General features: G+C 34.7%; 3 protein-coding genes and 6 pseudogenes across 3 annotated transcripts; 3 read left to right on the forward strand and 6 right to left on the reverse strand.

Annotated features, from left to right (window-relative positions):
* Positions 1–2,637: 2,637 nt before the first annotated feature.
* Positions 2,638–5,006, forward strand: LOC120161077 (annotated as a pseudogene).
* Positions 5,007–6,675: 1,669 nt separating this feature from the next.
* Positions 6,676–10,015, reverse strand: LOC120160995 (rhodanese-like domain-containing protein 4, chloroplastic). The gene is made up of 9 exons (XM_039171302.1): positions 9,198–10,015; positions 8,647–8,749; positions 8,479–8,562; positions 8,279–8,353; positions 8,093–8,167; positions 7,727–7,807; positions 7,388–7,579; positions 7,100–7,300; positions 6,676–6,972 (listed from the first exon to the last, which is right to left on the reverse strand). Exons 1-9 carry the CDS (start codon positions 9,845–9,847, stop codon positions 6,925–6,927), a joined length of 1,509 nt encoding a protein of 502 aa, XP_039027233.1. The 5' UTR covers positions 9,848–10,015; the 3' UTR covers positions 6,676–6,924.
* Positions 10,016–18,338: 8,323 nt separating this feature from the next.
* LOC120161331 lies at positions 18,339–22,059 on the reverse strand (annotated as a pseudogene).
* Positions 22,060–24,405: 2,346 nt separating this feature from the next.
* Positions 24,406–26,457, forward strand: LOC120161371 (replication stress response regulator SDE2-like). The gene is made up of 3 exons (XM_039171649.1): positions 24,406–25,157; positions 25,245–25,794; positions 26,149–26,457. Exons 1-3 carry the CDS (start codon positions 24,508–24,510, stop codon positions 26,305–26,307), a joined length of 1,359 nt encoding a protein of 452 aa, XP_039027580.1. The 5' UTR covers positions 24,406–24,507; the 3' UTR covers positions 26,308–26,457.
* A 3,077-nt stretch (positions 26,458–29,534) lies between these two features.
* LOC120161078 lies at positions 29,535–36,049 on the forward strand (annotated as a pseudogene).
* Positions 36,050–55,419: 19,370 nt separating this feature from the next.
* Positions 55,420–56,082, reverse strand: LOC120161079 (pathogenesis-related protein 1A-like). The gene has a single exon (XM_039171367.1). The coding sequence runs from the start codon at positions 56,080–56,082 to the stop codon at positions 55,420–55,422; it is 663 nt and encodes a 220-aa protein (XP_039027298.1).
* A 386-nt stretch (positions 56,083–56,468) lies between these two features.
* On the reverse strand, positions 56,469–59,793 carry LOC120160993 (annotated as a pseudogene).
* A 1,844-nt stretch (positions 59,794–61,637) lies between these two features.
* Positions 61,638–63,950, reverse strand: LOC120160994 (annotated as a pseudogene).
* A 2,104-nt stretch (positions 63,951–66,054) lies between these two features.
* LOC120161080 lies at positions 66,055–69,458 on the reverse strand (annotated as a pseudogene).
* Between the last annotated feature and the right edge of the window lie 2,631 nt (positions 69,459–72,089).

A 72,089-nucleotide genomic window follows, 5' to 3' on the forward strand; every position in this document is an offset into this window, starting at 1 on the left:
TATTAAATATTTATTGATATATTATTAATTAATTTTAATATTATTTGTCTACGGTAACGATCAGGCTAAATATAAAAGAAATTAAAGAAAAAGTGTCTGCAACTATAATTTAAATCTCAAATTAAAAGGATGTCGAGCATGACCATTATAATAAAGGGTGTTGGGCTGAAAACAGTAAGAAACCATGAAAAACAATGGATTGGAATTTGGAGATTTAATGTAGTGACGCGAAGGGCTGTAAATGAGATGATAAAAGATTACGGGTTATTTAAGTTTGATTTAGTTTAAATTCGGTTAATATTTGAATAAAATGTATTTGATTCGAGTTTGAATTGGACTTGATTTCTTAATGAATTGAAGTGAACTACTTAATACATAACTCGAAAAAAATATTATTTTTTAATTTAAATTGTTAATAATATTAACATTTATATATTATTTTTTAAAATTTAATATTAGATTTTTCATGTACTTAAGGTTTATGTTCAAACTCGAGTTTGAGTTTCAATCAAGTCAGGTTTGATAATCGTTTAAGTTCAAGTTGTTTTTGATTTCGAGTCCCGAGTTTTCAAATCAAATCGAATTTCATAATTTTAAGTTAATAAACTTTCAAGTCAAATTAAACTTTATTTTTAACTTTTTGAATGGAGTTGAATTCAACTATCACAGCCCAGCAATTGGCATAAACCATGGGCAGAATTCAAAACAAGTTCAAGAATTGGAACTAATAGATTTGGCTAAGAAATTTGAGTTTTATCATGGGTCCATTTAATTTCTCAGATAAAAGCTTGGAAAATAGAAAGCTCTCGGTTATGGGTAGTAAAGTAAAAGGCAAACGTGTTTCACGTGAGAAAACACACACGTTTTAAAATGGTTGTCCCTTGTTCCCATATGTAATGGGGTAAGGGGAGGTAAGATAGTAGCTGCTCCCAACACTAGGTTGGAGTAGCTTCCGTAGGAGACCTCCAAATTATGAAATGCCCTCCATGGGACTCGATCTCACGACCTCAAGGTTCGTAAAAATAATACAAATTAACATGATTATAAATATATCATAAATATTTTTTTATAAATTTAAAAGGAAAACTTATATATATAATTTTGTATTTTATGTTATATATAATATAGTTTTAAAAAAAAAATATAATTAATTTTAACATTTGTTTAACCTATAAATAATTTATTATACGCCATATAACATATTAGTTAGTTTGGTGTGGTGATTAAATGTTAGTCATATTTATTTGAGATTTTAGGTTTGATTCTTAACCTTGATGTTTAATATTTTTTTATTTTATAATTAATAAGTGGTGATATGTATTAACACCTTATTGAAGGTCATTCTTTATTCAAGAAAACTACTATAAAATATATACATAATTTTTTAATATAATTATAATAAAAAAATTAACCTAAAACATTTTATTTCGTCACTGTATTTGTGTATTAAAATATAGTGTGTTAAAGATATTAAAAATAATATTTAAAATATAATTCATCAAGTAGTCTTAGTAGTTAAAAAATATTATTTTTTTAGAGATATTGAGTTTAAGTAATTGTATCTGTATGTGTTTGTATTGTTGATGACTAAGAAAATTCTGAATAGATATTACTTTTAATCACCCTAAACTATTCTAAAAAGGTAAAATACACAAATGATCCATCGACTATAAGGTGCTATTTTATTTAGTCTTTTAACTATTAAAAGTTACAAAATGATTACCTAACTATTCATATGTTATAAACATTTTTTTTGTAAAAAAATTGAAGATCGTCTGAGCTAGACTTTAATATACTAATTAAGATATAACAAAATCATATTTTAATGATGTCTAGTAGTATCGCCGTTGCTTTCAAGCATTGACTCGATGGACATAATATTTCAAGTATTGACTCGACGATATAATATAAACGAATATTCAATTAAAAAAATATAGCTCAAACTGTTCTAAGATCAGATTTTATTATATTCTAACTAACATGTTACAAGTTAGACGACTATCAATTTTTTAACGGAAAAAAATGAATTTATAACATGTGAATAGTCGAGTGATTACTTTATAACGTTTAATAATTGAAGGACCTATAGTTAAAAGATATTTTATAATTTTTAATAATAAAAAATTAACAAAATAATACTTTATAATAGAAATACTTAATAAAATAATATCCCTATAATCGATATAATATTTTTGTACTAAAAAAAAGTTTCCAAAATATTATGAGATGACGCATTATAAAACGATCAATGGGTGAGAAGAAAACAAAAGCATAACGTCTTTCACTAAATCTCCTCCATTTTTTCCGACTTGTAAACTATTTTGAAGCTTCCAGCTTTTATTTCTGTCAATGTTTTGGTCGACAAAACCCAGGTAATCGGCTTTCCCCGCGGTTTATCCAGATGCCCGCTTCTTTGGTCCCCATTCTGATTCCGTTTCATTGAAAAATCTTGTTTTTCGTAATATTTGTTAGTTTTCTCATTTGAATTTTCAAGGTTTGGTGCAGGATATGAAGTTGAATTTTATTTACTTACTAGTTTTACGTTTCATATTCCTTCAATTAGAAAATTCTGTGAAGGAAAATTTGAACTTTCCTGGAAACTTCTTTATGGTTTACAATCTTTGACTAGAAACGCGGATGCTTGTTTCTCAGGATCCCTTTTCTTATTCCTCCCTTTTGTCACCAAAGAAGGAAACGATGGAACTTCTGGACGTTGATGAACTTATTCAAGAGTTTGAAACTACGACTAAAGATGCAGAGAATGTCCAAAGAGACACTTTGAAGAAGATTCTAGCAGAAAATGGATGCGCCGAGTATTTGCAGAATCTGGGCCTCAATGGCAGAACTGACCCTGAAAGCTTCAAATATTGTGTTCCTCTCGTCACCCATAACGACTTGGAACCTTATATTCAACGAATCGTTGATGGTTCTTCTTCCCCGATTCTCACCGGCAAACCTATAACCACCATTTCTCTCAGGTACACTCTTTTTTTCCACCTTTATTTTGTTTGCTATCGTTTGATTGAGCTGATTTTTGTTGCAAACGGCAGCTCTGGCACCACTCAAGGAAAGCCCAAGTTTGTGCCTTTCAATGACGAATTAATGGAAACTACTTTGCAGATATACCGTACTTCTTATGCTTTCAGAAAAGGTATTGAATGATGTAGTTGATAAATCGATTTTTGTTGCTGAAATTTATGATATAGTTGGATGATGTTAATCTGTTTGTAGTATTGCTACACAGAGATTTTCCTATTGAGAATGGGAAGGCTTTGCAATTCATTTACAGTAGTAAGTAGAGCAAAACCCAAGGGGTTTGATTGCTGGGACTGCAACCACCAACGTCTTTCGCAATCCGCAGCTCAAACACGCGATGAAGGCGATGCAATCTCAGTGTTGCAGCCCTGATGAAGTTATATTGGTCCTGATTTCCACCAATCATTGTACTGTCATCTTTTATGTGGACTGATTTTCCGTGAGGAAATTCAGTTCGTTTCCTCCACCTTTTCCCATAGCATTGTTCATGCGTTTCGAACTTTCGAGCAAGTTTGGGAAGAGCTTTTTGCTGAAATAAGGGAAGGGGTGCTCGCGAGCCGGATCACTTTCCCTTCTGTACGATCGGTGATGGCCAAATTGCTGAAGCTGAATCCTCAACTGGCAGATTTGATTCATGAGAAATGCTTGGGATTGAGTAATTGGTATGGACTGGTACCGGAGCTTTTCCCTAATGCAAATACATCTACGGGATCATGACTGGTTCCTTGGAACCTTATCTGAAAAAGTTAAGGCATTATGCTGGGGATTTACCTCTTTTAAGTGCTGATTATGGTTCTTCTGAGGGGTGGATTGGAGCAAATGTCAATCCAAATGTAATTCCCGAGTTGGCTACTTATGTCGTACTTCCGAATATCGGAAAATTCGAATTCATTCCTCTGAAAGAGAATGTTGAGGAGCACGTACAAAGCGAAGTTAGTAATTCTTTCCTCTCTACAGATCCCGAACGAGTGGGTTTGACTGAAGTTAAGGTTGGTGAAGAGTACGAGATCATCATCACTAGTTTTGCAGGTGTTCTTTTAATGCATTTTGTATAGTTACTTTAGAAGATCGTGGAGCGTCCATTCCATTCCTTGATCTCCATTCAACTCCATGTCTCCACCATGTTCAAATGAATCATAAGGTTCTTCGGCATCGGACTTTGCGGTGTCTGCAACTTGTGGTCTGTTTCTTTGTTAATAAAACGACCCGACCATGACATAAATTCTCATCAAGTGGGCGTGGCCATGTTGGACCTAGACAGAACAATCAATTCGTGTTGTCTTCCGGCCGTTTTACGTCATAGGTTGTATTTGTGTATTGTGCTTGAAAAGTTCAGGATTATGTAAACCAGAACTGCCTACGTTATTGCATATTAATTATTGAGTATTCATTGTGTCCTTTGAACTGTAATTGACAGGTTTATACAGGTATAGGCTAGGGGATGTTGTCAAGGTTACTGGCTTCCATAACTCGCCCGGAACTGAAATTTGTCTGCAGAAGAAATCTCATGCTCACCATAAACATCGACAAGAACACCGAGAAAGATTTACAGCTCTTGGTGGAAGCGGCATCCAAGTTAAATGCCGAGGAAAAGCTGGAAGTGCTTGATTCTCTAGTCATGTTGACCTATCGACAGACCCCGGTCACTATATTATCTTCTGGGAAATTAATGGGGAAGTAGGCGATGAGGTACTGAAAGAATGCTGCACTTGCTTGGACCGTTCTTTCGTTGATGCAGGCTATGTTAGTTCTCGGAAGGTCAATGCCATCGGTCCTCTCGAGCTCCGAATTGTTCAGAAGGGAACTTTCCAGAACATTCTTGATCATTACGTAGGATTAGGAGCTGCCCTTAGTCAGTTTAAAACACCGCGATGTGTGTAGGGCCTAGGAACATTGAAGTGTTACAAATCTTGGGTGATAATGTTGTAAAGAGCTACTTCAGTACTGCTTTCTAGTTATAAAAGATCACGAGAAAGTCCACAATCTCTATAGCAGGTGGTTAAAAGCTCTCTGTTGACATCTTTCATCTCCTTTAAATTGCGGGTTCAATACTCATTAGGAGCAAAATTCCGTTTCCTCTCTCCTAAGTAGGAATTGTTCAAAAGGATCATGAAAAAAAAGTTTTTCATCATTTGTTGTATAATAATAAATCAAAGGTGTTTAATGGCTTAATAATCATCTAGTACTTGGAAATATTTGACTAGATGACCCTAGTTGGGACAATTTAGCTTCCATACCATAACATTGTCGACAAGATAATGATTAAAAATGCAGATATTCGAATATTTTATTTAATGGAGTTGAATGGTACTATTCCAATTGTTAATCGCGGAAACTCAATTTTGTAACGAGTGGATGTGTCATTTGGGATGATTCTCTGTTTTTCCACAAATTTGTTTTACATGTTAAGTATGTTTTTAAAAGTTGATAATTGTTCCAAATATTAACAAATAAAGATATTTAACTCATTAATCAGGGATTAAATTCCCCACATTGCAAAATTTTGAATGCCCCAGCAAACTTGGAAAGGCCAGATGAAATTTAAAATTCAAGATTCCCTGTATTTGGATATAAATTCATAGGTAAATCTGTTTGTAAATCTCAGGTTTCTTTTCTTTTGTTGTCAAACTAAAATGGGAAAATCATCTGAAACCAAAGAGAAAATGAAGAAGATGAAGAAGCAGCAAAATTTGGTATATGGGATTGTGGCAGCCCTTTATACGATTCATATGAATTGGTATCACTCAATCATCTGATCGAACGGCATCTAATGAAACTGCCATCTCTTGGAAGTTCAAAGAGGCTGACTTCTACCAGAACCAGGTGTTCTTATCCATCCGATCTCGCCATTGCGGACACTTCCACAAGCAATGCCAGAGCTAAACAATCTTCTCCTCTAATGAGTAGCTTGGCAGAATATCTGGGGAGCAAGTTCTGGAAGAGAATAAGATTTGGACAAAAGAGGAACAAGCTTAAAAAGTCGGCAACTTTCATATGAGGTACACCAATTGTTTGGGAAAATTTTGTTGCTTTTGTCCATTGCTCTCTTCATTTGAGTTCATAACAATCTTGTTTTTCAATAATTATAATCATATAAAACATCATGGATTTAGATTTAGAGTGATATAGTTCAGATTTGACAACATGCTGGAACAGTGTATTTCCAATGTGGATGGCACCCATGAAATATGTGAATGTGGGTGCCAAATTGCAAGCAATAAGAAAACTAATGCATGAGTCTGGTCAATGATGAAACCATGCAAGCAAGATTGTTATATGTAGTACTGGCAATGCCTTGCTTGGGCCCTGCAATGCACCAAAAATGGTCTGAAGTCTGAATCAAGTGTCTCTAGCTACTCCGGGTGTGTTCAATGTTTAACATGGTATTAGAGAAGTTTTACATGATTGAACTTGGAGCTTAACACTATCGAGTTATATACTCTTCATTCAACGAGTTTGAAATTGGAACTTTCACCTTCTATGATCTGGAGTTATGTCTGACGACAAGTCATCCACTTCAAACAATGTAATAAAACCAAATATCATTCGACAGCTGATCAACGCGCCGCAATGCACTTTAACGTTCACATACTTGCATGATAGTATTTGTTCAAACTATAACTCGAATGCTCAAAGGGGTAGTTCCAAAATCAAAAGGTAGTGATTGTAATATCTATAATATACCTAATGATTACAAAACGCCAAATGAATTAAAACAAGATGATTGCAGCAGACTTTTGGGAGGTTTATCCTTCCCCCCCTCTTTCTAGTTTATTGATACAAAACATTTTCTAAGCTTGAAAACCAGCTAAGACTTACTTGATGGCTTTAAAATTTCTTAATTTGCTTACCGTAGAAACCGGCATAGTTTGATGAAACCATGAATCTCTAGGGCTGTGATGGTGTAGGAGATGTTGGCGGCTTCAAATCAGGATACTGCAACCATAAAGAATGGAGATATTCAGAACTGTAAGCATTTTTTTCTCTGTTCATGAAACTGTAGGAATATATAAATCAGCATGAGGAGAAATGAGAATTCATGGATTAATAAGAGTGACATTACAGAAGCATATGGTGAAAGTGGTCTAGGGAATCCGGAGTTTCCATCAGCCGCGGATTCTGTTTTGGGAACTGAATTAATTAGAGGGGTTTCTACTGCTGCTTCAACTTTTGGATCCGGTTTTGCCTCTGAAGGTGAAAGAGTGGTTTTGTTAGTGGCAGGCTGTGATGGAGTAGGCGAAGTAGGAGGCTTCAAATCTGGATACTGCAACCATAAACAAAAGAAATATAAGCATTTCCCCGCTTCTATACAAGTATATAATAGCAAATGATGTGACAAAAGGTACATTACAGAAGCAAATGGTGAAAATGGTCTAGAAATTCCAGAGATTCCATCTGCCTCGGATTTCGTTTGGTGAACCGAATTAACTTGAGGGGATTCTGCTGCTGCTGCTGCTTTGACTTTGGGTTCAGGTTTTGCCTCCGTAGGTGCAGGAAGAACCTTGCTATTGGTACTTGTAGGTAGAAGGGCCACTCCAATTTGCTGAGATCACAGGTAAATACAAATATACAGAAATTTGTCATATATATGAAGCAATGTTTTATTATTGAGAAACTATGAGGGGCTTTGAAGGAACACAATGTGGAATAAATTTTCTTGGCAATACACTGATCAATGCTCTGAAGATACCTTTACATCGTCAACAAGTTCCTTAGGAGCCAACGTTGTGTTTATGAATTCGTCAACTTGTTGCAGAGTTTGCTTTCGGTCCTGTTACAAATAGCAGGGTAGAAACTAGGAAGTCAAGTTAAGCCATTATGTACTTTGGGAGCTTAAATATAACAGTTGGACCGTTCCCTATGAGCTTAAGCTTGTAGGACAATCAGTCACTTGATTTAATATGGTATCAAAGCTCCACAGTTCAAATTCTTGACCAAGTGTATTGTTGCATAATGGATTGTGCAATGCTTATTCATCTTTGTTCAGCTAACGCGTTCTTTGTTCTTTCAACACAATAGCATAAGAAAATAACTCGAATAGAAAGTGGGGCCTTACCTCTGCATATAGGAGTTTCTTGCTTACAAACTGCACAATAGCTGCTGAGCCTAGAAGTTGAAGGATTATGTCTAACTGCAGAAGATATGGGAATGCCACAAATTGAGTTGTGTATAGATATAAACTTAAATCAAAACAAAAATAATGACGAAAGCACAAGTACAAAGTCAAATGTGATAAACTAACCTCTGAAAATGCCAAAAATCCTAGTCCAGCAGCTGCAGCAATACCTACAGAAACAGATAGGCCATCTGATCCTTCCTGCAGATTATCACAAACCATTCGTCAGACAGAAGAAAACCAATCAGAAAGGCTGAAGATGATCCAGAAAGTCCCTATGAGATCAAAATCTTAGAAGTGCATAAGTAATCAGGAGATAAAGATACGTACTCCAAGGCCTCGGTGAATGCTTCTGTTAAATTGCCAAGGTCAAGGCCTTTCTTTGGTGTTATCCAGGGAAGACCACTGTTCTGCAGAATTGAAACCAGTCTCAAAAGAAGCAATTGCAATGTTAAAAAAGATAAATGAAAGAAAACATATAGATCGGAAAATACCACCCATCCCCGTGGTCCATCTGCACCATCTTTTACTGCATAAGCAGCTTTGAATCCATTCGCAGTGACCAATTCCGCAACCAGTTCCGAGTTCCCATCAAATCTGGCTTTCAACACAAATTTGAACAAAATTGGAAGATAAAGCAAACAGAAGTTCTAATTTCATCTTTCTTACAACCAAAATGAATATTTGAGAGAGAACACATTTTTCAGTTTATAGTTACACATAAAATGTATGCCAGCCAGTGCTTTCATATGTTCCAAGGAAACACTTCAAAGTTAAAGAACTTAGACAATCAATTTAGAATTCTTCCTGTACCATCAAGCACACATTTTCTGTGCAACCAAGACACATTCCATTTAATCTCGGATACAGAGATGTAATCATCAATAAGATTGTATCCTCAACTATGAATTCCAGTAGCAATGCAGGTGCCATAGACAATGACAATATATTTTACCTTTTTAATTCGTATGGAAGTATGTACATACCCAAAATGCTAGCATGTATGAACAAATATACACACAAGTTAGAGCTCAAAAAATCTTACTTGTCTATTATGAACAAGGTAGTATTTTCTGGTTCCTTGAATTTCAAAGACAGTTTTTTCAAGAACCCTGGTTTATCTTCACCATTATAGGCAATGGACACCGGCTTCTTCCCCAGACCCTTTATGTCAGGGCTACCAATCTCTTTAAACTCCTTGAGTGGCCTTATGTCCAGCAACTGAGCAGTGGCATCATCACCTAGCTTCGTATAAGCATTCCTTGCAGACTCAACTCCCCATGGCTTTGGATTCTTCAACAGCTGAGACAAAATCAATGGAACTGTCAAAACAACAATGCCACCGGCTACAACTGTGGGATTCTCAGTTGCGAAACCAACGAAACTATCAAGAATCCCATTTGGATCTACTTCCAATGACGAGGGGGATCCCGTAGTCTGCTGCAAGGCTTCCTCGTATGACAAAGCTTTAGCGAAACCAGCGGAGAGAAATGATGACAGTAGCACTAGACCCCCATGCAAGCTTCTAGACAAACACTCTTGCAAAACTGGTCGCGTCTTAATACAAGCCGGGGAGTTTGGGAGTTTGAGTGGTGAAGCAATGGAGACCAATGGTGCTTTTCTGGTTTCTGTTCTTCCCTCGGAGAGAACCGAGAGCGGTGTCGAGCTTGGAGTTGCTCCATTGAGGGTCTTCATTGCATAATTTTTATGCAAAGAGATTGGTGTCTCAAAGATACGATGGAAAAGCCTTGAACCATCAACAATGGAGGGGATGATGAGGATTTTGTTGTTGTCCTTGTGGAATTGGTTGGATGACAAGGGCTTATACCCTTAGCTTTGGACGGAACAATTTGGCTGGTGCAGTTTGAATGCTGAGATGGTGGTGATGTGCTATGAGATATGAGATCTCTGCCAGTCGTTGCATTACACGTAGGTAGTGAGATGAGAGGCTTTCTGATGATGTCCTTAGATCGACCGTCTGATCTCAAACACCATTTGTGTGGCTCATAATTGTCTGGAAAATTATGCAGGCAAATACTGTAGTACCATTGCTACTATTCCTTAGTACACACAGTTGCTACTATGGGTGTACTAATTAGTTTCATTGATACAAAAATAAAGAAAAAGACAAGAAATTATAAATTTATTGCTCTACTTCTCAGTTGCATGACCAAATGGCCCCTATAGGCTATAAGAACGACATAAACAACACGACGTGAACTCCTCACTCAAATTCCTCTTTCTAAGAGTACTGAGAAGGTGTATCGAGACACTTTGTTAACTAGAAAGTACGAACGCATGAACAGAAAGGCAACCTTGTGTCATTGCTGAGAACAGCCCTTTAGGTCATCTAGCGTTATACTGCCGATTTAGGGACTTGCTAAGTCCATCAATCAAGAAGTGGCAGATGTTACCACCATGGATGTTAGTACCATGTGGGCATTAATGAGGAGGTTAATTCTCTCCAATTAAATGCAACTAATTGCTGGATTTTCTCTCTCAAATAGTTGGTTAACTAACATTGCATTTATTCAATTGAAAAATAGATTGATAATTAAATTAAGTTCGAAATTCTTTTTTTTCTTTGCAAAGATAATAATTAATTGACTACGTAACGATTTTAGGTCGTTGTGTGTGTTAATTATTCTCAACACATAACTGACTCTAGAACTCATTTTCTAGTACACATACCTAAAAGTTGTTTTAATAAATTTTAGATTAAATTTTATTAAAACAACAAATATTTTTAGGTGATCCAATCATATCTTAAACAAAGATTAGTGACAATTTCTCGAACCACATTTCTCGATGAAAAAGTAAATTTTAAATTTTAATCAAAATAAACTCTAAAATTAATTTTTCGATCGAGGCATTATGACATCCATAATTTTTTTATTACCAATTTAACCAATTCTTGATCACATTCAAGATCGATTGACTCAACACAATTGATTCAAACTCTTGAATTATTTTCAAATGTCACTTTAACGACCAATGTGACCCTCGTGATCTGATTGTAACATATAGGTTAAGTACGTGGAGTCACATATTAGATTTTAACTTATTTGTATTTTTAATAAATTTCAATTGAATTGTTGTTACAATTGAGCTATGATACTAAATTCATTAAAATTTTAATTTCTGGTATAAATAAATAACTATGATTAATAAGTTTAGTTAAATATTTTATACAAGCATAAACTAGGTTAAACCCTCTCAAACTCCTCTATTTTTATACTAATCCAAACGAATCTTCTCAATACATTAGATTTGAAGATAAGACGTGCTTATACAAATTTAAATTTTCTAAATATTGCCACTAAAATAGGATAAAATACACAAATGGTCCCCGACTAATTGCTTTGTTGAGTCCCTCGACTATTAAAAGTTATAAAATGATCTCCGACTATAGGGTGTTGTTTTGCTAAATCTCTCGATTATTAAAATTATAAAATGATTATTCGACTATTCATATGTTCCAAACTCATTATTTTTCGTTAAAAAATGGACAATTGTTTGAGTTGGATGTTAACTTGTTGAATGAAATATGACAAAATAAGATCTCATAACCGTTTGAACTGTTTAACTATTTGAGATTCTGAGATCAGATTTTAACATATTTCAGTCGGTAGGTTAATATCTATCTTAGATTGTCATCAATTTTTTAACGGAAAATGACGAGTTTTGAACATATGAATATTCAGGTGACCAATTTATAACTTTTAATAGTCGGGGACTCAACAAGCAACGTCCTAGAAAATAATATTAGTTTAAAGGTATATCTTCTTTGTGATCTAAAGTATTAAACAATATATGTAAACACTTCAGCATCTCAAATAGGTTGCTTTCTTTTGTTTTAATAATTAATTTCTTTAATTGATTCATTTTAGGTGCTGCTGATGTTATAAAGATAAAGATGTTTATGGAGAAATGATGGATATTTTGCATTTTGGGGATTAGTGTTATGTTTAATTCGATAAGGAGATTCCCGAGATATTATTATTCTTGCGTGGATTTGACAAGGAAAATGGGCGATGCCGAGACTGCTTTATTCCTTGTTGAGATGAATGGATGGATGAATGTTAATGGCGTTTCGGGTCCAATTCGTTTTCGTCATTTGGGCACTGCAAAATGTGAGAGATACCCTTGTGAGAATATGTGCCTTGGGATCAAATTCCGCCATTGATTTGCTTCTTCATGGATTGAAAAACTCACGGTGGAGATGAGGTGATTAAGGGAATACCTGGCCTATAAAAGGGGACTCATCAGCTCATTCCATACTCAAGAGAAAACATCTCCGGAGAGTAGGGGCAGCGTTGTGTGCGGAGCAAAGTAGCTTTTTGAGCTCACATGCGACCCTTTTTCACTCTCTTTCCAAAGGCTTCTGACTTCTAAATAACATTACAGTTCGAAGCCTTTGAGAGGGAGTGGAGAGAAGTTGTCATGATTTTATCCACCCTTTGCTACATATATATGTTTTCCAGGTTCTGTAATCTTGCATTTGCTAATCATTGTTTACATACTAACGCTTCTTTTGCCCTAATCTTTTTACAGTTTGAAAACGATTCGATTCAACCGAAACGCTCGTAACATTTGATGACTCGGGAATCAAATTTAATTTAAATATTTAAAGAGAATCTAATACTATTTCTTTCAATCATTTATGATTGAAGTCCTAATCTTTCGATTACTTATTGGTTCAACTCAAATCTTCTAAAAATTAATATTTTCTTTTATGAGGTCCTTATTAAGTTTTATTCTTTTTTATTTCTGTAATTGATTGTTTAAAAATATGTAATAGGCCAATTCTTAGTATGTATGTAATGTAACCACAAGAATCAAAATAGTTAATTGGTGTAATTTTTGAACTAAATAAAAATATTATTGCCAATCTAAAAAGTATTTTATAAAACAATAGCAATTATATATAAAAACTGACGTACTTAACATAAATTAAATTATATCAATGGTTAAAAGATTATTGTTATCTCTAGAGGTCTTATGTTTGAGCACCCGATACTGTAAGCGTGTTATATACAAATATATATGTATATAGAAAGATCCCATCTGATTTTGCAATTCATGTTTGAATTATTTACCTAATTACTTATTAGTTTCGCAATAAGTTTTCATTGCATAATAAAAAATCAAGTTAATAAATTAATGTTTAAAATCGTATTTAGAACCATTACCAAATTTTTTATATACAAGTATGGATATAGTTACACACACAAGCGGTAAAAGTACCATTGCAGTCGTGTAAATTTAAAAATATAGAAGGAACACATTTATAAAAGACTAAGGGGTTATTTTACTTCTTTTTTTTAATAAATTCAAATCATTAATTTTATTTTTTATTACATTAAATTTATCTTCAAATTTATTTAATATTATCAATTTCGCCCTTTTAACCTACGATAACCATTATGATATTGATACAACAGTTAATAATACATTGTATTAACATGATGGTTCATGATAGTGATATGACAATCATGTGTAAATGATATTGTGATAGATGGATTGAGTAGCTTTTTTTAGTCGAGTTCAATGTCATAATTAATTTTTTGGCCTAATTCAGAAACATAATTGATTTTATTTAAAAGTTTGAGAGTTTATTTAATCTTTCAATAAAAAAAAGAAATTATTAAAATTTTAAAAATGTTAACAAATACTATAAAAATCAAAATAAAAATACAAAAAGCCCAAATTTAAAAATATTACTGATTCTGCTACTGTCTGAAAAGGATAATTTCATATTGTATGTTCTTCTACTGTATGCAAAAGGTAATTCTTTACCATGGGTATAGTTGGGTGTAAGGTTCTATAAAACTCGCAAAGTTCTGGTGGTTAGATGGAGATAGTGGTCATATTTTTAGATCTAATTTTTCTTGATGTTTTTTATCTCTATTTGTTTCTTTACATTTTAAGAAGCTCATTGAGCTTTCTAGTTCACCGCCTAATTTTACCCTTTCCAATATTATTGGACTGTAGATTTTTGGACTCAAAGACGGCTAGGATTCTAGCTCGGAAGGGGCAAAGTCTAATTAACTAAACAATCCAACAAAATAAAATAATTTTAAAATAAGAAACATGTCGTTCTTTCATGTCACAAAAGTCATTTATAATTGAATTTACATCAAATGTTTCACCAATTTCTTTTTGAATATATAAAAGCAAACAATTAGATAAGGATTTATCTTCAATTTTGTTACAAAACTTATTTTTAACAAGGTTCATCGCTGAAAAAAACCGTTCCGTAGTATTTGTAGAAATTGGAAGGGTAAGAATAAGAGTCCCCACTATGTATACAAGAGAATAAATCTCAGACTTTCTTGTTTTCACCATCCATTAACACACATCAAAAATTGTTTCCAAACTTTTGAAATTTGGAGGTCGAAGCATTACTAAAATTCCATGACTTCTCGAGATGTTCCCATGGGTGCTCTCGATGAATTTATCCAATGGAATCCTCCTTCCCCTGACTGGATTTGCTTGAATTGTGATGGGGCTGTCTCCCGATTCTCTAATATTGGTGCTGCAGGGGGATTTTAGAGACCACACAAGTAGCTTTCTTTTGGCTTTTAATAAACACACGAGTATATAACCTATGAGGATATGATGCTCGTTTGGGCAAATCGTTTTGAGCATCTTATAGTTTAAACGGATAATGCGGAGGTTCATGATCTCCTGTCTCCACCGGCGTCCGAGAGCTTTTTTTTTTCCTAGTAAGATCTATTGTTGCATCATGTGCTAAAGCTTGGTCAAGCTAATTCCACAGGAAGCAAATATGGCAGCGGACTTTATGGCCAAACTAACGGATTCCCATGCTTCTTCTCCAACACCTCCGGTTGATCTTCAAGGAATTCTTGTTCGAGATGTCTTCGGACCTCCTTATAGATGCATAAAACATTGATGTACCGGCTTCGACCTCATCTCCCATTCAAAAAAAATATCAGGAGGGTCAATCTTATTATTATGATATATTTATTGAAAAAGTAAAAATTAATTTATTAAATTGAGGGTTGCCCCCTTGTAAAATACACGCATCTTTATTTAGACTCGAGATCTGAAATGATCAACTGCTTTTCGTTTTTTCATTACACTGTAAGACCTTTTATTTATTTTGGTGACATTGAACTTCACCATTGATTATATATTTACGTATTATTTTATTTATATATATTATTGATGCTTTGTATACACAATACAATTAAAGATTAGTATATATGAACTGATGGTGTCTTACCGGAACGTCTGAATTGGTTAGGAAGTTATATTAATGAACAATAAGATAAGTGGTAATCAAAGGAGAAAACAATTACGAGGATTTTAACATGAGACCTTTAATATTAAATATTAAATTAAATGATTAATTATTTTGAAATTTAGTAGGAAGAAATTTAAAAAATATCAATGAGCATAATTATACGAAACAATTAAACCAAACCCGATCTTGCTATTATTATTATTTTCTCTTTTATGGTAAAATAAAGTCACATTAGACTTAATATTATTCGTATTGGATTGAGACTGCCACCAATTAAAGCAGGTGGTTATTATTAGTAGTACTGTTCTTAAGCATGAATTCACTGCTAATTATTGAATGTTGAATGGAGAAGCTTCGAGGGGCGAATTAGTGCTATAACCTCTTCTGGCGACGAGCTCATTCCAAGCGTCGGTAGTATGGACACCGTCCCAAAATACGTATCGCCTTGGCCTATTACATGGATTTGAATTACGTAGACAAAGCTCACCGCCGCCGCCTCCGGTGATGCAACATGAACTATTCGACACTAAATAACCCAAAAATATAACATCACCTTTCATCAATTTATCATTCAACACACATATATTACGATTATAACCCTAAAACAATAATTTTAATGTCATATTAAGATCATCGTTTAAATATTCGACCTTATAATGTTAGATTTTTATGTTTAATTTTCTAATTTTGTTAAGGTTTCGGAAAAATATATATCAATAAAGTGATAAAGAATGATGAGAAGAGTTCATTGACGGGACAGAGATACTGAAGGGTTAGAGGGGGCCATATAAATTATACATATAGTATTTAAACTATTAGTTTTGATATGTTTTAGTACCTAAATTTTTAATTTTTTTTAAAAATCATACCTAAAGTTTAGTTTTTTTATGTATATATATTTGGAATAATTCGTAATTTATTAATCGATTAATTCATATCAAATACTATAGAGGTGAAAGCGACATTGCCAACCCAATTTGATCCATTCGCAGAAGTCAAAATTTGAACCCTTGACCTTGTTAAGAGATCTAGTGTCTCATTCCATTTGATTAACTTATTTTTGACATATATTAATACATATTAAATTCTTAAATTGGTCCTTAAAATGTGTATATAATAAGTTATTAAATATAGTTATAAAAAATATGTATACTACTTTAAAATTTAGGTATCATTTATTAAAAAGAGTTAACATTCATTTTTTGTATTTTTGTTTTATTTTTAATTGAATGAAAATATATTATCCTTTATTATTTCTAATTTCAAGATACAAATTTTTTGTCTTTTTTTATTTGATTGTTCATCTTTTTTGAGTTGAGGACTTCAGTTATTAAATATTCAACTTTTAATTTCATTTCAGTTGAAGGTATCAAAATATTTTAACTAATATATACAATTTTTTTAAATAGCCTCTCAACGAATAAAATTGAGTTTTTTTCCACTGTTCATTGATGTCTAGGGTGACTATAAAAGATGTAAGAGAAAGATGATTTTTGACGTATACTAAAAATAATTGTAAAACCTTAAGTTTTGATGGAAAATATGAGTTGGAAAAAAAGAAGGGAAAAAACCATGTCCATACAAAATAAATAAATAAAAATTTTGGCTTCCATGTTAACAAAAAAAAATATCACGTCACTGTTAAGAATTTAATGACATATTGATAAAGAAAACCAACTCGAGAAATTTAGCATTGAAATTGAAACTTTTTATAGTTCCTTATAAAAAATGAAACATATCCTAAAATTAAGTGACAAATGGTGTTGTTTACCCTTTAAATATAATAATAAAATAATTCAAAATTTCAATTAAAAATTTTATATAATATTAAGAAAAAAAAGATATATTCATTAGCTGATATAATTATAACCAAGGTAATTATGTATTGTAAGTAGAATATGAGGAGTTACTTTTATAAATAACTATGTAATTATCATCTTTTAAACGTGAATATTTAAAATTTATTCGTTTGCTATTTAAAAAACGCACATGAGTTTTTTTTTTTTAGAAATGCGAAACTTAAAAATGGAATTATTATCGATGATCATTTATAAAATTATTTTTTATTAGAATAATTTTAAAAATCCTTTTTTGAAAATATAATTTTAAAAATGTCTATATTTAGAAACCATAAAAAAAATTAAGTTCGGATGTCAATTTATATGTGGAGAAAATTAAATCACCTCCACAAAACTCAAAATTAGTACTTGTTAGAGTATATATTGTATCGATTTTCACAAGGATTTGATTTTGATTTTAAAATATGATCCCTTGATGTCGAAACATGAATGCAATTTTTAATAAATGGAGTGAACTTATTGGAGAACAAAATTATTTAAATCGACTTTTGAGAAGGAAGCTGTAGTTCACTTGATTTTAGAAATGATGTTTTTATTTAAAAAATCAAAGTGATATATCTCTTCTTAGAAATTATGAACAAATCACGAAAATTACGAACAAATTTCGAAAGTCACATCACTTAACTTCAAAACGTCATATATTTATTATTAATTAGCCTAATTAATGATTAATTTAGCTTGGTCCATGCATCATGCATGGTAAATATAATATGCAAAAGTCCAAAAAAAAATCCCTAAAGTAATGAAAAAGTTGAAAAATCCTAAAAACAAGTAGAAATGAAAGTAATAATATTACTCGTACTGAATATAGATATAACGTAATATGCTAGAAGATCCTCCTAGTATAAAAATGAACCTATCAACCAGTAAAGGGTGAGCTAAATTGTTAAAGATTTAGGTGCCCTGGGAATCACATTGGCTCTTTTCTCCCCTCTGATTCAGAAATTTTGCTCGACCAAGATGATATGGTATCATGCCATTCCATTTACACTCATTATCTCTGTGTTTGAGCATACACTGATAGACCTAACCGCTAAGCGCTATCGTACATCAAATATAGATAATGCAGCGACCTCACAAAACTAAATTGAGTCTTATCACTATTTACATAGTGTACAAATGAGTCATGACTTGGATGGTTTTCGAGCTACAGATTTGGGATCAGAACCGCGTTTTGTGTATAAAGAGCCCACAGCTGGAACTTCAGTAGCTGAAGTAACCATGGCAGATAAAGGCTGGAAATTGGTGCTCCCAATAAACCAGTAGAGAGCCCATTTCAGATTGCAGAGGGTATATTTCAAAGCTTTGGTCCAATTCTCTTGCTTATTGAAGCTTTGCGTGATGGAGTAGTTTTCAACTTTATCATTCTCGATCCTGTAAGACACCACCAATACAACAGTACACTCAAGAGTTAAGATGTACTCTATTTAGAACTCACCAAAATCACATTGATATTTCAGATTTAAAAAAAAAAAAAGACAATTCTACATAGAAAAGAAATCTTACTTGTAGGGCAAGTTGAAGCATTTCTCAGGTGGAATGTTGTTTTCTAGATCCTTGGCATTTGCAAACTCGGCAAAGTCCTTGAGGCATGTTAAGAATAATGTCATTGCTTTGTCATACCGTGTACTCCAGAACAAGTTCACCGGACCAAACCTAAAACACAGTAAGTAGTTGAAAACGTGCATAAGCATGATCCACAAAACAAAAAAGATGAGATTTCCCAGATTTATGCATTGTGTACTCTGAGGAGGCGCCAATGCTTTCAGGTTCACATGCTTGTACTTTTAGGATTCTGAATCAAATAATTCAGGAAGTCGAAACTCTTAATACTTACAACTCATATTTATTATTGTTGCTGTCCATTATGCGAGGGTAGCTTCCCAATGGAATTATCTTTATCCGATAGCTGAAAATCACTGATTAAAGATAAATCACATATCACTTTATAAATCACTTCAGTAATGAAAGGTAACATAGTTCCCCAAAAGTTGGCATACCAAACAATTTAACTATTTTTTACCTTAGACATAATTTATATAATAGCAAGGAAAAAGAGCTGAATATATCAACTTGATTAACTACCCCCCCCCCCCAAAATCCGGCGTTAATTCTCATGGAACTACTTCATAAGCTAACAGTGATTAGAAAAGGATACTGAAATTTTGGTCGGAAATTTTGGCACATTGTATGAAGTAGGAGGCAAGCTTGACCCCAGGCAGCATTTATTTCATCCCACTCAACCTAAACCAAAAGCAAAAAATATCAGTCACTCTTCACTACCAGCAAAAAACAATTCCTATATGGAAAATGATACCAATTTCATACTGGAATTTTAGGCAGTCGTCCAAGACGAAAATTGTTAATAGTTCCAAATTCTCCATCATGCCAGATGGGGAAAGCATCATTGAGCACATTAGTTCGCTTTAACAACTCTAAATGTGCTTGTGAAACTTCAGTCTTTGCCAAAATAGCATCTCTCTCTTCCTGTTAAGCAGAAATATTTTTCAAATGTAAGAAGGAATTTCAGGAGCTCGTTTTGGTATTTGAAAGAAACATTTGTTTGCAAATGTTGATTAAATTTACTACTTACAACTGTATACAACACTTTAGTGTAAAAAATGTTTGATCCATTAGCATAGTGTTCAAATTAACATTAGTAACATTGACATGGACAGTCTTCATTGATCAATTGTAGTTTAAAGAAAAAATTGGTCAAGAAACTGAATCAGAACAAACCTGATGAGCAATTAATTGAAACTGAAAGTTGTTAAACTCTTGCCAATACCTGCGACACATTGATTCCAACAAGCATAAGGATCTGGTAACTAAAAATCCTGGCCATATACAAATCAAGGTGTGCTTCGCATTCTGGCTTAAAAAAGAGATTGAGGTTCAACAGGGAGGAAAAAGGAAAAACAGATAAAAAAAAAACTGTTGCACATTACAAATTTCTCTGAGAACACATATGAAGGGTGAAGATATAGAAGAAGCAACTTACCGCCCTTCCAATTCTTTGAATCGGTTTGATTTTTGCTCTAATTCTTTTAGCTCTGCATTTACTGCAGCATTCTGTTTTTCTATTTCTTCAATTGCTGCTTCAAGCTTTCTTTCTTCTTCCTCAATCTTACAGAATGAACAGACAATCAAATATGCTTAATTGGGAAAATCATTCAACAAGACAGTTGATGCTTATATAATTACGAAGAATGATCATTTACTAGTATTCGGGTTTACAATTCATATTCCTTCAATAGTATACAGCAGATTAACTCTGGGAAAAGTTATTCTTTTGTTGGATATGTTTTTTTGGCTAATTCGAATAGACTTTAATTCATTCAGTTAACAAGTGACAGCATCTTGGATCCCTCATACATTTTAACGATCCTAGACATCTGCTATTTACAAGAGTCATTTATGATACCCTGTTTTGAAACCAAAATTTTATTCATATTTTTGAGTGAGCTAAAATTTAGAGTGTCCAAACATCAAAAGTTTATTTAAGATCCTTTAATGACCCACTAGGTAGATTAAACATAAGTATGAGAACTATAATTTTATCCTTACCATATAAGTTAATCATAGACTGCCAACAGTTACCTTTAATTTCTCCTTGAGAAAATCGGCCTTGCTGAGAACATCTTGTGGTTCCTCTTCCAAGCGCTGAAGACAGGCTTCATATGCTTCAATGTCCCTCGTAACATCTTCAACCTCCTTGTCAAGTTTGTCAGACAATACCCTCATGCATTCAAGGCATAGCGGTTGCTCAACCTAAAAATGCCCAAGAAAGCAGAATAAAAAAACATATATATCCTCTCTGCAACAATTGAAAAGCCAGAAAGCAATACCTGTGTCTGAGTTGTGGCAATCTCAAATGCATTTTCAGGACAGTAATTGAGTGAAATCCAGAGTTGTTTGACTGCAAAGAACTGCTTGGTCCACCTTCAGATGATGGCAATTGTGCCCCACTTCCATCAGAAGCAGACTCCGATTTATAGACCACCACAAACGATTCTTCCATACCTTTCCGAGGTTGGCCTGCATCAGGCAGACCAGGCACACCATGAGGCCGTGGAGGGATCCCTGGTGCCTGTGGCATTTGCTTTGGCAGCACAACGAAAGAGTTATCCATTCTTGTTGAACGCAGCACGCTGCTAGCTCCATGAATTGAAGACCCTTGCATAGCTGAATTGTTCATAGAGACCGTGTTCTTACTTCCTAGCAAGAGATAGCAGCTTAAAGTATTTTGCTATTATAGTCATGTGTAGCACTTAGTAGTCAAATTTTGATAAAAGAATTGAAGAATCCACAATGTTTTGGACTAAATTCCATCTCAAACACGTGCCGATAATAGTAAATTCCCAAATTGATAAATTTTACAACTTAATCGACTTAAAAAATCGAAGAGAAGATAATAAGAATTATTTCTCAACTAATTAAACTGAAGAAGATATTAAATTAATAAATTCAACAAGTGGACGCAAGCAGAAATTTAAATAAATGAAAATTACGAAATTTAAAAAGGAAGAGATCGGAGAAACCCTAACCGGAGCGAGAATGGTCGTTTTGGAACTTGTCGACGTAGGAATCGACGCCGACGATGCATAGGGAATGGTGACAGTTCTGGCAAACCCATTTGGGGAGATTCGGATCGACGGGTAAGCTTCGACCTAGATCGGGTATATCTTCTTTCTTCATTTAGCTCTTCGAATTTTATGTGGGGGAGATTTTCGGGTTATGTGCAATCAGGGGAAGAATAGAGATGTGGGTTTGGTTGGGGATTTCTGTACCACTACATTAATATATAATGAAAAACTCAATTGAAAATGTTAATATATTTTTTAATATTTTTAGTAAAGTGTAATTTAAAATATTATTTTTATTAGAAATATTAATTTTATTATTTAATTTTTGATAAAAAAATAATATTTTAGATAATGCATAATATTAATATTTACGTAGAAAAAAATTTAGATAACGCTTTACATAAAATATTAAAAAATATTAATATTTCTATTATAACTTTTTTTTGAATTATAATAAAACTTTTATTTAATCGTATATTAAAACTATTAATTTATACATATGACTTTGCTTTCATGGTTGAGCCGTCAAAGTAAAGAAATCACAAACTGTTCTATTACCATACGGTTGGTCTCAAGAATTAGACGCCAAGTAAAATTAACCATTTTAATTTTTACACCAAGTAAAATTAATCATTTGAATTTTGATATTGACATTGATAATGGAATAATTTAATTGAAATGTGTTTAAAATAGATTTTTATAATATTTTATTTAAATTAGTTGATTATTTTATTTATTATATAAATATTTTATATTTAATTTTTATATTTTAATTTAATTTAGTTAATTTTTATGTTGTTATTAATTAATTTAATTTAAAGAGATAAATCTATACACAATGTAAAACTCTTTTAGTTTTATACAAATTTAATATCGTTGGATGAGTGACATATATGACTGAGATTAACAATAGGAAATGAGAAAATATTTACTAAAAACAGAATTAATCTCAACTATCTATTTTCACTCATTCAACGGTCTTAAGTCTGTGTAAAACTAAAAGAGTTTTACATTCTGTAAGTGGATCCTGACCCAATTAAAAATATTGAATACTATTTATGTTAAAAATATTGATGTTATAATGAAAAAAATATATCTTTTAGACATTTTATTAATATGTAAATTTTATATTAGATTAAGTTATTTTACATGATTTTTTATAATATTATATATCATAAAATTAACTAGAATAAAAATGGTGATAATAATTTGAATTAACTAATAATATTAAAAAATAAAAGATCAAATTATATGAAACTAAAATATAAGTGTCAAAATTCAAAGTTTTGTATTAAAGGCACCAAAACAAATTTTGACCTTTTTCTTTACGGAATACCCGTACCCGGGTGGAGTTGACCCCACACCAATTATTTGTAGGATCAACTACACATTTAATATCTAAACTATTAGTTTTATTTCATTTTAGTATCTAAATTTTCATTTTGTTTCAAAATCATACATAATATTTACTTTTTTTTTCGTTAAAACTAGGGATGGCAACGGGTCGGGTTCGGGCTGGGTATTGGTCCCCCCGTCCCCGTCCCCGTTTAAAAAACTCATACCCGTCCCCGCTTAAAAAATTGGAAGGATTTTAAACGGGGATCCTCATCTGGTAATCGGGGAAAACTGTGGGGAAATGAGTATTTCCGTTTAGCATAAACGATTATTTAAACGAGTATCGGGCTGAGTATATATATATATATTTAAATTAAATATATAAATATTATATATATATATATATATTAAATTAAATTTATTAATATATATATATATATAATTATTTTTAATATTTATCGGGATATGTATCGGGCCGGGTAATTGGGTAATCGGGGCGGGGATTACCAAACTCGTCCCCTCCCCGTCCCCGTTTAGCATAAACAGTTTTCCCCGTCCCCGTTTAGCATAAACAATTTTTTCCCGTCCCCATTTAATTCGGTTTTCAATTTTTCCAGTCGATTCGGGTTTTTTTTCCATCTCTAGTTAAAACTCAGCAGAACTGTTACAATATGAGACTTTTTATGAATAAATTACAACATTCATCACTCAATTATATTCTCACTTTTATTTTTGGTCATTGAAGTTTAATTTTTTTAATTTAATTACTTAACTTTCAAATTACTCTTAATTTAATCACTCTAAATTTCAATTTCAAATTTTTATTTTAATTATATATCAATAAAATAATAAAAAAATGTCATGTTACAAAAATTATTAATAAAATAAATTAAAGTGATTAAAACATGAGTAATTTGAAAGTTGAGTAATTAAATTGAAATTTTTTAAACTTTTTGACCAAAATAGGATTAAAAAGATAGTTAAGTAATAATAATATAATTTACACACAATAAATGTCAAGTGCGACAGTTTTATCAAGTTTTTAAATACTAAAATGAAATAAAAAGTAAATGTTATGTATAATATGAAATAAATAAAAATTTAAGTACTATAAAGAAATAAAATTAATAGTTTAAGTACTAAATGTGTAGTTTACTCTTATTTATATTAAAATTTGATACTCGCGAAAGTAGGGGTTCTTTATAATCGGGATCCCAATTCCCAGCCCTAATTTTCCCCTGATCCCCACTTTCGATTGAAGACAGAACAAAGGAATTTTCCTCTCAAATCACAAACGTACCAGTAATGGAAGATCATCAAATTAGCGGAAACGATATCAACAACAAGGACCTGAACCCAAGGCAGTTACAGCTATTCGTTAAACTTCTCAATGGCAGGACTTTGTCGCTCCAATTCCGGACTCCTCACGTCCACGTCGGTGATGTCAAGCATCGAATTCAGGAAATTACTCAAATCCCTATTGACTTCCATCGCCTGATTCGCGGTCATCAACTCAAAGACGATTCGGTGGTTTCTCAATCCAATGTCACCCTCAATTTCTCCCTCCGGCTTCTTGGTGGCAAAGGAGGTTTCGGGTCGCTGCTACGTGGTGCAGCCACGAAGGCCGGGCAAAAAAAGACGAGCAATTTCGAGGCTTGCCGAGACATGAGCGGAAGGAGGCTCAGGCATGTGAACGCTGAGAAGAGGTTGGAGGAGTGGAAAGCGGAGGAGGAACAGAGGAAGCTGGAGAAGATGGCGGAGGACTTCATAAAGAAGAAAGCAAAAACTGGGAAAAAAGGAGTTGGAGATGGAGAGGCCGAGAAGTATGTAGCGAAGTATAGGGAGGAGTCAGCGAGGTGTGTGGCGGTGGTTGAAGAGTCCGTCAGGGCAGCGTGCCAAAACAAAAAGCGTAAGGCGGTGCCAGGAGGAGATGACCCCAAAAAATTGAAGATTTGGTAAGTTCTTAAGATCATTTGATTTGCTTGTAATTTAGGTTGGTATTAACATTTGGATCATTAACATGTTTTTGTTTGCTTATATAGGATGGGAAAGAGGAAAGTTGATGAGAGTGATAGTGATGGTGATGATAGCAGCGAGGATGAAGAAGAAAATGAGAAATCTGTAGTTTTGAACAATGGGAATCATTCAGCTAGTAAGGGAACTGAGGGGAGTTCTGGTTCGGTTTCTGGGGGAAATCAGGATATAGAAATTTCAGGTGGACCCTCGATCTCGAGTGAGACTGGTTCTGAGGAAGCGCAGGAGGTGGTTACGCAGCAAAGCTCGGAATCCTGTGGCGAAGATGCCAATGCCATGGTTGAAGAAGATTTGATTGCTGGAAGTGAAGCAGCTCAAGGTGAGATGCTGGAACATGATGGACCTAAAACTGAAGATCAGGTGGAAATAGTACGTCAGCATTTCAGTGTTCCAGTTGCAGAAAATGAAGTAGTTGAAAGTGAAGTTAACAATGAAGTCAATTGCTCTTCTAACCCGGAATCAGAAGTTTGCAAAGAAGCAGTAGTTTCAAATGCTAACATTACCGAACCAGAAAAGCCATTGAACTTTGATGACTTCAATTCATCTGAAGAGATGGAGGTATGGCTGCACACTTAAGTTCTTTTCCTGTTTCTAGGTTTAATAAAGATCAATACCATTGATGCATCTAGTTGGTTAAAAAAAAGATACTACTTTCAACAAACACATAATTGCATACCTAGATGATATAGGATATTCAGCAGTTTGTAGTCTGTGTAATTTTATCAAATGCTTTCCTTAGCCGATGAATCCAATCATAGTTTTTCTATGTTAATTAGGCTCTGTCTTCATGTTCTTCTGTAAAAAGCAGTTGGACCATATTCAAATTGAATGACTGAAGACAATATATCACGGTGATGTTGTGTTTATAATGCTTAATGTTGATACATCATTAACTGTTAATCATTTCTGAAGGTTCTTGGACTAGAGTGGCTGAAATCTGAACTGCAGGCACATGGGCTAAAATGTGGCGGCACATTGCAAGAGCGAGCCGCCCGTCTTTTCTTGCTAAAATCTACCCCTTTAGATAAGCTTCCAAGAAGTTGCTTGCAAAGAAATGAAATAATCATGTAATAGGCTGAGGTTTCACATCATCTCATAAGGAATGTTCCTTTTTGTCAAACCAAGAAATGTGCATTTTTCGTTTGTTCTGTTTGATTGTATGACTTGTTTTCTGTAAGCTGAAACCCGGTTAGCTAAAGGGATCGTGAAAGTCTTTGTGAGTATGATGCCTAATTGAATATGAAATATTATGAATGGTAACAATGTATGGTATCTTAGATAAGAATGTACTGAGATTAGGTTATTTACATCTTTCATGGTGGAACCTCATCTTGCAGGTTCCCTATGATGAAGAGCTGATAGTTACGGTATGAAAACTGATCAACACATGTAGTTGTAGATGTGATTGGAAGATGCATTAGCCTACCTAAGGATTCTATAAGAATTATAATATTTGTCTGCATATGACGCCTATTAAGGAATTAACCAATGTAGGTAAGATAATGAAATCATCATCGTGCCCGGCGAGGCCTTGTGGTTTCTCATACTAAGTGATTGAAGTTGTTATGTAATAGTGTTATGTTTAAGGTTATTACATGTCTCTTTTTGTAAACGTGGTAATCTTATCATTCATTAATAAAAAAACGTGTTATTTTATGTCTTCTCTCTATGGCCACTGAGATCAATTTACTTGACCTTTCAATTAGTGTTTTAATGGAGTTCATGAAATATGTAGTCGAACATTCTGCCTTTTGGTATTTCATCTTTGCTTCATTTGTAGGGCGTTCTAAGAGACTTATAATAGTGAAGTCATCTTGTGCACTTACGGTTGCTAGCCTTTATCTTCAAACACAAATTACTTTATATACTGTGCAGTTATTGTAAAAGTCTAGATGTATTGTATCAGGAGGGGTTTCAAAAGTGTTTTTCTAGGATACTATTAGATGCCGAAGGTAATTTACAGTTCCTGTATCAAACTTCTAACTGAGGGCGCGTAGAGGCCACCTATGCATTGAGTCTGTTTTTGGGTATAAAGGAAAAAGACCTCGAGAGTTACCAACATTTTCAACACTTCACATTTGGTATGAGAAGAGTGACATAGATGTGTTATTGCATTGTCAGTTATTTACACAATGCATGATCACAAATTCATGGATCACTCAGAATTTTGGGCTGTCAACAATAACGTTTTGTATGTGTCATGATAATTACATTCAATGTCTAAATTTGTTATTGAGTCGCTAAATCCTGATATCTAAGCAAGTTGTTTGATTGTCGAAGGGTAGTTCTGTTGTACGGCAATCTTAATATATGACTAAATACTTTATCGGAAATGTTAATATTTTTTTAACATTTCCAGTAAAGCGTTACTTAAAACATTATTTTTTTTACTGGAAATGTTAATTTCGCTAACTAATTTCCGGGAGAATCCAATATTAACATTTTTTGTAGAAATATTAATGTTTATGTAGCGTTTTACCTGAAATGTAAACATTTTAGGTAGCGTCTAATATTAACATTTCGGTAGAAAAAATAGTTTTAGGTAGTGCTTTATCTGAAATGTAAAAAATATTAACATTTATGATAATCGTATATTAAAGTTGTCGTACCTGAGACATCATGTACATAGTCTAAGTTGCAATTTCATTTCTTTATATTTCAAATGTGTGTGTTTGGGTATAAAGGAAAGGATCCCGAGAGTTAACCAAAATTTTTCAACACTTACATTTGGTATGAGAAGAGTGATATCGATCTATTATTGCATGGCCAGTTGCTTAAAAAATGCATGATCACAAATTCATGGTAACTCAAAACCTTGAACTGCCACACAATCGTTGTATGTGTCATGATAATTATACTCGATGTCTAAATTTGTTATTGGGTCACTGAGACCTAGTATCTAAGTAAGTTGTTTGGTTGTCGAGGGTGATACGTGATCTATATTATACTTTCATTCTCTATATTTCAAATAATAAATTTATATATATTTTATGTATGTTTATGTCCTTTGCGGAAGTGTTTTGTAATTGTGTTAACACATTATTTGTGATCTTTCAATATTGTGACTGCTTAGTCGAAAAAAATTAAACTTATAAATTTAAAATTTATGATTATATTATATAAAATTTATTCATACCCTAAATAACAAATACCTTTCATATTTTCATACTCTAAACCCAAACATTTAGCTTTACAAACGCTAAACTATTAACTTCGCCAACAATGAATCTCTAATATTATCAACCCTAACCAATAACCTGGAAGTGAACCAAAAGTGATTCCTTTTAAGGATTTAACTAACTTGTCATGTAGCATAAATATACGCATGGTGCAATGAACCTTCTATAAAACACGGCTGATAAAATATAAATTTACTCTTCACAGTATAAATAAATGCCATTTCAAAATTAATCTTTAAAGGACGTTAATTCATAATTATTTTTAAAAGAGTATATTTATGTAAAAGGTCCAAATCATATCCCATTAAATAAAGTCATATATTTAATAAAATTTAATTTTAGGTTAAATAAGATTGAATAGGGAGAACTCGTATATCTTGCTCTAAGTCAGTTGTGAAAATTCTCCTTTATAGATTTATATTATTAGTTAAATTTTGATAGAATATATGTAAATAATACTAATATATAAAATATTAAAAATATGATATTAATTTAAAATTATTTTAATTATATATTATTAAACTAAATATTTTATTAACTAAATTTAAATAAAAAATTATAAAAAAACAATTTCTAAAATTTTGAATCAAATTCAAAATAAATAAAAATATTTTAAACTACAATCCAAAAGAAAAATAAAAACTTACCGATTCGGCAGTTGTCTCCCTAATGTGGACCGGGACGAGGCACGGATCTTGCTCTCTGTGCCCTGCAGTGCAAACTGTCAACAGAGCGGCCAGCTATGGCCTAATATACTACTTTTTCATATTTAACTTTTTACCATCATTTTCTCTAAACAGTTGCATACAAAAATCAACAAAATAAAACCCTGATTCATATAAAAAATTAATATACAAGATAGTAGTAGTTTGTTTTATTTATTAAAAATAAAAGGGAAAAGTATACAAATAATCCCTGAACTTTTAAGGAACTTGCATTTTGGTCACTCAACTTTCCAAATTTGTAATAAAGTCATTAAACTTTAGTTCGTTTTCAGTAAGGTCCTGACGTTACCTCCGTTAGTTTTATCTGACGTGACACGTTAACTCAGTTAAGCCTCCTTCTTTTCTTCTTCTTCTTCCATCAGTATTGCCTTGTGTCAGTGGAAGTGGTACAAAGATGGGGTGTGCTTCAGTATTGCCTATCGCCAGTGGAAACCACTTCTTTATCCAGAAGAGAAGTGATGAATTTTTCAATTCAGAACTACTAGCTTGTCCGGTGAATAATACTTCTTTATTCCTCACAGGGCAAGGTCGTAAGGAATTCTAAAGTTTTCCATCTTCAATGACCCTGCACTAATTCGTTTCATTTTCATTCATGTTCCTCGTAAACATGAATTGATTTTTCTTTAGGCATGCTGGCTTCTTTGTCAGTTTTATATAAATGACTATTTAGATGTAGAAATCATTTTTTATTTCTCATAGTCACTCGCAATAGATTTTGCTTAATCATTTATTTTTTCTGTTTTGGGTTATTGTCATTTGTCAGTTTTAAGATGGGTGTTTTTCAAGAAATTATTAGTTAATCATTTAATGATTCAAATGACGTATGTACAAGGAGCTAATGCTTTAACCGCATAGCCTATGTAAGAGCAAGTTAAAGTTTAGCTGGAACTGTTTGGTTGGGTGTTGGATTGTATTATGTTTTTGTTGCATTATGCAATCGTGAATGCTGCTACTTATGCAAAGAAGGAATGTTGATTTCTTACTCCCATGTGGATGTATGTTTTGTTCACTGGTGAGTGGTGATCATTTAGTTTACCAATCATTTCCAAATTTTTAGATCATTTGTAAATTGAATGCATCTTTTTTGCTGGATGACGGTGGAAGTTTGTAATTGCCTTGTATCTTAGCTTTGGTTCTTTCATGTCTGAAGATATATGCCTTGCATTGTCTTATCTTTTACCATGTTATTTTTCTGCCATGCAGTGTCCTGCACCGTAAAGAAGAAGTTATTTTTATTCCTTGCAGTGTAAAGAAGAAGGGGGTTGACAAAGTTAACGATCAGAGATCTTACTGAAAACGAACTAAAAGTTCAGTGACTGTATTACAAGTTTTAAAAGTTGAGTGACCAAAATGCATGCGTCCTAAAAGTTTAGGGACTATTTATATACTTATAAAAAATATTCAAATTATAATGAAATTTTACAGTTATAATCATAAATTAAACACATAATAAGTATATTTTATTATAATCATTAACACAATAAACTAGTCACTTAACATCAAACAATGGCCATATAAGAAAAAAGTTAAAAAACCTAACTAAATAATTCAAATAACAAGGTAAATATGAATATTTATGAGTGCATTAATAAAAGAATCACACAAGGTGATTAAGTTATTGAAAGATCGCTGACAAACTATAAATCAAAATTGAGCGAGGTGAGAAAACTATCCACGAACTGAAATCGCATATCCAAATCCAATCAGAAGGTCCAAAGTAGGGAAGGTCAACAAAATAACAAATAAGTATCTTCTTAATCAGTGTCAAACCCAACCCTGAAAAATGTATAGACAAAAATAACGATCAAACGACTGAAAATGTGTCATAAAGGTTTATGAAATAGTGCCATAAATACACGACACTACTTATATACAAAGATCATGATCAAAGCAAAACATTCATTTATATTTCATTAAGTTTAGTACGATGGTCTATTAGTAATTTATGGATACTTGGATTCCATCTCATTGTCAAGGTCTATTAGTAATTTATGGATACTTGGATTCCATCTCATTGTCAAGTATCAATACAATACAAATACAATATACTTTCGTCCTCCTCGCCGAGAGACATAGTCCTAATAAATAGTCTCTCTACCTCGCCAAGATTGAAAGTCTTTAAATCATTCGTACTCAAGCGCTATAGAATCTATGACATGCCAATTATATATAGAATTAAACTAATATCAAAGGATTCATTAATTACATTATTGAAACATCGGAAATTGCCATTTTCAATATCGAATTAGCACATAATTATTAGCAAATTTTGAATGGAGCATTTAGCTCACTAACACTTATTGAGCATGACAATTCACGCATCCAACACAATTTACTAGCAAACTCAATTACGTTAAATCAACGGAATTTCATAACAAATCATGTAATCCATACCTTATTTGATAGTATGCTAGTCAAATGCTCGAATTGAGCCAAAATTTATAATTTAAGCATTTTACACAATTTATCTACACAAACCAGATTCACATAGCATATAAACATAAGACGAAATTGATTTCAACAATCTCACCTAATCCAAGTTCATGATATTTCTCGGATTGGCGAATAACTTAACTTAGCTTTCCCCTTTCCTTAGAGAATTCCATCAACTCTTTAGCTACAAGACAAAATTACATTTTCAAGACATTTCTTGGCATCAAAATCATATTCAAAGCATAAACTCAACCAAGCATGAAACCCTAATAAATTTTAGGGTTTAGGGAAACTATTACCAAAGTAAGCTTTCTCACTCTAGAACATTAATGTTCTTCCAGGGAGGTTTAGGGATTTTAGAAAATAGGAAGAAGCTGATTAAAGCAGAAATGGAATAAGAAATTAACTAAATCAAATTTTTATATAAACTAGTTGGTGGAAATTTCCACTATCTCCCATTTTAGGCCAAAAGACCAAGCAAGGACTCGTACTTTCATTTCTCCTTTAATCCAACACTTTCCACTCATTTTAGAAATGGTCTTATCGCACAAGATTCTGATTTCACAAAGCTTTCAAATTAGTCCTTAAATCATTATTTTAACTAATTTCTTTCTTTTCCCTTAATACAATACCGAATCCCATAAATTTTGCTTCAATAACAATCATACCCTTTACTTTTTCTTCCTTTACAATTTAGTCCTTGAAGTTCAATGTAACACTTATCAGTTTAACCCCTTATTGAACTATCTTTTAATCAATCCAACTAAATCGGTTTGAACACACTTCCCAATGATTTAAAGTAATGTTTTTTAATTTGTTTTTTGGATCACTGGATTGAAAAAAAAGGTTGGATTCAGGAATTTGGGGATGTTACACACCCTACGCAGATCCTTGTTCCACATGCAAAAGAAACAAAACAAAACAAAACCTGCCCATCACCTGTCATGGCTGGTGGGACAAAACTATATGGCTTATTTGAGCCCTCCATATACTTGTTTTGAATTTTTTTCTTTGATACCCCATTCATTGATATTTATATTAGTACTTTGTATTGACTTAGCTTATCGAGCTAAAAATATCTGAAACTCTGTTGTAATGGTTAAAAATACTAATGTACTAGTAGTTAATTTGGTTCTCTAAAAACTCTTTCGGTGCTTGGTTAAAAAAAAAAAAAAAAATATTTTGGGCAGTACATCGTCGGATTATCAGCATTTGTACATATTCATATTCTCCATTTTGAGTCTGCAATGGGAAAATTCAGACATCCTTGTACTGGTGCAGATGTTTGTGCTACTACTTTGCAGTGTATCTGATTTGCTCGACTATATTAATCCAAATCCTGATGCCAAAGGGAAAGATGTTGCAGCAGGAAAGAGAAGAAGCTATATTATGAAGGTAGGATGGAGTTTAATTTGTGGTTGGTCAAACTAATTGATGATGATAGGAAACAGACTCAAAAATGGTTCTCTTTAATTATGTCATTTCTTGAAATGAGTTAATATGTAGGTGCTGGCAGTACGGCATTATCTAGATGCCGCCAACCGAGTTTTTTGCAGCTTGTACTTATGGCCAAGAACTATTGAAAGAAATTTGTACTTTCAGGTCCCTAGTTACTGAGTTAGACAAACTGTCATAACCTGATTTTGTGCTTTCATTGAATCTATTCTCAAGCTTTCATGTAATGTTGAAATGGCTTAGCGTGTGTGGAGAACATTGAAACTAGGAACCTTTAGATATGGAGATTTGGAGCTAGCGTGGCATCTATAGGATCTGTTAGAAATATTGTCTCCAGAAATGGATGTCATCCTTCTCTAATAGGAAAAAGAAATTGTGCCTTGTTCAATATAACATATATGACTGTACATTCTCGTCCGCGGAAGGAAAAAGATCTTCCATTCCAACTTGAATTAACAATTTAATTTTAAAGAGGAAAGCATATACATCCTGGTAAAGGCATCATCTTGCGAGGACTCACCAGACAAGCCTGGATAATTGCAAGTCTGTAGATCAGGAAAAGGGAACATTACTATAGGCATGCACTATCAGATGCATTATTTTTTGCTTTTACCCAAAATGCCCCTCTGATGCAATCCTGATTCTTCTCTACAGGTGAAAGGAAAAATACATCCTTCAAGTTGTGAGGAGTCACCTAAAGAGGGTGAAAACAAAGCTTCAGACGAAGAGACATGTGTTTCTAAACCTGAAGATAAACCAGATGCTAATCAGGAAGTGAGCTCTTTGCCAGCACAGTCTCATGCTTCTGTTGCAGAAAAGGCAACAGAGGCAAGATCGGACCTTGATGATCACATCCTATCTCAATCACTTGATGAAGGGATGATGGGTGGAAGCATGTTCAAAGGCTACGAGCATCTGTCTCACTTGGGCGGAGACTAAAGCAGAGACGAGTAACTATAGGCAAGGTTTTCAGTTCTCAGAAAAAGAATGTTGAACCTGATATGGAATTTCCTTTAGTCAAGGCCAGTCATCAAAATATTAGGTATTACCGTTTAAAGAAACGAACAATAGCTCATGGAGGTCATGTGGAGCAGCACACGATTAATCCCTCCCAAGGTTCAAAGTTTGGAAGGGGAATAATTAAAACCGTTGCATACCAGGTTAAGTCCACTCCATCTACTAAAAGTTCAACTGAAATCTCTAGAAATGCAGGTGAGGTGTTTAATTCTCCTGGGGAATCAGCTTCTACCTTTGGACCTAATGATCACTGGCCAACAAAACATTCTATAGTCAGTCTAGGGAAATCTCCTTCATACAAAGAAGTAGCGTTGGCCCCTCCGGGTAGTATCTACAAACTGCATTTTAGGCGTGAAATTAATTGTGTTGATAACCCAGACTTCAACTTTGAAAATATCGAGATAAAATGAATGAAACAAAAAACAACTTTGAGCAGTTGACTACGGGGATGGAAAACATATATGAAAAGAAGAGTGGGAACAATGTAGTGGATTCAACAGATAACCCAAAAGGGGAAATCACAGTTGAAAACAAGGAAGAAACTATGCCAACTACTGTGATGGAAGATAGCTCTTGTTTGACAGTGTCAGAGAGAGTGGAGGGACAAGAACTTGAAGCCGGTGATCATGAGGTTCATGAAGTTGTACAGGATGGCATATTCATAAATAGCATGCTGGATTCAATTAATTCTCCTAACAAGGAACTCTGTGAGAAGGATTTACCTGGAGGTTTTGAACCCCACAGTAATTTGAACTCCACATTGCAAGGGTTAGAAGAACTGAAGGACAAACCCTTAGTCCTAAATTATGATAATTGTCACGGACTTGCCAACAAGAAGTTGTCTGCATCTGCAACTCCTTTCAACCCGTCAACGTCCATTTCACGTGCTTCTTTACTCCCCTTGAACATCACCCTCCCTCCTATACCTGTTCCAGCGGTTGCACCCTGGGCAGTTAACATGCCTCTTCATCCTGCACCACCTACCGTCTTACCAAATCCAATATGCTCTTCCCCTCATTATCCATATCCATCACCTCCTCCAACTCCAAGCATGATACAGTCTCTACCTTTTATGTATACACCCTATACTCAACCCAACCTGTACCAACAATGACCTTTCCTGTAACTAGCGCTCCTTTTCATCCCAGTCAGTTCTCATGGCAGTGCAATGTGAACCCCAGTGTACCCGAGTTCAATCCTGGGACAGTTTGGCCCAGTCATCCAATGGAGATCTCTGTACCATCACCGATTGTTGAGCCAATTTCTGACCGGATATTGAAGCCGAAAATGCAAGGTGATGATACAAACCCAACTTCAGCTCCAATGCTTCCACTGGATATTGATACTATCGAAGAAGCTAAGAAAGAAGTCAACATTTCAGCATCTGAGGCAATAAATAGTCTTAAGTAAGTAGCTAGGGTTAGTTTGGAAAGTATACATGAAAATGGTTGCTTGAATCAAAATATGGTTGATAACTCTGAGAACGTGCTGGGCCAACACAATAACCCAAACAATATAGCTGAAGGCAAGGATGCAATGAAGAGTGATGGTGAGAAAACCTTCAGCATTTTAATAAGGGGTAGAAGAAACCGAAAGCAGACATTGAGAATGCCAATCAGTTTGCTCAGTCGACCATACGGCTCACAATCTTTAAAGTTATATACAAGAGTTGTCAGGGGGAATGAATCTTCAAACTCTTTTGGCTTTTGCTCGAGTGAAAGTTGTACATCTACTGCTACATAGGTGAAAGCTGTATTTCTTGGAAAACAGGATTATCAGGAACATGGTAGAAGAAACAAACTTTGATCAACTCTACAAAGGCAAAGACATATCTTTCTTGCTTCATGGTAACAAATGGAAAACGCCCTTTGGATATGTGATCTAAAATGCAGGTTAGTTTTGTTTAACAGATGCCAGTAATGCCTTTTCTTTTCTTTTTTCAATATTTGAAATTGTGCTGAAAGTGAGGTTTCAGATATGTATAATGCGCATGGCCTGTCTTTCTGTGTTCTGGCTATCTTGGTACTTCTGTTTCTCAAATAAAAATTAGAACATGCTGCTAACCCTTTTAAATTCGTCCTTCTCTCCCAAAATCATACGGAGGAAGTTTCCCTCTGAACGATCATATTAACAACCCGTAAACCTTTTGCAGATTCTGTATATTTGGATTTCTACTTGATTTAGCTGAAAGTAAGAACAAGGAAAGAAGTGGCTTTTCGAATCAGGTATCGTAATTTCTTTTGCTGCTTAGAAAGTTGTAGGAAGTTATCCAAGTGGTTATGAGAAGCTTGAAAACTTTATGCGACTGTTGGTTTGTTCTGAAGATTCAATTGGTAACTAACCAAAGGGGATTGTGACAATTTTGGGATATACATATACTTGGGGTATGTTGAAGACTGATTTTATCATCTTTCTGTTTCAATTCCTCCCCCCCCCCAAAAAAAAATAGCTAATTGACATTGATAATCCATTTCTTCCAACTGTATGACTTCATTTTTGTCTCTTCGTTTTTTTATATTGCTGAAACTAATAAATTGGTGCTGATATTTATTGTTAAGACATAGTTATCTAATTGTGTTTTCTGTTAGGGTATTTTTATTGTTTTTCATTCTTGAATAAATTGTTAAGACAAAAAATTAGCTGACTGTGTTTTCCGTTCGGGTATTGTTATTGTTTTCCATTAGATATATCTGGCTCCAAAATAAAATAAAAATTCATTCTTGAATTAATTAATTGCTTGAGTAATTTGATTTTTATATTTTGTTACGTTTAAAGGTTGAATGTTGAATAAACGTTTATTTGTGTTTTTAACGTAACATGAATATAAATATTGAACAACTTAATTGTTGGAAGGAAAGTCAAAGGAGGGGGCCCGCATGGTTCAAAGGAGGGGCATATGTTTTCTCAACACATTTTTTTAACAAAAATGGTATCGTATTCGGTGTCCTAATTTTTAAATTAAAATTTAAATAGGTTAATTGTAACTTTAGTCATTGTATTTTTTAGGGTATTTATAAGATTAGTCCCTAACCTTCAACTATAAATACCTTAGTTCATTTAGCTTCAAAAATCATCCCAAATCATTTCTTTCTCCCAATACTAGAGAGTTTCTTGTGAGTAGTGAGTGTTTTGTAAACACCTGTAAATTTTCTCTCTTAGTAAAAGATTAGCAACAGTCCGGAGACGTAAACATAATTGGTTGAACTCCGTTATCAATTCCGGGTATTATTTTTTCGCTTTTATTTCGCATTCTCACTAATCTGGTTATAAGAAAATTACTCGTGCTCGTTTTATTTCCCAACGACTGGTATTAGAGCTTTTAGTTGTGAATTTTATCAATTTTTTGCGATGTTACTATTTATTACTATTCATATGAATAGTAAATTTCGTGAATAGAGAAATTTTTCGTCGGCGATACGAATTTGTCGACGGAAAAGTTCTAATACACAGTGGTTCGCAAGAATTGTCAGAAACGATCCAAACGAAGCCAGATTCGAGTGGGAGCAATAGCTGCAGACGAAGGGAATGTGAAAATTGAGAAGTTCGATGGTGCGGATTTTGGCTTTTGGAAGATGCAGATCGAAGATTTTCTGTACCAGAAAAATCTATATCAACCTTTCTCAGGAAAACAACCAGAGGGCATGAAGAATGAAAACTGAGCTCTTCTCGACAGACAAGCCATCGGAGTTAACCGACTGACGTTGTCCCGAAATGTTGCTTTCAACATAGCAAAGGAAAAGACTATGACGGGTTTTATGGCGACTCTCTCCAGTATGTATGAGAAGTCATCGGCCTCAAACAAAGTTCATTTGATGAGACGATTATTCAATTTGCGGATGGCAGAAGGGGCATCGGTGGAACAATACCTAAATGAACTCAACACAATCACAACCCAGTTGAGTTCAGTGGAAATTGAATTCGATGATGTTCGAGCTTTAATTCTCTTATCATCTCTACCAGACAGTTGGAATGCTACTGTTACAGTAGTCAGCAACTCGTCGAGAAACAACAAATTAAAATTCGACGATGTTCGGGATCTGGTATTGAGTGAAGAAATTCGACGAAGAAAATCAGGTGAAGCATCAACATCCTCAGCCTTGCACACAGAGTCTAGAGGGAGAACTTCAGAAAAAAATTCAAATCGTGGCAGATCGAAATCCAAACGGGAAAAATCCAGAATGAGAAAAAGATTTTACCTGCTATAATTGTGGTAATAAGGGTCACTTTAAAAGAGATTACCGAGCACTGAAAAAAGATACCCGCGTACTGGAATCTGCCAACATGATAAAAGAAACAGGTGATGCCATGATTCTAAGCGTCAACAGTCCGATTGAATCATGGATCTTGGATTCAGGGGCATCTTTCCACTCCACCCCATGCCGAGAAATCATGGAGAACTATGTCAGTGGTGATTTTGGGAAGGTTCATCTAGCTGATGATGAAACCTTGAAGATCGTCGGAAGAGGAGACATCCGACTAAAGTTGCTAAAACAGACCACCTGGACGCTGAAAGGTGTGATACATATTCCTGGTCTTAAAAGAAATTTGATTTCTGTTGGACAACTTGATGGAGAAGGATATAACACAACCTTTTCAGGTTGTGAATGAAAGATTACCAAAGGAGCACTTGTCATTGCTCGTGGTGAGAAGACTGGTACTCTCTATATAACCTCAAATTTAGAGAATATTATTGCAACCGCAGATGCTGATGGAAAATCAAACCTCTAGCACCAAAGGCTTGGCCATATGAGCGAGAAAGGGATGAAGACGCTTTTGTCAAAAGGGAAGCTGCCGAATCTAAAGAATATAGATGTCGGACTATTTGAGGATTGCATCTTTGGCAAACAAAAGAAATTAAGTTTTGCAAAGATTAGCAAGACACCCAAGGCAGAAAAGTTAGAGTTGGTTTATACTGATGTATGGAGACCATCTTCAGTTCTATCTCTTGTAGGCTCACTATATTATGTCACCTTCATTGATGATTCTACAAAAGAAGAAATCAGAAGTCTTTGATACATTCAGAAAATGGAAGGCATGGTTGAAAATGAGACTGGTTTGAAAGTCAAGCGGTTGAGGTCTGACAATGGAGGAGAGTACAAAAACAGTAGATTCAGAGATTTCTGCGTAAACAATGGGATCAAGATGGAGACAACAGTTCCCATGACACCGTAACAGAATGGCGTAGCAGAGCGCATGAACAGAACTCTGAATGAACGTGCCAGAAACATGAGGATATATGCCATATTGCCCAAATTTCTATGGGCTAAAGCTATCAACACTGCAGCTTACCTGATCAACCGTGGGCCCTCAATTCCTTTGGATGGTGGAATACCAGATGAAGCTTGGAGTAAGAAAGAAATAAACCTTTCACACTTAAGAGTGTTTGGTTGTATTTTGTTGAGTTAATCGAATGACGAAATTGGCCAAGAGGGGGGTGAATTGGCAATAAAAAATTTTGTGGAAGCTTTTGCAGAGAATTGAAAGTATTTGCACAGCGATTTACAGTGGTTCGACTTTCTCAAACAAAGTCTACGTCCACTACCTTAGCTATCCACACTAAGGATTTTCCAACAAATTCACTAATTTGTTCTTTCTTTTGAGGCCAAAGAGATAACCTTACAATTCCCTCAAGAGTATACCCCAACTCTTGAGAACACTCTTTTCTCAAAGAGAAGATTACAAATTTGCAAACTTACAAGAAAACCTCACAAGGTAAGATGTTTGCACAATTCTAGAACAAAGAAAAGAACACTCAAAGATGAATACAATTGAGCACAGAAAGTGTTCTTGAAAGCAAAAAGAATATTGAATGAAAATAGACTTGAAATGCTCAAACTTGAGGTTTGATGCTTTCTCTTTGATTCTCTCTTGATTCTAGTTGCTTGATGTTTCTTGTTTTTGATCAATGGCTTCTAAGCTTGCTTAAATACACCTTGGATCACTTCTGAACGTTGGGGATAATTAGAGAAGATATTATAGCCGTTTTAGTGTGAAAACATTTAATAAAACAGCTTGGAGCGTGGGGGGAATCGGTTCCCTCTCATAGGGAATCGGTTCCCTAAGTGTAAAATTCAAATATTTCGACCGTTGAACAGGGGGGAATCGGTACCCCTTGGGGGGGGAATCGGTTCCCTCCGAGCATACTGGAATTCTCGGAACAAAAATGTTTAGGGGGAATCGGTTCCTCCTATGGGGGAATCGGTTCCCTCCGAGCATTATGGAAATCTCGGAGCCAAACCATTCAGGGGGGAATCGGTTCCTCCTATGGGGGGGAATCGGTTCCCTCTGAGCAATCTGGAATTTTTGGCTTTGAATAGGTTCGAAATACTTTGTAAAATTATTTTGAAATTGTTTTATGATTAAAACTTAATTTTACACTTAAGTAAGGATCAAAAATGATTTTTGAAATATTTGGAGTAATGTTTTGATTATTCGAATAGTTATATCGAATATACTTAGAAAATCATTTGGAAAATCTTAAAATCCATTTAACTTAATTTGTTATATCGAAATATTAAAATGTTTCAACAATCTCCCCCTTTTTGATATAACAAAACATTTTAGTAATTTTAAGATTTTTGAAATCAAGTTTTGAAATTACTCCCCCTTACTTTAACACTTCTTCAATTTATCATGTAAAACATTTAACACTTATTCTTCTCCCCCTTTTTGTTAAATCAAAAAGATATTGTAAAACAAGGTTATGAAAATCATTTAGCCAATTGATTTATTAATTATAAGCTGAAGCTGCTAAGATCACAATCAAAAGAGAGGTTAGCCATTAGTTTCATAAATCAATATTCATAAATAATGTGATATGGCAAAATTGGTCATATTGCTAATGTAAATGATGCAAAAATAAAACACACCAAACATATAAGTTCACACCATTCATATATCCAAAATCCAACAATCCACAAAATAAAACAAATCAAAATGTTGAAACAATATTCATTTTGTTCAAAGTTTTAAAGCTAAACATAAAATCAAGCATCCGGATCGGTAGGAGGAAAACGGGCTCGCATAGCGGCCATCTCGTGTGTGAGTTCATTGATACGAGCGTTGGTTGATTCATTGTTTGCACGCATATCCCGAAGAATCTCTAATTGCTGAGCTCCCATTGTGGATAAATGAGACTCTATAGAGGAAAAGCGCGAGTCCATGGTAGCGTATCGGAAATCGAATGTCTCCATAAAGGATTGAAAATATGGAGGCATTTGATGCGTTTGTTGTGCTTGCTCCTCGGGCTGCTCTTCGGGTTGTTCAGGTTCTTCTTCAGCTTCATCAATATCCCTCATTAATTGTTCAAACTCGGGATCTTCGTCAGCTTCGGGTGGAGCTTGTGAAGAACTAGCTCCCGGAGTAGAAGAACGAACCCATTCACCGGTTTCTTTGTCCTTTACCCATCCCGCTCTCGTTAAGGAAAGAAGATTTATTTGTTTCTTAAGAGGAAAAACGGCATCTAGACCGACTCTAAGCCCAGCTTTGGAAAACAGATTACTCAAAAAGCAACCGTAAACTAGAGATGAACAGTGTTTCTTGTTAGGAACAAGATTTACGGTTTCAACAATTTCAGCAAAAATAATATGTGGTAGGTTAATTTTAATACGGTTTTCAAAACAATGTAACCACCAAAGATCCAAAGCTCTAAGAGTAGAATAACGACCTCCAGATGGTCGAAACCACCAAGAAATCATTAGATGAAGAAAACGCTCATGTAGGTCTAAGACACTCGCACTATCCCTTCTTTTGTAACGAGAACCTAAAATTTGTTTTTCATTCGAAATACCATCATTATCTAATCCAAATGTATTGGCTATATATGTCGGATCAATATATAAGAATTGTCCTAGAAGGTAGGAACGAATTCCTATGGTTTCGGTTTCAGCTTGGTTTTTAACACATACGGCATTAGAGTAGAATATACGAACAAGTTGATGGTAAACGATGGGTTCAAGATCAAATAGTTTATCAAATTTCCATTCTTGTAAAATGGGAAGATATTTAAAATCGATAGCTAACATAGCTTGACGAGAAGGAATACGTTCTTCCCGGATTTTGTAAGAATCGAAATATTGATAATACCAATATCGGTGATTTCTAGACCCAGGATGATTGAAACACGAATTTTGGATAGTCAAGTTAGGATCAGTGGGATTGGGATTAGAAATTGGAATAGAATGAGGATTTGGAGGTGGATTTGGTTGACGACTAGAACGACTAGATGAAGACCTAGGACGTTTAGGATTTGACATGGTGAAGGAAATCGGAATAGATATAATAACCTGCAATTTTAAAACAAGTGTATGCAATTCAATTAATCCCAAAACTCAAATGAGTCATCAATATTTCAAGATTCTCTAAATCAATCCTAATGGGCAAAGTTTTTGAAAAACTTTTGAAAAATATGGTTTTGAGAAACAATATATGCATAGTTTTTCATAACAACAATATAATTTAATCAAAACACAATAATTTGAAAAATAACATTTTTTTTATTTCGAAAATTTAAAAAAATTTGAAAAATTCTTGTGTTTTTGATGAAATTAGTTGTAACATCTAGTTTCTAATCACTAAATAATCAATGCCCGATCACTATTTCAACCTAGAACTAATTGAAACTAATCCTATGTTCAAAAATAATGAAATAAAGAGTTTAGAAAAATTTACCTTGAAATATGAAGATTGAGGGGATTTAGATGTTGTTTGCACGATTTTAATGATTCCAACAGGTTTGGAAGATGATTTATGAAGCAAATTCCGATTAATATCGTTGATTTGAGGCAAAAATGGAGATTTGAGGGATTTAGAGGGAAGAAACGGCGAAGAGAGAATAATAGGGTTTTTGAGATTTGGGGTTGTTCTGCCCGATTTTAGCAGAACCCCAGGGGGTATCGATTCCCCTGTGGGGGGAATTGGTTCCCCTTCAAAGGGGGAATCGGTTCCCTCAGGGGGGGATCGATTCCCTCTGCACCAAAATGCTAAAATCCGATTTTTTAAGCACAAAATGCTAAATTAATCTTTTCTAGTGGTATTGGCAACTCATATATCAAAAATTAATTATATTCAAACAATTAAATTAATCTTTAATCGATTTTTGAACATAAAATTAATTTTCACTAAGAATCACAAACTCCCCCTAACTAATAGCAAGAATGCAAAAAATTATTATAAGCATTTTTCAAGATTTATTAAAAGTGCTAAAATTATTTTAAACACTAAGTGAAGATAGGTTGGTCAAACCTAATTCTCTCCTAAGTGTCCAAAATCTTTCCTTGTCTAAGGGTTTTGTAAAGATATCCGCTAATTGGTGCAAAGTATCAACAAATTCTAGAACTACATCTTCCTTAGTGACATGGTCTCTAATGAAGTGATGTCTTATTTCAATGTGCTTAGTTCTAGAGTGTTGGATGGGATTTTTAGTGAGACAAATAGCACTAGTATTGTCACACTTGATAGGAATAGTACCTACTTCAATTCCATAATCAAAAAGTTGTTGTTTCATCCATAAAACTTGTGCACAACAACTACCAGCTGAAATGTATTCGGCTTCAGTGGTAGATAATGCAACACAATTTTGTTTCTTTGAAAACCAAGAAATCAGCATATTTCCAAGGAATTGGCAAGTACCGGAGGTGCTTTTCCTATCTAATTTGCATCCTCCATAATCCGCATCAGAAAAAGCATGCAAGCTAAAGCTAGAGTCTCTAGGATACCAAAGTCCTAAACTAGGAGTGTCCTTAAGGTATCTAAAGATTCTCTTAACAGCTAGTAAATGTGATTCCTTAGGACATGATTGAAATCTAGCACATAAGCAAACACTAAACATAATGTCCGGTCTACTTGCAGTTAGATAAAGCAAAGAGCCAATCATTGACCTATATAATTTAACATCTACACATTTACCTCCTTCATCTAAGTCAAGCTTTGTTGAAGAGCTCATTGGAGTGTTATGAGGTTTCCCATTTTCCAGTCCAAACTTCTTGAGCATATCTTTGACGTACTTAGCTTGATTAATGAAGATGCCATCTTTTCTTTGCTTGATTTGGAGTCCCAAGAAAAATGAGAGCTCCCCCATCATGCTCATCTCAAACTCACTTTGCATTAGCTTAGAAAATTCTTGACAAAGAACATCATTAGTAGAACCAAATATTATATCATCAACATAAATTTGAACTACTAATAAATCTTTACCTTTTCTTTTTAAAAACAATGTAGTGTCAACCTTTCCTTTTAAAAAACCTTTTTCAATTAAAAAATTTGACAATCTTTCATACCAAGCTCTAGGAGCTTGTTTTAAACCATAAAGAGCTTTTGTCAATTTTAAAACATGATCCGGAAAATTTAAATCTTCAAAACCTGGAGGTTGTTCCACGTACACTTCTTCTTTTATAAAACCATTTAAAAATGCACTTTTAACATCCATTTGATATAATTTAAATTCATTGAAACATGCAAATGCTAATAACATTCTAATTGCTTCCATCCTAGCTACGGGAGCGTATGTTTCATCATAGTCTATGCCTTCTTCTTGAGTATAGCCTTGAGCAACAAGTCTAGCCTTGTTCCTCACTATATTACCACTTTCATCAAGTTTATTTCTAAAAACCCATCTAGTACCTACAGTAGATTTATTACTAGGCCTTTCAACTAATGTCCATACTTTACTTCTCTCAAATTGATTTAATTCTTCTTGCATAGCCATAATCCAATGTTCATCTTTTAATGCTTCTTTGATGTTCTTAGGCTCTATGCATGAAATAAATGCAACATAATTACAGATATTTCTAAGAGAAGATCGAGTAGTTACCCCTTTTGATGGATCACCTATAATTTCACCATCCTTGACATAGTTGTACTCTCTTGGAAAAGATACTTCCCTTTCTTCAATGGTTGGATTCTCGAGGGGATCATGAGTTTCCTCATCTTTTGTTTCTTCCTTTGATGATGATTCTCCAACGTCATGTCTAACGTCATTTGCTTGTACAATACCTACATCATCATTAACAGAAGAATCCTTCCTTGGAAGGGGATTATCATCGAAAACAACATGTATAGACTCTTCTACAACTAAAGTTCTTTTATTAAATACACGATAAGCTTTAGAATTTAAGGAATAACCCAGAAAAATTCCTTCATCACTTTTAGCATCAAATTTACCAAGATTTTCTTTACCGTTGTTTAAAACAAAACATTTACATCCAAAAGGATGAAAATAGCTAATGTTAGGCTTTTTATTTTTGAGAATTTCATATGGAGTTTTCTTTAAAATTGGCCTAATCATTACTCGATTTACAACATAACAAGCGGTATTTGTGGCTTCCGCCCAAAATATTTTGGCAAATTATTTTCGCAAAGCATGGTTCTAGCCATTTCTTCTAAAGTTCGATTTTTCCTTTCAACAACTCCATTTGTTGAGGGGTTCTAGGTGCTGAAAAATTGTGGCTAATACCATTAGAATTACAAAACTCAATAAATCCAAGATTTTCAAATTCAGTTCCATGATCACTTCTAACACTCGTGATAGAGTATCATTTTTCATTTTGGATTATTTTTGAAAATGTGATGAAATTTTCTAATGCTTCATCTTTAGTACTTAAGAATAGAACCCAAGTGTATCTAGAATAGTCATCTATCAAGACAAATGCATATTGTTTTCCTCCCAAGCTAGTAGTTCTAGTTGGCCCAAAAAGATCTAAATGGATCAATTGTAATACTCTACTAGTTGATGCATCATTAATAGATTTAAAAGAAACTCGTTTTTGTTTTCCTTTAGCACAAGCATCACAGATTTTATCATTATCAAATTTAAGCTTAGGCAACCCTCGAACTAAATCACCTTGAATTAGCCGTTGCAAAACACTCATACTAGCATGACCTAGTCTCCTATGCCATAACCAACTATCATGCTCATCCTTAGCAACTAGGCATAAATTAGTCATATCAATAGAATCTAAATGCACCATGTAAATGTTTCCTATTCTATGACCAGCAAGCATAATCCGATTAGATGCAATGTCAATGACTTTACAACCATTAATTTCAAATAAGACATTGAATCCTTTATCGCATAATTGACTAATACTCAATAGATTATGCTTTAATCCATTCACATATAAAACATTCTTAATTTGTATGGAAGAGGTATTACCTATTGTACCAATACCTTCAATGTGACCTTTTGAATTGTCTCCAAAAGTCACTTCTCCTCCATTTTTGGCGTTAAGCTCAATGAACCGGCTTTTGTCTCCGGTCATGTGTCTTGAGCATCCACTATCAAGGTACCATGAATTTGAATTTGTTTCCCGTGCCTTGTAGCAATGCTCCTTTCCCTACAAACATAGATTAATTTTTGATTTTTGGTACCCAAATTCTTTTGGGTCCATATTCATTAGTTTCCAAAATCCTAGTTCCCTTAGGTATCCATTTTTGTAGGATATCTTTATCTTTAGTAGTAATGAGTCCTTTAGGAACCCATATACTTCTAAATATTTTACCATTTAAGGTTCGTTGAGGATTTCTATGATTGTAGTTTCTAAAATCTTTTCTAGCAAAGTTGGATTTTGAATTTTCTCCTTTTTCAAAATGTTTTGTTCCAACTTTATCAAAAGAGATTTTAAGATCATCAATTTTCTTTTGATGATCATCATTGACCTTTGAAAGTAAATTTTGCAAATCTAAATTTTTCTTTTCAAACTCTTCTAGTTTGATTTGCAAATCTTTAATTTTACTTTCAAGATCATTGTTGGTTTTGGATATGAGTTTATTTTCATTTTTCAACTTTGAAACATCATTTTTATATTTTAAAAATAATTTCTCATAATCCGAAGCCAAACCATTATATTCCTCTAATAGCTCATCATAAGATAAATCATCAAAATCAGATGAGTTAGAGGTTACCTTAGAATCTTCCCCGAATGCCATTAAGCACAAGTTCCTACTTCTTGTTCCTCTTCATCGGAACCTTCTTCATCGCTCCATGTAGCCACATGAGCCTTGTGCTTATTCTTTGATTGACCCTTTTTCTTCAATTGTGGGCAATCATATTTGACATGCCCCGGCTTTTTGCATTCATAGCAAATGATTGGGTCCTTCTCTTTTGGTTCATTTTTGAGGCCTTCGTTCGTTTGAATTTTCTTCCTTGGTAAGGTCTCATCATTTTTCTGAACCGTTTGGCAAACAATGCCATTTCCTCGTCATCATCATCATCATTAGAATCACTCTCATCTTTTGTGGATTTGAGAGCAACTCCAATGTTTTTCTTCTTCTCCTTAGGTGTCTCTTCAACTTTATCAAGGTCCACCTCATCTTCAAGCATCATCTCATGAGTGAGTAGTGAACCGATAAGTTCTTCAAGAGTTAAGGACGATAGGTCCTTAGACTCGATGATTGCCGTCTTCTTTGATTGCCATGATTTTGGGAGGGAGTAGACTAACTTCCTCACAAGCTTTTCATTTGAGATGATCTCTCCATATGATTTGAGACCATTGACAATCGTTGAAAATATATCCGTCATAGCTTTGATGTCTTCATTTGGTTTCATCCTGAAATTTTCATAGCTATGCGTTAGAATACTAATTTTTGATTTCTTTACCTCATCGGTACCTTCATGTGTGACTTGAAGCTTGTCCCATATTTCTTTGGCGGTTGTACACGATGAAACTCTTCCGTATTCATCTGGTCCAAGAGCACAAAAGATAATATGGATGGCTTTGGAGTTGAGCTGGAACATTTTGTATCTCCTTCACTCCACAACCTTGGATGAGTGATAGGCTTAATGTATCCTTCTTCTACGGCATTCCATGCTCCCATGTCACTTGCTTGAATGAAGTACATCATTCTATTCTTCCAATAGGCATAGTTAGCTCCATTGAAGAAAGGAGGCTTGTTGACGGGCATAGAATCGAGACCGGAGTCGAAGTTTGAAACGGAGGCCATTGATGAGTTTAACAATCGATATAACTCTTCCCGAATCGACTCAAGAGGCGATAAAACCTTCAAATGAGTTAGGCTCTGATGCCAATTGTTGAGTTAATCGAATGACGAAATTGGCCAAGAGGGGGTGAATTGGCAATAAAAAATTTTGTGGAAGCTTTTGCAGAGAATTGAAAGTATTTGCACAGCGATTTACAGTGGTTCGACTTTCTCAAACAAAGTCTACGTCCACTACCTTAGCTATCCACACTAAGGATTTTCCAACAAATTCACTAATTTGTTCTTTCTTTTGAGGCCAAAGAGATAACCTTACAATTCCCTCAAGAGTATACCCCAACTCTTGAGAACACTCTTTTCTCAAAGAGAAGATTACAAATTTGCAAACTTACAAGAAAACCTCACAAGGTAAGATGTTTGCACAATTCTAGAACAAAGAAAAGAACACTCAAAGATGAATACAATTGAGCACAGAAAGTGTTCTTGAAAGCAAAAAGAATATTGAATGAAAATAGGCTTGAAATGCTCAAACTTGAGGTTTGATGCTTTCTCTTTGATTCTCTCTTGATTCTAGTTGCTTGATGTTTCTTGTTTTTGATCAATGGCTTCTAAGCTTGCTTAAATACACCTTGGATCACTTCTGAACGTTGGGGATAATTAGAGAAGATATTATAGCCGTTTTAGTGTGAAAACATTTAATAAAACAACTTGGAGCGTGGGGGGAATCGGTTCCCTCTCATAGGGAATCGGTTCCCTAAGTGTAAAATTCAAATATTTCGACCGTTGAACAGGGGGGAATCGGTACCCCTTGGGGGGGAATCGGTTCCCTCCGAGCATACTGGAATTCTCGGAACAAAAATGTTTAGGGGGGAATCGGTTCCTCCTATGGGGGAATCGGTTCCCTCCGAGCATTCTGGAAATCTCGGAGCCAAACCATTCAGGGGGGAATCGGTTCCTCCTGTGGGGGGGAATCGGTTCCCTCTGAGCAATCTGGAATTTTTGGCTTTGAATAGGTTCGAAATACTTTGTAAAATTATTTTGAAATTGTTTTATGATTAAAACTTAATTTTACACTTAAGTAAGGATCAAAAATGATTTTTGAAATATTTGGAGTAATGTTTTGATTATTCGAATAGTTATATCGAATATACTTAGAAAATCATTTGGAAAATCTTAAAATCCATTTAACTTAATTTGTTATATTGAAATATTAAAATGTTTCAACATATTTCTTATGTACACATAAATTCTGCTGAAAGAAGCAAACTTGATGCCAAGTCCAACAAATGCGTCTTTGTTAGTTATGGTGGTGATGAGTTCGGTTACCGATTTTGGGATTATGAAAATCGGAATATCATAAGAAGCAGAGATGCCATTTTCAATGAGGATGTGATGTACAAAGACATGTCAGTCATAGAATCAAGTAGCTCCAATACCGAAGCTGAAACAAAGGAATTTGTTGAGTTTGAAGAGATTTCTAGAAATGATGTTCAGATCAATCCTGAAGCAGTTCCAGAAGAACCAGACACACCGGAACTAAGACACTCTTCCAGAATTTCTAAACCAACCCAGCGTTATTCGCCTTCTTCGCACTACTTATTGCTGACTAACAATGGTGAACCAGAGTGCTATGATGAAGCAATGCAGGTGGATGATTCAGTCAAGCGAGAGTCTTCCATGAAAGATGAGATGGACTCGCTTATGTCAAATCAGACGTGGGAATTAGCTGAATTACCACCAGGCAAGAAAGCGCTCTACAACAAGTGGATTTACAGGATCAAAGAAGAGCACGATGGGAAAAAACGCTACAAAGCAAGATTGGTTGTCAAAGGTTTTCAGCAAAAAGAATGTATTGAATACAATGAAATTTTCTCTCCAGTCGTAAAACTGTCTACAATCAAACTGGTGTTGAAAATTATAGCTGCAGAGAATCTACATCTTGAGCAGTTAGATGTATGGTTATCAAAACCGGACCGGCCGGTTCAACTGATTGAACCGTGAACCGCTGGCCTGTACGGTCCGGTTACCTCACAAAACTGGACTGACAATGAATCGGCTGAAAACCGATAAAACCGGTTTGAACCACCGTTTACTTTTTTTTCTTTTAAAAAAAATTAAACCAAACGACGTCGTTTGTTCAACGAGTCGAGTCAAATTCGAGTATTGCTGAGCTCGAATCGAACTCAAAAACTTTAAAAGTAAGCTCAACTCGACTAAAAAACTCACGAGCTAAAAATTATCAAGTTCAACTCGAACTCGAAATATAATATTAAAACTTGAACTCAAAAAAAAGTTAGAAGTTCGATTGAAGCCTAAAATTTGAGCTCAATTGAAGCGAAAGAAGAGTTCGCTCTGTGCTCGCCAAAAGGCTTCATGATTTTGAATGTCAAATTACCTCTATTATTTATAGAAGTAAGTTGGGATGTTCTTCTATGTTTCTTAGCCATGTGAGATTGTTTTGTTCTCATATTTTTACTCTTTAAACTTTTGGGATGCTCTTCTATGTTTCTTAGCCATGTGGGATTGTTTGTTTTTTTTTTAATTAAACCAAATGACATCATTTGTTATGATTTTTTAAGCCCAGTTTTATTTTTTTATTATAGTTATATAATTATATTTATTATTTAATATGTTTTACCTTAAATATTATGTTGTAGTTGATTTGAATCATTTTGTTTCACTTGATTTTATGGTTTTTAATTTATATATGTTATGACTTGTGATATTTTTATACCTTTTAATATTGTAAACTTAAAAAAAGTGTTACATATATATTAATATTGCTCTGAATATTATGTAAAATTAAAAAAAAATATTATTTTATATAAAATCCGGTTCAACCGCGGTTGAACCAGTGAACCAGTACCTTTACCGGTTCAATGTCCGGTCCGGTTTTAAAAACATTGGTTAGATGTGAAGACAACTTTCCTTCATGGTGATTTGGAGGAAGAAATCTATATGAGACAACCTGAATGCTTCGTAGAGGCAGGCAAGAAAAACCTGGTATGCAGGTTGAAGAAGAATTTGTATGGTTTAAAACAAACTCCTAGACAATGGTCCAAGAAGTTTGATAGTTTCATGGGTAACAGTGGTTTTACCAGATGTCAAGCAGATCATTGTTGTTATATCAAGAAGTTTGACAACAGTTTCATTATTTTATTGTTTTATGTTGATGACATGCTTGTTGCAGGTTTAGACAAGCAAGAGATTATAAACTTGAAGCAAAAATTGTCGAAGCAGTTTGCTATGAAGGATCTGGGTGCTGCAAAGCAGATTCTTGGGATGAAGATCAAGAGAGACACAAAGTCGGGGACTTTGATGTTAACACAGGCTGAGTACATTAACAAAGTACTCTCCAGGTTCAACATGCAAGATGTTAAACAAGTAAGTACACCTTTAGGTGTTCATTTTAGACTCTCCAAAGAACAGTCACCAAAGACGGAGGAAGAACATGCACACATGGTGAAGATGTCGTATGCCTCAGTAATTGGAAGTTTGATGTATGCCATGGTTTGTACCAGACCAGATATTGCTCAAGCAGTGGGAGCTATTAGCAGGTACATGAATAATCTGAGCAAGGTACACTGGGAAGTAGTCAAATGGATCCTCAGATATATGCGGGGTACTACAAATAAAGAACTTTGTTTCAAAGGTGGAGATACGATACTAACAGACTATTTAGATGCTAACTTAGCAGGAAATGTTGACATCAGAAGGAGAACTACAGGGTATGTCTATACTCTAGGAGGTACTGTAGTGAGTTGGGTTTCTCAACTACAAAAGATAGTTGCTCTCTCCACAACTGAAGCATAATATGTCGCTGTTACGGAAGTCAGCAAGGAGATGGTTTGGCTCCAAAGTTTCTTGGAAGAGTTAGGCAAGAAACAAGAAAACAATGTCTTGTATTACGACAGTCAAAGTGCTATCCATCTAGCAAAGAATCCGTCTTTTCATTCCAGAACGAAGCACATACAATTGCGATATCATTTTATTTCCCGACATTAATCATAAAAATATGTATACAAATCAACTTCTTTTTAGATTATATGGAGAGGTATTATATTTTTAAAGTAATTATTAAAATTCAAATTCACATAAAATAATATAATATAAATATCTTTAATCTATTGATCAATTGATAAATTATCGTAAATCAACATCTTTTAGCATTCGAGTTTATAAACCTTCTAAATTTTGACCATTTGATGGTAGTCTAAACAAAAAAAAACGTAAATTATGTTGTATGAGAAATAAAAGTTGAATCTATGTAGATTAAAATTATTAAAAGATAAGCTATATGTTTTCGGTCTGACCGATTTTGGTTACCGTTTAAAAAAAAAGTGATTTTAGTCTCTCATATTACCGTCATTCAATCCCTCGGTCGTTAAATCTCGTTAACCCATTAATCGAAATCTAAGTTGGCAATTAATTTTTTAAAATATTTTAATTTAATCACTCAACTTTAAACATTTAATTTTTAACCACTCTATTGTTTTCCCCCTAATTTGTGATAACATGGTATTTTTTTTATTAAATTTTTGGCTTAAATATACAAAATGTGCTCAATATATATTTGTTTTTTCTAGTTTAGTGTCTAACGTTTTTTCTGTTCTAGCTTGATGCCTAATGTTCATTTTGTTACTTAAAAAGGGTAAGTCATGACGGACCGTTAATTTCTTCCATTAAGTGACACATGTCACAATATGATAATTTCAAAATTTTGATATAAAATAAAAAAAAATTTATATTTAAAAAAAAAAGAAAACACATTTTGAAATAACCCCAAAACTTTAAAAACATTTATTTCAACCCTTAAACCGTATCCCTTTTCCATTGATAAAGCTCCACTCAACCTCATTTCATAACGACGACCGAAACCCCTATGAAATTGTAACTAGTCAAAGTCTGATGGACGGCAGATCGACATTCTATACCCCGCAAACTCTAGAATAAAAATCTCAACCCTAAGCGATTTCGACGACCAATCGATGACAACTATGACGACTTATAATTAGGATAATGACAAGAACTACGTCGGCGATGGTGGTCGTGGCCAGAAAGGACGGCGACAGTGAGTTAGTGTTAGGATTTGGAGATTTTAGGAATTTTGAGGTTTTTTGTTTAAAAGAAATAAGGGTTTTTTTATAAATATAATATTTTTTAATTTAAAAAAAATAAAATTACAAGATTGTGACATGTATAATATAACGGAGAAAACTATGTCACTTAACGGAGAAAACTAACGGTCTGTCACTGTTTGACCCATTTTACGTAACGAAATGAAACGTTAGACACCAAACTGAAACTAAATAAATGTTAGACACTAAACTAAAAAAATATTCATATATTAGGCACCTTTTATATATTTAAGCCTAATTTTTTTAAAATCCGTACCGAAAGACCCATAAAAAAAACAAGTGTATGATGTTGTCGGAGTTAATCAAGAATAAACGGAAGTACAACAATATATATATATATATATATTATCTTTTTCATTCTTTCTTACCCATTTGTCGCTTATCTTCCCATTCTTGTCCTCGTTCCAAGTAACACTTGACAGGAGGAATCCAAACCTGAGGCAAATACGAAGAAGGAAAATTCACTAGTTGGGGATAGATACTGGTGGGCACAATGCAATAGAGCAAGAGAGTTTAGAGAGACTTGAGAATACAGGGTTCGAGCAAGAACCGCTTCGCCCGGTTCACTCAGCTGGTCCGTCGTCGTTGGGTGCTTAAACCGTTAAAATGTAGCCCTCGAAAACCAGGCGGCCCATTTCAGTGGCTAATAATGTTAAGTTCACTAAAATGTCTGCCATTTCATTGTCCCGCCGTACTATAGTTGGATGAAATCTTTGACGTTGCCTCATCCCGTTGAAATAGTGGTGGGGTTTGTTGGGTCCTGGAGCCGATGCCAGGGCTAGCGACGGGCCTGGAGCCAGGCGTCCTAGTTTGGATTTGCGAAAATCCAAAAAAATAAATTTTCGATTAAAATCGTATATTATAAGGCATTTTCGATCACTAGAGTTATTTTTTCTTTTTCAAGCGGTTGGCTCTGATATCAACTTCCGAGCTCCTTTAGGTTTCACGGCGGAGATTGAGTAGAGGCTTCTACGAGGTGATATTGTGTTTACCGACAGCTTCTTTGAGGGTCTGCAACAACAAAGCTTTGTCCACCAACTCGGCAAGCTCAGTGTAATGCAAGTCCAACAAAAAATGAATTAACCCCGCTTGTTTTTTTCTGTTGATAAGTTAGATTCTCGGCTGAATGTTAGGAAACCCTACCAAAAATGGAGTCTTAGCCCTATATCCCAGTGCCTCGACTAGTGCTTTTCCTAAGTGGTGGATATTTCTCTTAGGCTTTTAGTCATATGTTTTCCACTCTTTAAGTGTCATAGTAATAAGCTAGGAAAGTAAAATGCGAGGAAAAACTAGTTTGATAGTAGTCCTCCTCGAAGTTCCTTTCAATTGAATGTGGTAAGGATAAACAAACTAGTTTAAAGCATTCGGTACTTTGTGTTAGATGTATCAGCAAAGTAAATTGATAGAGTTCTGTTGTGTTGAGTGATGGAGAAATGCTTATGAATCTACTGCATTAGAGCTAACCTCTGATGTTTTGATTATGGTCACAATACAATGAACTTTGGTTTTGATTATGCACCAGCAACGTGACTTTGGTACGTAACATTAGTACAATTAATAAGGGCATCATCTCGAAAAGTTTTCTTTCCCGGAGTTTTTTTTTTCCAACTCTTTTCTTTCTTCTTTTATATTTGCTTTCTCTCCGTGTCGGGCAATTCCTGGTGGAATTGATCTGACCCATGTGAGTCGTGACCGGTGAGTTCTCTTGAAATGCCAGGGAGAGTGTTGAAGCTTCAAGTCTTGGTTGCCATAAAACGCCATTTCTGGACTTCCTTTTCTCTCTCTGCTGTGATTCCTTTCTAGAGTTGTCATCAGTGGCAACAATGTCTTCATCCTTGCTGATTTTTATTGCGGCCAAATCAGGCGTCAATGCCTGCAAAGGTGACATATTTCTTTTGTTCCAATTTTTTTTTCCTGGATTTACTAGTGAATGAGCTACTTACCCCACTTGAATTATTAACTTCATTTGGTTTGCTTGATGAACCATCCTTTGAGAAGGAGAAGAAAGAGTCACGTCATAACATCGTTACAAAACAAAGTCAACGGCAGCATGATAAAAAAAATATAAATGTATAACATACAGTGAATAAAATAAAAGTAATAAGAATGTATAATTCTCTCAAAGAATTCGTCACGAATATTCATCATATGTGTACATATAATAATCAAATCATGTTTATAAACCTTCAAAATTGTCATCTAAGCACATGTTAACCTTATTTCATTTGAGGACTTCTTATTTCAAAATTAGACGTGTGAGATTTGTGTTTTCTAGATACAAATTGGATTTGGAGGGGGATCGTACTAGGGTTGTTTTTGGGAAGCAAAAGGGTTTTCATCTTGGAAATTCCCAGGGGGGTCGTATGAGCAAATAATAAAGACGCCACCCTTTGCACACTTGACTCTGGCACATCCTACATTCACCGTATCCCTCCATACAATCTGTGTATAATGGCCGCACATTTTGCTCGGCTGACAAGCATTCTTCTTCTTGTCGTAATACTTCTCCTCAGCCACCCATGATTTAACGGCTTTAGCAATGCTCCAGTGGCTTTTGGTCGCCCTGAAGATATTCTCGCCATAGGGTCCATCGGAGTGGAGAAGAAGGCAGTCATTGACGCGTTTATTGGCCCAGTTACGAGCGTAGTTAGCAAGGATTTCATTCCAGACGTAGAATGATTCAGACTCGTGAGCTCGAGCCTCGTTGTGGGCCTTGAGGATTTGTCTTATCTCCGATTGAGGAAGGTAAGACTTTGGGTAACGGCTAGGTGGTTTATTAGGTCTTCGAGGATGATGATAATAGGGTGGTTGATTGGCGTTTGGTCTTCGAGGGAGAGGGAGATGGTGTGGTCGATAGATGGGGTGTCTTACTGAATTCCTGTCCCGAAAAGCTGGGGAAGTTAAAACAATGGGAGAATGATGAAAGAAAAGGAAGAAGAAAAGAGTGAAAACCTGGGCGTTCCCCATTGTCGTCTTCGTCTTACCAGTTTTCGTTGCTATTCATCCTCCAGAAAGATGAAAGAAAAGGAATGCATTCCCCCATCCTACGACTTTCTAGGATTACCATCAAATTTTCTCTCTTCTCCCCCGTGTTATGCTGTAAACCCCCTTAAGCTCTTAATCACTTGGTGAATCTCAAATTATATATTTTTTGAATGTTTATGCAACTAAACCATTCATGCATTCCCACCTGTCTTCAAAAATATATGGTGATTTCATCAGCTTTCTTTGTTTGATCACATTTGTCTGTTACATCTTTTATCTTTTTATTCACTGAGCATGGGGAATCGATGGAATAACTTCATTTTTGGGCTGCATTTCTTTAACTCTTTTGTTGAGGCCATAGGAAAGGGTTAAGAAGCTTATTGTTGATTGAGAAAAGGTTAAAGCATCCAATATCCACACAGAATACAAGAATTCTCAACAATGATTTGCAGGGCAATATTAATATTACACCACAATATGCAGCAAACAGTATAATGGCTTGTGCAACAGAGTTCCAAAATGGAGTATTTTTAACTACAGAGGTTGGGTATGCAAGCACCCCCTTCAGGGTTTTGTTGTTCTTTCCATATCCGCCCCGTTACTCGCAGCTTCAGTTCTTTCCTATCCCCGCCGGAGAAGAAAAGTGCCATGTTACGTTGTATGATAAGGCCATCGTGGCCATCCCTAACCTTTAGGTGGCTATCTCTTATGCTTCTTGGGTGCCTTCCCAGATGAGTTTCTTACCATTGCCCCCAACTTCTAGGCTGTAACTGTAGTTGCGGGCTTCGATCTCATCGCCCATGAAACGAAGGAATGCCATATAAACAGGGGCCATCCCGAGCTGGAAGGCTTCGAAATGGAGACAAAAGTACTGGCCAAAACAGTGGAATACCTGACCATACATGACAAAAGATACAAACCATTTAGAGTTCGGGAAACTAAAAAGGAAAATTATGCTTTTCAACTGGCAACGATGTTCTTCATTATCTACATCAAAGAAGACTAGAGAAGGGTTACTTATTTTATTAAAGAAACTAAGTCACCAAACTGATGCAAGTGAGGCAAAGAGAGCAAGCACAAGACTGAAAATTTACTTCTGGCAAGACCATGTTCCATGTATAAGAAAGAAAAAGATTACCGGCAAGATGTATATCTCGTTTTCATCATCTATAAATTATATAGTTCAATTCTTAATCAAAAGGAAGATGCTTTAAAATGAATGTAACTCACAGTAAGCATCCAGGTAGCGTTTTCTACTTCCCGAGGATTGGACTTGACATAACGATGGTTAAATGTGCACCCAGAATGCATGTCCACCTTGTGGTCATCCCTTAGATGAGCAACAAGAAATGGTATATCACCAACAACAGTACATTTTGATCCAGCATATGGGCAATTGTACGGCCTGAAGTTACATAGGGCCTCGTGTTTGAGTTTACCGTAGTAGGGAAAGATCTCCGGGCATCCGAGCGACGTATATTTGCAAGGCAGTTCAAGTGATTCAGCTACCTTCTCTAGTGCTAGACACCTAATATCACCAAGCTCCTGTCTACAAGTGGGACATCGATTGTGTACCCTTGTTTTACAGGCTGAACATAGGGTATGACCATTGTGGCACTGAGGAACAACAAATGGTTAAAACACCTATAATAAGGTACAAAATTATATCAAGAAGGTAGATCCGCTTCACATAAGACAATGAGAAATCCAGTACAATAGCACTAGTAGCATTTAAAGGGCATTGGAAAACTCTGTTGCACACAACTAATGGTTTAGAAAATAGAATCTAGCAATTGACATGTGCAATTTAAGAAACTGGTACAACTTTGGGACCATTTTTAGATCAATATGTTTTATCAGCATAGAACAGGGGCAAACATAAAAACATGCAGTTGTACCATGTCTAAGCAAAAAAATACAATATGCCAAAGGTTTGGCACCCCACCGGGGGACCCCTATAACAAAGGGCGAAAGCGAAAAGGGTGTTTTAAACATCGTCGAAGCTTTAGGTCGAAGCCTAATGACCAGCCACCTCACCCTCTGCATGCTAATGCAATGCATTCACAAGGAGAAAGGAAAAAGAATGAATAGAAGTTATTTGATATCAAGATAATGCTCCATCGAATGTAATACGTAGTTGTTGTGAGAATGATGAATGAAACAGCAGATGCTAAGACACTCCTCAATTTCCATAGCTCTAAACACCTTTATCAGCATTTCTTATCCTGTAGCCTGTAGGTGAAACTACTATTCTATTTTTTTCTGTGAAATTATGAAAATTGAAAGATATCATCTCTAGTTTTCTCCTCACGCAAAACATCCTACTGAACTCTCATGGGAACAGACATTGATTCTTAAGTTTGCCTAACCTGATAGTATTTAGTTTCCTTTTCAATTTGACCTTCTTAGTCTATATAGAAAGAGAGAAAACGAAAATCACTTAAAACCACACATTTCTAATATCCTTCTCAAAACAAACATGCACACAGGCCACTCCTGTTTACAATCCATAGTTTGCTATTCCCGATTAGAAAGGACTTCCTTACGAATAGAGGGAAATATAGGTAGAAAACTACAGTGTTGATGTCTCACAATTACAATATGATCAGTCCATCATCCTCTTGTGTTTTCTCCTTCCCCATACTAATGGAAAGCTGTTATAGTTCATCATTATTCTCATGTTCACTTCTTCAATCGATTAAATACCGAGGCAGTAAGCACCTCATAGGAAGGGCTGATAAGAAAATCAAGACAGAATTCAACTTGATGAAACCACACACATTTATCTGCCTTTAGTCTTGATCCCTCAAACAGAAAGAAACTGTTAAGTGTACATCTAAGTAAACCATCAAAACCGAACTATAGAAATTCCAAAAATCGAATTCCCAGAAGATGTAACTTTAGACTCATACCATCCTCAAGTTCAACTTCTCTATTACAACCCCTTATCAAAGAATTAATCAAACAAAGCCACCCTAAAATAGCATCCAAGCCAACAAGTTTCTATGATACCGGTACTATTCTAACCCGAGAAAACACAGATCCAACAGAAGAGATTAAACTTAAAGAGCCGTAAAAACCAAGAAAAAGAAAGAACCCAGACTACTCAAACACCGAAAAGAGAGTGATTCTTCTTCAACAAAAGATAAACCCACAAAAGAAACAGGATTAAAGACTGACCTGATGGATAGGAGGGTACATAGAATTGGTACAAACAGGACATTCAAGGAGCTCATGAACACTGGTAGTGCTTGGACGAACCGCTGATGATACAGTACTGCTGTTGTTGTTGTTCCCGTTGTTGCCACGGGGTTTCGACAATGAATGCAACTGGTTATGATGATGGATCTCATCATCATCGATAACATCTGAATATGTCATACAATCAATGCTATCTGGTTCCATATAACAGGAGATAAAAGCAATCAAATGTGATCGGGCGATTCCACAATGGGTATAATTCCTTTCTGGAAAAAAAATAAGTGGTCTTTTCCTTGGATGAGGAATCGTGAGTCGGTTCTCCTTAGTTAAATTGAAGAAAAGAATGAACTGGGTAGAAACCTGATAAAAAGATTAATTGACAGGAGAAAGGGGGAAAAAACTACCATTTACTTCTCTTGTGCTTTTCTTCATTGGAAGATGTCACAGTCTAAATTTTCAGAGAGACAAATGATCAACATCAAAGGGTTTCAGGTAAGAGAGAAAGCTTTACTAAAAAAAAACCAAAAACTATAAGTAAAAAACTAGTTACCGCATGCTTAACATATTGGGAAGGGAGAATAGGGACCGCAACCGGGGGGTCTCAATCTCAAGGCTGAAGATGATACGACTTGTTTTGATGGATTCACATAATTATAGTGGATGATGAACTACTCGCCTACTGCTCTCCTAGTAGTATTTACGTTGTATTAAAGAATTCAAATTTTCAACTTTCAATACTTTAGCAACCACTGTTAATATATATATATATAAGTTGGAATATGATTTTGCGGTGAGTTGTCTCCATTACCCCGATCATGTTCTTGGCTTCTAGCTACGTATTTACTGCTAGTGGGCGCTGCACATTAAATTCTTTCTATCTCAACCATTTCTTACCCAAGACTTGGATTAAGCTTATTAAATGAGGTGGGTGAAACCTTTTTTATTTAATATTTTTTTGTATATTCTCTGTATGGGTATTTTATACTAAAATAATTTTATGAGTTGAAGAATCTGGGTGGTTAATTGATTTAAAAAGTATATAGAACGTATTGGAGTCAATATCATTATGTCGGCTGGGGCGAACGCAAAATTTTAGGTTATAAATGAATTTATAAAATTTGAAATAGTAAAAAGTAGATTATCGATAAAAAATAAAAAATATATATAAAATATATGAAAATTTAAAATTTCCAGAAGAAAAATTGTCCTAGACCATCCTCCATGTTGGTATGAGTTGCCCTTTTATGAATGGCAAAAGCATGATGTTTCAGATGGAGGAAAAAATGTAGTTTCGGTTTTTTAGTTATATCCTACTTTTTACTCCATGATTTTTGTTTGAGAATTTATGCTATTTTTGGCAACTGAATTATTCAAAATAGGATATCTCCATCAGGTCTATATCCCCCGTATGTTGTCATCGTCGTGTATAAATACTGGGATAACAACAGCATAAAGAGGTGACTTGGGCTCAACGTTACTTCAATTTGAAAGGTTAATTAGCATAAAAGAATTTTAATCCTGTAAATATTGGGATTTGTTTATCATTTTAAAAAAAGTAAATCCATTAATTAATTGAACTAAATTCCGGGATTCCAATTCTAATAACTTACATTAAACTTGAAGTTAGTACATTTTTGTATTTACTGGTTTGATAAGGAAGGTCATTAGTACATTTTTGTATTTACTGGTTTGATAAGGAAGGTCACCTGCTCAACCAATTACATTAACTAACACCATTGGTCGCCATCCAATATGCCATATAAACTAAGCAAAAAAAAAAACACAGTTCAAATCTGCTTCCTATGTCCCAAATCCGAGCCGGTTTGCTGGATACAAAGGCAAAACATACCTTTTGGTTCCTCCTGGCTTTGTCTGTTGTTAGGAACATCACAAGAATTTGTCTATTGGAAGAACTTTGTACCTATCCACATTTTGCAAACAGTTCTATGACAATATATCCTATGGCTTAGGCCAGATAAATCATGAAAATATAGTCTCCGTAACCTTCTTAATTTTCTTTTGACAGTTGGAAATTACTTGGCAATCAACCTGCAAGAAGTTGTCGTTGGATATTTCTTATCAAGCAGTCTCAGTTCAATTTCCAATTAATGGTCAGATGGAGTTAGCAATGAGAGAAAATCTCCTTTATTGTGTAAAAGACTGACAATACAAGGACTCTTGCCTAAACGCTTCATCATACCTGATTTTCAATTTCAATCTCGTAGAGAAATTTGATTGAAATAACTTCATTAATGCAATGAATATTTGATCGGTTTGTGGTCCATATATTCACATCAACACCGTTTGAATTGTTTGTCCAGTAATTGCCTAAGGATTCATCGGCTTGACCTTCAAAGAAATGCTTGTAAACTTAAATAGGAAACTATCTACCATTGATTGGGAAAGGCTTCTTTATAAGTAGCATCCTCACCCTGGATCATCTGTCTTATAGTTGCATCTGTTGCCCGAGTGTTTAGAAATCTCTGAGCTAATCTATCTCTTGTAGCAATTTTTTTCCGCAGCATGGATGCCAGGGTCTGTTTGTTTCTCCCCACTGATCTCTCTCCAACAGTTTCCCCCACATCTTCTCCAAAAGCTGTTGCTCTTGATGTTGAAGCCATTGCAGCATCACGGAGAACAGCTTCATTGTATTCCCGAACTTTAGCATGTTATTCCCTCTGTAACAACTGTTTCTCAAGTTTTCTCTTCCTTGCTTCCTCTTTATCTTGCTCCCTGACATTCTTCACAGCTTGTTTTGCTAACTGCTTTGCTAAATCAAAGCCTAAATCAGGATCTGTATCATCTGCTAAGGAATTCTGATTGATTGGGTTTCCTAGATCATCTCGAGGTATAATGGGCCCATGAAATGGGCAAACCTTCAAATCTCTTCTCTGACAAAGTCATGGTCGGATTTCTCCCAACTTTTCCTGGTAAATAGTTGCCTGAAGATTCAATTCCACAATTTTCTCAGCTGAAATCACAGCACTGTAATCTAATCTTCCCCAGTGATTGTCAAGCTCCAAGCCTTTCTGATTTGCTAATGTATCCCTATTAGAGACTGAGCCCCAATTATCCAAGAAAGAACCCCACTTGAGAACTGGAGCTTCAGCCAAAAGCTCACTCCTAACAGAATTTTCACTGTCCAAAGTCTCTTTTCCCTTAGAACTTAAGTTACTGCATTCTTTATCTTTGGGTTTCACCTCGCTAGAAGCTGTCACTTTAGCAAGATTTTCACTTCGTTTATTGGATTTCTTGGAATTCCTATCCTCAATAGATTGACTTTTCTCTTCTGCATTAGAACTTTGTACCCCCTTCGCTTTTCAGGTTCAGTGGTAATTCCATTCTCAGGTGATCCAAAATTACATTCCTCCCAGAAATCTTCCTCCTCTTCTTGGTTATTTTTCGCAGTTTTGGGTAAAGCACAACCAGACTCTTCACAATCCTTCTTCACATACGTGAGATGGTTTCGAATATCAATCAACTCCTTCAGCATGGAATCTCGTGACCTGTTGTCAGCTACTTCAACCCTTATGAGAAGAGATATCCTTTCTTGTGACAAATTGTACCAAAACCAGGTGTTTTGTCACTAAAAGCTTATACAGCTCTCTTAATGCATTGAAAATCACTTTGGTATCATTATTCTCATGTACCTTTTCTCCCTCCTTCAATGAATCAAGACGGATCTGCCTTAATTCAGAAGAACGGAACTCAACAAAATTTTCTTCTTCCAAAAGGAAGGGTGGCACACGTTCCTCTTTAGTACGAACGAAATCTAAGCACTGTCCAATCTCATCAACCGTAGCTTGTATTTCTTCCTTAACAGAACTAAAATTCATCTTCAAGGTTTCAAACTTGTTCTGTAAAATCTCCCGAGTCTTCTCTCTCGTTCTACTCTGGCCACAGTCTCCTGAAGGTTAAGGAATTGAAACTTGAGAGTATTCTTGAGATAATCAAAACCTAACCTAAGCTGCCTGTAATGAATTCCAAAAGATGCATTCCACTTCTCTAAGAACTCAAAGTGCCTTAGATCGCAAAGTGGACGCAATTGCCGGAGGAGCTGGGAGCGGCATATTTCTTCTGAACCCAACACTTAAGGCCAACAACTTATCTAAGTTGTCAACCAAAAGGGTTCTAAAAGGCTTAGACCGCATGAAAAGTTCATCAATTATAAGAAGCGTGAGATGACGAACCTGCAATAATGTCTCATAAACTCAAATTCCTTTAACAACAATACCTTTGGAAATTTTGTTTTTTTTTCATAATTTAGAAAACTAAATAATTTATCATTAAGAAAAGAAAATATTCGGAATTTCATTTCAAAAATTAAAACTATACATAAAGGAAACTAAAATTGGATTAAAGCAAGAAAAAAAAACCCGGAAATGTTGCTGAAATTTAATATGCTTATTTAGTAACTCATTAAAGAAGGATGGATAGAAGACCTGCGAATGATCGCGTTTCATGAGGTCCATGAGCATATGGGCTGCGAGTCGGAGCTCCGGATCGGAGGATCTCACCACCGATTTGATTACTTTGAGAAAGCGCAGATCAACCTCAGCAGCGGTCGAGTTCGTGGCTTTTTCTATCAAAGCTCGGACTTTTCCTCGCTTATTCATCTCCAACTCCATCGCCATTCCCGAATCTAATCAGTTTTCGAATTTTCCTCTTTTATATTTTCAAAATCCGTAATTTATATAGGGATTTTATACCTCCCGTTGATTATCCATTGCTCGAATTGTCAACAGTTAACTGGACTGAAGCGGTTTCTTAGTAAAAGCGGGGAGAAATGTTAAAACTTTATGGATAAAATACATAAATGGTCAATATTTTCATAATTATTTAATTTTGGTCACCTAACTTAAAACAATTAACATGTGGTCACTTTTATTATCAATTTATAACATTTTAGTCATTTGAACGTTAAATGACATTCGTTTAATGACGTGATATACTAATAAAATGAGTTAATTTTTAATTTGACTCTTAAAATTTAGACGAAATACTAATTTGACTCATAAACTTTAGATAAAAAGTATCAATTTGACCCTTAGACTCATTAAAGTATCAAATAAATCCAATCAAACTCTCACACCGTCGAACGAAACTCATTATCAATGTCAGTCACTATTGGCCACCATCCGACATCATCGTCGGTGATCATTCGATCTAAAAATTTCTAATTTACTCATTTTTTCATCTTAAATATGAACTCGATGTTTGTTTCATCAAAAAAATATTTCGAACATCACAAATCTAACCTAGAATTGACTTTAAAATTAAATTATATTAATAAATTCATCACTAGTATTCTTACAAAAATAAGGATACTAGAAATCTAAATCTATATCATAATGAATCCATACATCTAATTACTGACGTAATGTGTTTATTTAACAAAAATAAATACAATAAATATAAAAATGAACCGAAAATGTATATTTTATGATAATTACACCTAAAAAAAATAAAGTGCATTAATTAATAACTTTATATTAGTCAATTTAAAATACTTCATCGTAATTAATTAAAATTAATGATATATATACACTTTTATAATAAAAATTAAGTAAATTGATATATTTTTATTTAGAACTCATATATATTTTTATCAAAGTATATCAATTTTAATATTTATTTTAAATCCTATTACATCACTAAATTTTTTTTTGTGTTCATTTTTTATTCATTATTATCTATGAGATATTTATTTTTGTCAAACATATATATTACGTCACTAAAAAATTTATGAGTTTGGTTATAATATAGATTTAAATTTTTAGTGTCCTTCCTTTTTTAAAAAAAATATTAACGATAAATTTATTATTATAATTTAACTTTGAAGAAAGTTAAGAGTTTTAGGTACGATTTATAGAGTTTATGATATTTACTTATGAAACATATATCATATTCATGTCCAAAAACTTAAAAGTGAACTATAAATTTTAAGATCTACATCATCAATGATAACGGCCGACAATGAACAACAATAATGATGAGCGATTGTTGATGTCGAAGGACTTTAATTGAACTCATTTAATTTTTTATCGAGATTTCAACGGTTAAATTGTATTTCATCTTAAAAGTTAACTCATTTTACTAATGTGTCACATTATCAAATTAATAACATTTAATGTTTTGTGATAATCAAATTTTAATAAATAGTTAATTTAAGTGAGTAAAATGTTAGTTTTGTAAATATGATGATCAAAAGTGAACACTTATAAAACAAAAGTTACCATTTCAACAGTTTACCCAATTGATTTACATGGCATTTCTTAAAGCGGCTTTCAACCCCTTTTGGAGGTTTGGGCAGTCAAAATATAAGCCGAAGAGTAAATGTTGGGCCTAACTCTCCAAGAATAGGCTCAATAAAACAAGAAGATTTTACCTTACCATCCAAAATTATTTTTTTGGGAGATGCAAAACAGGAAAGTGCCACCAAATCTGGACCTCACAAATGCTTACAAAAACCAAAACAGCTTCACTGCTGCTTCTCAAAATGGCATAGCAAAGTATCCAAAAATTATAATCGCTTCAAATTAGGATATTATGGCTCTCATATCAGTTGCAGCAAGGGGGAAAATGATCAAATCAAGAAAACTGAAGCCCTAACTCAGCAGAGGAGATAGCCAACAACAAAAGACTAGGGACAAATAAAGAAAATGGCTAAAAAGGAATTCAGTTTCTAAAGCAACCAACAATTCATAAGTTGCTTAAACTTTAAAATTTCTTGCAAATATACCTCACATTGGCAGAATGTATAAATATAAACAATCATACAAAATTTGCTGCCCTGCTTTGTCAATAACCATTATCTTTCTGCTGCCCTGCCTTGTATGTCAAAACCTTTGAAAAAGCTTCAAATCAGGTTCTTCACTATAATTTTTAAACCCTATGGACTATGTTAAATGAAATCATGTGCTATCCCAGCAATGAAAATGGCTGTAAGGAATTCAGCTCACGAGAAAATGAGGCAATCAGCTTTTCCCTTGTTAGCTGTTCCGGTCCATGAGACTTGATAACAAATGTATGAAACACTGAATCATCTGCTACGTCAAGTTTCCAATCGAGTATATTAATATGTGCCTCTTTGAATGCTTGGATTACTCTTAATGCAGGATGTGAACCTAAAGGGCAGCTTACTCTTACAACAACCTCATCATCAAAGGCTTGAACATCGATATCGGGAGCTGGGACATGACTCTCTGCATTTCGATTAGGATCCAACACTGGTGAACCTCTTGAAGTACTACCAAACTTCTCCCTCTCTGCTTCCATTACCTGAAGTTTTGTCTGAAGTTCATCGATGTAAGCAATTGCATCTCCTAACAATGAAGCTTTATCCATCTTTGATATGTTGGGCACAACGGCTCGCAAGGCGTAGAACCGCTGATTCAGCTTCTCATGCCGCTGTCTCTCTGCTTCAACATGATTAAGAGCTTCTTCTCTTCTATTAGCAGGCTTTCTACCCCTTTTCCGGGGTCTCCTTTCATCGGCTGCACTAGGCTTCTCTTCCTTTAATGGAGCTTCAACATCCGAGTGTTCGGATTCAGCACCTAATGGCTGAGTACTTGCGCAAGGCCTTGAAGTAGTCCCGGAAAAATCAATCTGCATTTGGACTGGCTTTTGCGACTGGTGATGATTAAACCGAAACTCTTCCCGAGCCTCATTAGCAAACTCTTGAAACTCTATTGGAGTCCCTTGTTTCACACCATGAACATGTGACCAACCATTTTGATTACTTGAAAACGAAAGACTACCACCATTAACTTGAGCTCCCCATGTCGGTCTAACAGCAAGTTTCTCCCTATAACCAGAAAGAACTTTCGAAGAGTTGTTCAAATCCTGCCCAAAAATCTTGGGAATGCCTTGCAATCTTTCCACAATCATCGAATTCGAAACAAAAGTATTTCCATCTTTCTTCTCATGCACCATTGGCATTGCTATTCCCACTTGATTTGCCCTAAGCAATGCCGACTTAGATTGGAATGAACTTCTTATCGATTGCAACAACTCTAAGCTTTCAGGTACCGATCTCACTGATCCCAATTCAACAACACCAATATCAGTAGGGACCAAAACAATGGTCTGAACTCCGGCAGACCTTGTCAAAAATGACCGAAGCATCCAAAATCCAAACATGTTTCCCAGACAAAATATTTCCCTGGACCGCCTTCTCCAGGTGGAAAGGAAAAATACATGGATGCTAAAAAGAACATCTCAGTATCAGTAACTTTATCCAAACCATGTGCGTAATTATCGTCATCGGATCCACCAAATAAAGCAAGCAATTTCTGCAAAACATTTTTCCTCATCTTCTGCCGAGTCTCGTCTTCCAGACGCAGATTAAGAATCCAAGTAGCTTCAGATTCTTCTCCTTGTTTAGGCTCTCTGCAACACCCATCACCCCAACCGAGCATCCAATCACTCGAATTGGACCGTGAAATTTGCCAAAAGATGGCATAGTTCCAGCTAAAATTGGCAGCATTGGGTCGGTCTACGAGATCTGAGAGCTTGTTTTGAAGATTCCCATCACTACATTCGGTCATTAACAGGTTTTCATTTGAAACTGAGCTTGATATCAAGTAGTCAAAAGCTTTTGTTCCTAAAACAGAGGCAACCATTGCCTTGTCTTCATCCTTCCAAGTTTTAACAAATAACCAGATCAAATCTCTCCCCTAAAAACAGCTTAAAATAAATAAATATTTTCTCAATGCATTTCTAACTAAACTAGAAACAGCAGGAGGCTTTCTTTACATGATCAACATAAAGCAACCATTCTTTTTTTTTTTCATCTCCAGATCTCACTGGCCTACAAAAATAATAAAGAGAAGCAGAAGAAGAAAAAAAACCTTAAATCAATAGTCAATCAATACATCGGATACTGGTGGTTAAACCAAAAAAGAGACGGTAATTGAAGATAAATGAATAAGAATACACACCGTTTTTCAGGGAAAATCAAGTTTGGGTTCAGCAGAAGAGTGTTGAAAAGTCTCGGGAACTGTTCCTTTACGAAAAATAAAAACGGAGAATCCTTACCCGGAAAACAAAAGGATCAGTTAAGAGTTGAGATGGAAGCGGAAGTATAAAGGGCTTCCGTTAAATTTCCCTCTTTGTAGCAAATCATGAGACGGAAAATGAAGAGAGGCATGGGGAGCTGGATTTGTTCTTTTATGTTATTTTTTGTAACTGCAAAAACCGGATCACGTTTAAGCGATAGAGTTTAGGGTTAAAGACTAACCGTGGTTCAATCTTTTCGTTTTGGGAAGGAATGACATCTTTCTTATTGAATTTAGGGTAAAATTCATTTTAGGTCACTCAATTACAGATGGATTATTTTTTAAAAAAATTCAATTTAATCACTCAACTAAATTATGTTACAAACATATCACTGCCCGTTAAATAATAAACGGAGGAGTGATGATAATCATAATTTTAATTTCTTAAATTATACATTCAGTAAATTAGTTTTAATTCAATAAAATTAACCGTTCATATTTAAGATTTCTATTAATTTAATCTATATTCTTTTCTTAAATTATTTGTTCTTCTCCTAGAAATGGTATAATAATATAGTATTTTAACATTAACTTGTTACTATTTTATGATGTAATGTAATTATCTAATGGTTGCTTTGATCTATTTGACTCATTTTTTTTTTTAAATAAACGATCGATTTTATTGAAATTAAATGAAACACCTTTTTCTAGATTGTGCTAATTGTGCATCAGTTTCTATGGGTAAATTAATTGCATTAAACAAAAAAAATCATAACTTTACTAAACTAAAAAACTATTTTTGGCCATTCGTCTCCTCACTTTCTTCTCTTTCTTTCTTTGAACGCACAAATGCTTGGAGTTAAGTCTTGATTTATCGATCCTTATACTCTGCTCTTCCTTCAATCGGATATATGATGGGTCAATCCACCTTCTGTCCTCCGCTGTCTACCTCGCCGTCTTTTCCGGTGCCTCCTCTACCCAGTATGTGTCGCTATCTCCAACAGATTTGTCTATGGCCAACAAATGGGCTGCCTTATTTCCTTCTCTTTGTACGAATATGTACTTACACAAGTTGAAACCCTTTACTAGCTGTTGGGTTTCCCAAATGAGCGCACTTATTTCAGAATAATCGGGTTTGGATGTGGCTAGCTTTTTCATTACAGATCTTGAATCCCCTTTCAAAATCACTCATTTGAAGCCTAAATCGAGTGCTAGTTAGAGCGCATGTCCTACTGCGGTGGCCTCTGCTGCAAATGTTGATGGTACTCTCAAGGTATGTTTCTTGCATGCCCCTAATTCGAATCCAATATTATTCTGTATAATCACGTCTGACCATGCTTCCTGTTTTGCTTGAACGAAACTTGAGTCGAAATTGATCTTTGCTATACCTTCTGGTGGCGGGTTTCATCTCACAACACTTGCTTGCACAAGTTCATGGATTCTATTGTTGGCTATGATAAATTGTTGGCAATGACTTTGAATGAATATGACGGTTTCTTCTGCTCAAAAGGTCTTCCCTTCATTCACTATTTTATTTCGTGCATACCATAAGACCCATATAGTCACTGTATTTTATAGGTGGGATACTGACAAAAACTAAGGCAATCTTTATAATTTCAATTCAAACTTTGTAGTGGCCACTGGTAAGCTAACTTTTGTCAGATTGCCAATGCTAGCGTGCAGTCCTTGATAATGTGTAGTCTTGTTTCAACTTGATTCTGGCACAAATTGCAATATGGTTCATTTGTAACATGTTTGTGAAATAGCATATGTTTTTTTGGGGCATAGTCATTGCATAACTTCCATACCTGAATTTTTATTTTTCTTTGGCATTATGTGGACCACAACTTCTTGTACATGTTTGTATATGGATCCTAAATATCGTCATTTTGCATGAGTAGTAAATATCCACTACGAACGGAGTATTCACCAGAATGTTCTCCACCCCAGACTTGTATGTCGTTTTGTTCAAATCTCGAGATTGGGATTGATTTAATCAATTCAGCTTCTTCAGTTATGAACACTTCATTTATGGTCCCCATTCACCATTCCTTGGTGTCTTTGTTAATTAGTTTAACTACTCTCTTGATTTCATCTATTCTTAGTGAATCAATGAGTTTTGGTTTATCTCATGGTAACCAGTAATCACTCCACATTGAAATATTCATTCCATTGCCCAATTTCCATCTTAATCATTTTTCCAGTAAACCTCTTGCCCTCCATATGCTGTGCCATAAATAGGATGGATGGTTTCCCATATTCGCTCATAGGAAACTCAAGGCAGGAAAGTACTTTGCTCGTAACATTCTGCTTACTAATGAATTTGGGTTCTTTAGAATTTTCTAACCTTGCTTAGCTAATAGGGCGATGTTAAAATTCACTAGATCTCAAAATCCCTTTCCTCTATTTTCTTTCAGTTTACTTAGTTTATCCCAAGATGCCCGATGGATGCCTTTTTTTCTCAACTGATTTTTTTTTACCAGAATCGGTTCATCAATTTTTCCAGTTCTTCGCAGATTGATTTTGTTAATAAGAAGCAATTCATAACAAATAGAGGTAGCGCCTGCAATACTAATTTTATAAAACTTACTTTCCTCATTGGGATAGTGTTCTCGTAGTCCAAGAGTTAATTTGTGCCCACATACGTTCTTTCATTGAATGCATGTCTCTTTTTTCTGCCAATTAGTGAAGGTAGACCTAAATATTTCTCCGGGTTTGTCTCGTTTTCTACTTCCAGAATTCATCGAACATCGCCTCAATTTGAATCAATGACATTTGAACTCCATTCAATAATGCTTCATCCGTCTCTTTAAATTGTATAGTGGACAGATCTGAAAAATACCTTACTGCTAAATCTTGAATAACTGATTCATCTTCGTATTGATCTCTCATTTCATTCTCTAAATTTTTAATTCTATTATGCTTTTTTCGTTGGGTTGCATAACAGTGGAAGAAGTGTGTGTTGTTATCTCCTCTTTTCATCCAATTGGCCCTTGCCCTCTGTTCCCAATATAATTCAGCCTTGGTGATTTCCATGTTCAGATGGAGTTTTGTTTCCATTATTTCGCCTAGATTCTCCTCCGTTGGTTCCAATTCTAACAGCTCATCCAGTTTTTGTTTGAAGACTCGTTCTGTTATAACTTTTTTCTTCTTTTCCTCTTGAAATCACTTATCAAGTCCTATTCGTATGCGCTCGAGTTTTTCTGGAATGGTACCTATTTGTGATGTCCAAATATATTCCACTTTTTTCATGCATGAATCTTCTAATAGCCAAGATGCCTCAAATCTAAAGTACCAGGGTCGCTTGTTTGAATATTCATCCGATAAAATCAGTAACAGTGGACAGTGATCCAAGAATGAGCGTGTTAGATAAGACAAAGTACTACCGTTGAATAGGTTCATCCAATCCATGTTTGCCACTCCTCTGTCTAGTCGTTCGCATATGTTATTATCTGTTCGTCTTCCCCTCTCCCGTGTGTACCAACTTTCGTTGAATCCGATATCTACCATGCCACAATCTTCAAGGGTTTGTCTTAATTCTAGCATTTGTCGTTTGTTGCGCTCTAATCCCCCTTGTTTTTCATGGGAATATAGGATTTCATTGAAGTCTCCCATTATCAGCCATGGTTCATTTGGGTTGTCGTTCAGTTGTTGCATTAGGTTCCAAGATTATCTTCTTCTGTGTTCTTCTAGTGCTCCGTAAAATCCTATGAATCTCCAATTAGTTTATGCTTCACCATTCTGGATTGTTACGTCTATGTGGGAACTTGAGTAAGACCGTAGTGTGTT

This window comes from Hibiscus syriacus, unplaced genomic scaffold (assembly GCF_006381635.1).
Source record: "Hibiscus syriacus cultivar Baekdansim isolate YM2019G1 unplaced genomic scaffold, ASM638163v2 tig00111398_pilon, whole genome shotgun sequence".
Classification (NCBI taxonomy): domain Eukaryota; kingdom Viridiplantae; phylum Streptophyta; class Magnoliopsida; order Malvales; family Malvaceae; genus Hibiscus; species Hibiscus syriacus.

Bases quoted from the DNA above. Each gene is read 5' to 3' on its own strand.
- LOC120160995 (XM_039171302.1), bottom strand. From the start codon at position 9,847: ATGAAGACCCTCAATGGAGCAACTCCAAGCTCGACACCGCTCTCGGTT. The intron at 8,563-8,646 runs GTATTTTCCGAT...TCAATTCTGCAG, and splicing joins ATGGACCACGGGGATGGGTG to AACAGTGGTCTTCCCTGGAT. The intron at 8,168-8,278 runs GTTAGTTTATCA...TATCTTCTGCAG, and splicing joins GATTTTTGGCATTTTCAGAG to TTAGACATAATCCTTCAACT.
- LOC120161371 (XM_039171649.1), top strand. From the start codon at position 24,508: ATGGAAGATCATCAAATTAGCGGAAACGATATCAACAACAAGGACCTG. The intron at 25,158-25,244 runs GTAAGTTCTTAA...TTGCTTATATAG, and splicing joins CCCAAAAAATTGAAGATTTG to GATGGGAAAGAGGAAAGTTG. The intron at 25,795-26,148 runs GTATGGCTGCAC...TCATTTCTGAAG, and splicing joins ATTCATCTGAAGAGATGGAG to GTTCTTGGACTAGAGTGGCT.
- LOC120161079 (XM_039171367.1), bottom strand. From the start codon at position 56,082: ATGGGGAACGCCCAGGTTTTCACTCTTTTCTTCTTCCTTTTCTTTCAT.